Source organism: Mercenaria mercenaria, unplaced genomic scaffold, assembly GCF_021730395.1.
Source record: "Mercenaria mercenaria strain notata unplaced genomic scaffold, MADL_Memer_1 contig_2096, whole genome shotgun sequence".
NCBI lineage: Eukaryota > Metazoa > Mollusca > Bivalvia > Venerida > Veneridae > Mercenaria > Mercenaria mercenaria.
This window is the reverse complement of record NW_026460132.1, coordinates 1-51,575: the sequence shown is the minus strand read 5'-3', so window position 1 is coordinate 51,575 and position 51,575 is coordinate 1. Positions and strand designations below refer to the sequence as shown.

Sequence of the window (51,575 nt, the reverse complement as noted above, 5' to 3'; positions counted from 1 at the left end):
GATCTTAATTACTTATTTCTTTCTAAGAGAAAATAAGTGATACATACAATGGGCATAAAATTCAGACTTTTGACCAGAAATAACAAAAAACAGAATACAAAAATCTTAAATAATGAAAAAGCGGCAGTAATTTAAATACATAGAGTAAAACAATTTTTTTTTGGTAAAAAGGTTTCTGTTAGTGCGGCGGAATAGGTTACGTGACCTCGTGGACGTAAATAGAAATTTGATTTTAAAATAAAACAAAATGATGTTGCGGTTTTTAAAAAGTTTTAAATGACTCTTTGTACATGTACTTTTTGATAAAATATTCTTCTCAAACGATAATGTAAGTTCCTTGAGGGCAAATAGGTCACAGAGGTAGGATTTCCACTATTATCGTTTGAGACATTTACTTGTCAGTTTATACGCGCTATTGCACATTCGCTTTTAATAACAAATTAAGGAAGAAACTTTTTTATTGATTTCTGCCTCTCACCAATTTAAAGAATCGAGGCGGTTCGATCAGACAGTGATGTGTCACATGGCGCGAAAACTTAACTGTGACGTAATGCCATGACAATCTCGTGCAACAATACCGCTTTGATCTCCACTTCAGATGTCATGATACCGACACAATTCTTTTAGCTCTTTGAGAGGATGTAAACTGATGATGAAAACAAGGACAATTACTTAATTTATCAACAGAATAATTACCGATGATTGTCAACTTTTTTTTTTTCGCTTTCAAGATGAGTAGGTGGATGATGACGTCCAGATTTTTTTAGGACACTTTTCAAAATAATTATTTTTCGGGAAATAAGTCTTGAGAAAATGAAAATAACTGATATTTAATACTTTCCTGACACTGAGAAACTACGGTAGGGGTTAGACTTTGATTATTATTACTATCAATGCAGTTATTATTAAGAGCAACTTGATGGTGGAGATGACAAAATTAGTGAAAGAAAAAGGAAATTTAAGAGTAACAAAAATGAAATCAAAAAGGAAACGTAGTGTACGAGCTATGTGTTATATTTGAAATTGGCTTGTTGTACATAATACTCCTTCCATAAAACGTGACAGTATTAAAAATGTCAATTGTTAGGGCGAGTGACTGTTCACTAAGGGCGAGCAGATTTTACTAGCTACTAGTCCTGCAGGGCGAGTGGTGTGAAAAAGAATTTTACACCCCTGGTTCTAGGATTACGGAAGTTCCGTGTTCCTAGACAACCCTATGAGGATAGGCTAGGATTACGGGAGTATTTTAAGAAGCATAAAGTAGATGTTAGGACACGCATAAATCACTTAATTTTTCAAGCCTGTCTTATTATTTCGTGTTTTCTATCCGACGTTTTAGGTTAGTATAATCTTAATGGCGGCGCGCGGAGATATATTAGAAATATGAGTGTCAAAGTTAGATTTAAAAAAAAATCTATACTTTGAATTATATTATTTATAACCATATTGTATGTTATTGAAGACCATTTGTGGTGACTTGATGAAAAAAATGCAGGCATATACGAAACATAGATAATTCTATATTTCCGCCCAGCGCCATTAAGGTTATACTTACCCAAAACGGCCGATCTATAGCACGAAATATTTAGCGAAAGTAAGTAAAATGAGTAAGTTTACAATGTCATTTATGCATGTCCTAACATAAATTTGATGCCTCTTAAATACTTCCGTAATCCTAGCCTATTCTCATAGGGTTGTCTAGGAATACGGAACTTCCGTAATCCTAGAACCGGAGGCTAGGATTACGGTACCGTAATCGTAGCCACTGCCAATAATAAAATGCTCACCTTAAATTAGTGAAAAAAAGATAGTTTTACATCAATATAAAGAAAAAATAATATAAATAAAATAAGGTGACAATTCCTCCCCCCCCCAGTTTGAGGGGGGAATCGTCAGGGGGGGGGGGGTTGTCAGAGGGGGAATAGCTTTAGGGGGGAACTGCATGTCTGGAATTCCTTTTGTGGCTGAAACTCACAAATGATGTTAATTTGTGCATATTGTATATAAATAAACCAATTAATTTCAAGCTGCAGTTTTGGGAATAAATGTAATTTCATAAATTTTCATACACACAGTCTGTAAATTTACAGATCGACAAATGTAAATTTATAGATTATCTGTAAATTTACAGATAATCTGTAATTATACCACTTTCCTAGACCTGTTAGGCTGTTAAACCTTTGACTTTGTTTGAAATAGAAACAGTGGAAACTGAAAGGTTTTGAAATTACATTTGCCAGTAACAGCATCATCATCAATGTCGATACCAAACTCGGCAAACTCGTCACATAGTTCTTCGCCTGAAACTTGGTAAGACATTTTGTAGAAAAATGTGAACAACAATAAAATGTAAACAAGGAAGTTAATTTTCCCGCGAAAATTTATTTCAACTTCCGGTCAAATTCTGTTAGCTCTGATTCGATAAAAATGATTATCAGGTGTTTTAATAGGGTTAAAATATACTTTAATGTCTTATATCAAAGTTTTGTCAACCAAATAATTACTAACTAACTGTGATTTTATTAGATAATTATTTTCAATTTCTGGTTTTATCTAGACCCGCACTGAAGAGTCCTAAGTTTCAAGATGGACGATTGCAACCTTGAGAAGCTTGGCATAAAACCTGGAAAAATTGCACCCCCATTTCACCAAGACACGTTAGAATATAGTTCTACAGTGCCTAGCAATACTGCTGATGTAATTTTAGATCTTCTCACAAGAGACAGTGGAGCTTCTTACACAACATCGGTGAGAACCTATATGATTTGCTCGACTTTTCTGCATTAATGACTCTTGTTGTTTGTTTACTTTTTAGCTCGACTATTCGAAGAATAAGTAGAGCTACAGGGCCCACACTGGGCTGAAAAAAGTTGGAGCCACCAACGGTAGGGAGGGTGCTGGAGAGGTTTCCCTTCCCGCGGCGCGTTGAAAATTTTTGTTACTTCCCATAAGCAAATGGTGATATTCTAGCTATATAGGGGGACTTTTGAATGAAAGTGGGTATACCTCTAAAGCAAGTTTTGTATTTTAAAATGTTGTTGGATGTTTGAAGGAACCTGTCTGAAATATTTTTCCATTACAGCTTCTTTTTGTTGTGGGCCTACTATGTAAATGCATGGCCCGGGGGCTGTGTTGTTGGTGCTCTGTGCTTCCGAGAAATCCGAGTACCCTGATACAGGATTACATTTCAAATCCATTCCTAACTTTTAAAGACATTCAAAAAACTTGGCAAACACCTTTACTAATTACTTGCTAAGATCACAGACACGGGTCCAGTGTATTTTTTTTTTTTTTGATTAATATAAAAAAACAACCTTTTTTCACACAAATATGCTTTCTATATGTTAGTCAAATGAAAAAAAAAATGATGACAAAAATCCGGTCACAGTGTCGTGTATGATATTGTGACCGGATTTTTTGTCATCATTTTTTTTTCCATTTGACTAACATATAAAAAGTATATTTGTGTGAAAAAAAAAGGATTTTTATATTAAACAAAAAATACACTGGACCCGTGCCTGTGACTAAGATACTGTCTGACGGTGGCGACAACGTTAAAAAGTTCATCAAACCATTCATTATTTTGCCGATTTATTTATTAATTATTTGATCTATGGAAATTAAAGGCATCAATCATTTAATCTGCCGTAATGACAACAAAACAAAAAGATTATTTTAACCCGATAATCGGTTGCTAATTGATTGCAAATTGCATCTTCTCGCGTTTCAAGATGTTTATTACACATTGTTATATGTAAAGTAAACGCAGACTGGGTAGTACTATCCCGAAATAAGTTAATTTTATAAGGTAAAATTATCGGAACCAGTCAACTGTTTTTTTTAACATAATTTCTCGGAGGTTACGATTTAGAACGTCTGAAACAAAATGGCGGTCCAAATTACGAACATTTTTTTCATTTTCGCCACTCGCGATTTTTCTTCGCCACTTTCATCGCAGATTCGCCAAATGGCTCGAGTGGCGAACGACAGCGTGGGCCCTGAGCTATCCTACTCACCACGGCGTCGGTGTCGGCGTCGGCGTCACACCCTGGTTAAGTTTTTCGTACCAGTCCACATTTTGACAAAGTCTTTTGAGATAAAGCTTTGAAACTTTCAACACTTGTTTACCATCACCATGTCCAGTTATAGGCAAGAGTACATAATTCTGTCAAGCATTTTGACTGAATTATGGCCCCTTTTGACTTAGAAATCTTGGTTAAGTTTTTCGTACCAGTTCATATTTTGACAAAGTCTTTTGAGATAAAGCTTTGAAACTTTCAACACTTGTTTACCATCACCATGTTCAGTTGTAGGCAAGAGTACATAACTCCATCAAGCATTTTGGTTGAATTATGGCCCCTTTTTGACTTAGAAATCTTGGTTAAGTTTTTCGTACCAGTCCACATTTTGACAAAGTCTTTTGAGATAAAGCTTTGAAACTTTCAACACTTGTTTACCATCACAATGTCCAGTTGTAGGCAAGAGTACATAACTCCATCAAGCATTTTGACTGAATTATGGCCCCTTTTGACTTAGAAATCTTGGTTAAGTTTTTCGTACCAGTTTATATTTTGTGTAAAGTGTTTGACATATGGCTTTGAAACTTTTATATCTTGTTCAGTATAATAGTCTCTAATAATAGGCAAGAGTACGTAACTTTCTCATCTTTTTTGGCTGAATTATGGCCCTTTTTGAACTTGGAAATTGGTTTGGTTTTGTAAATGTCCATGTTTTGTCAAGACTATTTGACATATGGCTTTTAAACTTTAAACACTTGTTTATCATTATGATTTCCATCTGTAGGCAAGAGTACATAACTCTGACAATTATTTTGACTGAATTATGGCCCTTTTTGGACTTTGAAATTTGTTCAGTTTTTCTTACAAGTCAGCGTTTTGTCAAAACTGTTCGAACTGTGGCTTTGAAACTTTTAACACTAGTTTATCAACATGATTTCCATCTGTAGGCAAGAGTACATAACTCTGTCAACTATTTTGACTGAATTATGGCCCTTTTTGGACTTAGAAATTAGTTAAATTTTTCATATAAGTCCATGTTTTGCCTAACATATAACTTAACATATTTGCCATCATGGTCACACATTGCCATTTAGTGCAAGACTAATCGAAATCCACAAATACAGGAACATTTTTTGTTTAATCCATTTTTTTGTTTAGTCTGAAAATCTATGGAAATATTTTGACCCCATTCTTCAATCAATTCTTCGAATAGTCGAGCGCGCTGTCATCCGACAGCTCTTGTTAAGCCTTCATCCTTCATTTAATGATTTAAAAATTCGCAGGCCCTAGTCAAACTAATCCGACGTATACAGTTTGTTTTATATTGTGACGGTCAAACTGTAAAGCGTTGGCTGCAAAAGTCAGAAATTAAAAAGCAGCCACTCATGCAGCGACAGTAAGCTTGTCTACGCAGGCCCCACTCCCCAGCATTACATGTTCCAAATTAGTTTAATAATATGAAAACTAGCCAATGCCTATTTGATGGGTAAACCTGACCATATCAAAAATCAAAACTCCAAAGGTCTGTATACAGGAATGATCATGTTGGATCTCCAGAAAGCTTTTGACACAGGGGACCATATAATTCTTTGTGACAAATTAAAAAATGAGTGTGGAGTCCGTCAGGGCTTCCATTAAGCGGCGTCCCGGCGTAAAATACGCCAAAAATTATGATCTCAATACACAATCTCAGAGGCGTACAAAGGACTTCCGATATTTTCAAAGGACGACAAAATCAATACACCGTGATGTAACTTCACTCCAATGACGTGATTAGCTCTGCCCCGTAACTAATCAAAGTGGTTTAACTCTTGATTGACAGCCTCGTAAAAACTGCCGTGAAGTGTGAGACTAGTGTGAAAGCATCGTGTTTGATAGAGACCATCTGTAAATGTAAACCGTTATAAATCCAGATCAGTTGACATGTTTAGAAGGCGCTATTAATTGCCGACAATAAAACATTACATGCGTTTGGCTCGGATTAAGTTGATGAAACAAGCTCCGAAGTCGGAAGATAAAGTAACTAATTGTGGAAAATTTTTCGATAATTTCAGCACAAAAAACCTCAGCAAGTAACTATATTCTTCTAGCAAATGACAGTTCACATCCAGTTTAAATTAAAACATTTTTTCCGATTGGTAATAAATTTGCTACTTACTTTGGATTTTCGTAAATGATAAATCCTACTTTCACACTATTTTTTTTTTCTAGAAAAAAAAACAAAAAAAACAAAAAAAACCCATTCAGTTTGTCTTCTATTAAGAACTGATATCTCTGACACATTTTGATGAATAGCTTGAAACAAACACAAGCACATGGCAGCTAACCGTCGGCAAATTTTTCCTTTTTGGGCTACCAATAAATTTGCAGATTTCTGAAACCCTGTATAATGAAACAATAAAATATTATTTTTTTTTGTAAAATAAAATATTTTCTAATCATTCTAGTGGTCCTTTTCTCTACCCAGTGGGCATTCGACGTCGGATACGGACGTCGATTCAACGTTGCATTTTGGTTGAAAATGTAAGTTTTTTAGACGTCGAAGTCTGACGTCGATTCAGCATTGGTTTTCCGACGTCGATTCAACGTCGGTTTTCTGATGTTGTTTAGACGTCATATTTCTGATATTTACAATATCGGTTTTCTTTCCAAGAAACAACATTAATCATTTCATCGTTATAAATCATTTTATTTATAATGTAACATTAAAATTCTTTTCAATCGACATCTATCGTCATGATAGATAGGGTCAACATAAATTTGTTGTAGTCAGTGGAGAACTTTCTGCTTTGATTGTTGAATCTCTCAAAATCATCACAATTATCAGTGCAAACTTCATCTGAAATACATAAAATGTGACTGTTCAGTTACTTCAAAGGCATTCTGAAAATTTAAATTTTAAACATTATATTCAGTGTTAACCAGGGTTTTTTTTCGGCCGTTTTTATAGCCGTTATTCGGCTATATTCCCAATGCCAAAAAGTATGTCTTTTTCCCAAAATGAGTGCAAAAATTCCCAATCTACATTCTGAAAAAAATTTCATCAAAATTGCACAAAAATTGATCAAATTATGGACAATTTTGTAATGGAAGTCTGTTAAAGAGGTTGTACAATGTGAAATAAGTGTATGAGAAAGTGCTTAAATACATCCTTACTATATCCTATGGGACTAAATATTTCCCAATTTGGAACATTTACGCGTCAAAATTCCCAATTTTGGGGGTATAGGCTATGTTCCCAAATTAGCTAGAAAAAACCCTGGTTAACTCTTCTATCAAGTATGTTTATAAGTTTTATTTTATAGTTAAAAGTTTCTTGTTCTTACGAATTGTATGAATTTTCTAAGGCGGATAATAACTGATATGATAAGTCAAATAATTAAGAAATAAATATTGAAATACTTACTTTCTACAAATCTTGTTGAATATTAATCCATACAGTTGCTCTAAATGTCTGCAAAACTCTCGCAAATGTATCAATTAAATTACCATGAGAAAAATTTCTATGTTGAAAAAGGGGCATAATTTTGTAAAAAAGCAAAATAAAGTTATGGGACCTGCTTTGTGCATGTCAGATCATGACAGTGAACAAGTGTGTGAAGTTTCAATCCATTCCAATTAGTGAGTACTGAGATACCAGCTGTCATGAGCTGATAAGCACTAAGCAGGTTCCATAACCCTATTTTGCTTTTTTTAAATTATGCCCCTTTTTCGACTTTAGTATTCATTCAATCGACAAGGCTGTTGAAAAGTTGAGTGTTGCTGTCCTCCAACAGCTCTTGTTTCTTTTTATAATGGGATTTTACATCGGCGGACAGCTTTTATTACACTGAAAAGCAAACATCTGTTTATTTGTAAGAACAATTATCTTGTAAATAAACAAAACAGTTCCTTTCAGAGACACCTTTTACAACTCTAAAATTCAGTGCCAGGAATTGCTGAATAGGTTGATGAAAGTTGTAACCAAGTCTTGGGTCCACATGCATTTTTCCCCTAATGATTTTACTTCAAAGCTGCTTTGTCAAAGTTGAAGTTCAGTTATGTTTTAATCTTTCTGGACTTGATACACTTCAATTAGATCAAAACAATTTTAAAGTCAAACTTATTTATAACCCTACCCTCGACCATTTCGTTTGGAAATTCGGGCGTTCAGCGTTTTTTATGAAGGGACTTCAACGGGGGTTTCTCCACCATCTTGTTATTCTCATCTCTTAGTGACCGAGGCCACCCGATATGAGAACCGCTACACACCTTCCCTCTTATTGCGAGACATTGGCACTCCTGGCCAATGTCTGCCGCAGGCTGTTAACTGAATTCAGATGCACACCCCAGCCAAACTGCTTCTGCAGCCTCGACCAGGACTCGAACCTCGGACCTTTGGCTTACCGTGCCAACGCTCTACCAATTGAGCTACCGAGGCCACCTGATACGAGAACCGCTACGCGACGTTGAATTTAGGTTGACGACGTCGCGACCTAAATTCAACCAATATCTAACATCGATTCGACGTCGTATGCCTGCTGGGTAAATTCTATTACTTTACACATTGTTCTGAACCAATTAGATATGATGATGATATTGAAGGTCATTGTACGAACTTCGAAGTGATACTACCTAGGACTCCAAGAAAATTTAAGAGGGACTCCAAAATCTGAATGTTAGGCAGTCCTGACTCCATGAAATTGAATCTTAATGGAAGCCCTGCTCAGTCAGTTGAGTGGTTCCATTCTTATTTGTCCGGTCGTAAACAAACAGGCAATGTGAATAATTCTATGTCAGATTTTATGAATATTTCATGCGGTGTTCCACAAGGAAGCATATTGGGTCCTTTCCTTTTTCTATGCTATGTCAATAATATGAGTATTAGTATTAGTAATAAGTGCAAATTAATTTTATATGCAGATGATAGTGCTATCCTATTTTCTCATAAAGAGCCAAGGGTTATTGAAAATGTTCTACAGGGCTCCAGATAATTTTCTTGGCCTATGAGTATTTACTCATCATAATTTTTGTGAATGAGTAAGATGGTAAAATCAGAAATTGACTAGGAGTAATTTTACTCCTGAGAATTTGTAAATGTGAAAAACCAGTTTTATAACATATTTATTGGGTGTAGCCCCCGTGAATTTGTTCCCTTGCTGCGTTCACGACGGTTTCAATATTCAGAATTCAAGTTTTTGCTTCTTTTTTTCTCCCTTGGCATGCATTGGCTTCACCCTCGCTACTGAATCCAATAGAATATTTAATATATCTTTAACTATGTTTTGGGGATCAGTTTAGTTGGTTTAAAGAATGCGTAGTGTTTGTTCACTTTTTACATTCATAGAAAGAGACATTTTTGTTGTTTACTCTGCACTAGAAGTTGCTATTTTAAATCGACACTGCTTTAAAATACACTATTGTACCATCCATATTAATTCCCATCTATATGATTTATGCATGCATTGAGTGTATAATAACATTTTTAACCTAGGTGTATAGAGTACCATTCAATGCGTGTGTACGTTCAAAGTGGAGGAATTAATGCAGAGCGTTCTCTGTAACGTAAAGCATCCAGACAATTCAGATTTTGTTTACGCTAGTAATTTTAAGCCGTTGCGTGCGTTTCTGCAATTCCATATATGTTTTATACGCATAAAAATTATCCGACATGCATATATGCATTATTTCAAAGCGTAATTTACGCTAATACGCATCTTATCTGGAGCGCTGGTTCTAGGAAGAGAGCTTGAAAACTGTAGTAAATGGTTAGTTGACAACAAATTATCTCTGCATCTTGGCAAAACTGAATGTATCTTGTTTGGTTCTAAAAGAAAACTAGCAAAGGGTGACAAATTCAATGTATTTTGTAATGGTCATACCATAGAATCACAAAAATCTGTTAAATATCTTGGAAGTGTATTCCCAGGCAAAAACAGGGCCTTTGCAGAATATACTTTTTATCTTTGCCAAATATTTGCCATAACCTTTGCAGAACAGTTGCAGCACATGATTACTGAATATATTCCGCAGACGAGTAGAAATGGAACGAAACGTGCAACTATTCTGCAAAGCTTTTGCAAATATACACAACGCACACAGAATGCAAATACTTCGCAAACAATTTACAGTTCGCAGCTGAATCTTCGGCAAATAAATCGCAAACTGATAGCAAAGTAATCGCAAAGTGATAGCAAAGTATTTGCAACTTGCATGCAAATAATATGCAAAGTATTTGCAAATACATAACAAACAGCATAAAATGAATTTCTGAGGTTCAAAGAAAAGGATTTTGTTTAATATCTGAAAAACAGAATGTAAATTCACAAAACCATTAAAATTTTGCAGTTTAGATAAATATTAAAAGTCAGTCATTTCAGTGATCATTCAGTAACAATTTTTAACTAAAATCATGTAATAATGTAAGTTTCAGCAATTGCTTGAGTAAAAAGTGTTTTATATAACTATCATTGATTAACATTACCTTTCTACGTGCTGCAATATTCTCTGGTTCTTGGAAGTCTTATTGCTTAACAACATAGTATTGCATTATCCTTATTCAACAAAGTTTATATCCGGAAAAAATAATTAGAATATTATATAAATAATCTGTTTAACACAAGTTTGCATCACCAAAATATTTCTACTAACTGATGTGTAAACATTTCCTCACAATATTTTCAAAAATCCTGCCATTTGAATATAGACCAATCAGAAAACAGAATGGTTAATTACTTCCTGTACCTAGAGTCTACCAGGAAAGCAAATTCATCTGTGATAACTATTTGCAAATGCTTTGCTCTTTCATTTCTGTACAAAGTGTTTATTTGCAATACCTTTGCTAAGTAAATGAACTAAGTGTTTGTTTGCAGATGCTTTGCTGTCTGCTAATTTAATAAAGTATTTATTTGCAAAACCTTTGCAGTCTGTAATTTATCTAAGTGTTTATTTGCAAACCCTTTGCTTCAGTCAAGTCAAGTCAAAATATTTATTGGCATAAACATATATACATGTTTTTCGCCAAAAACTATCATTTGGCGGTTTGCTTAACAGAAGTAGATTGAAAAGCATGACAAATTTTTTTACAAACGTGGCAATACTAGTCATAGCATGAAAATAAGAAATATACAAATGTATGTACCGTATTAAACACATTAACTTAAATTCATTGTGATACGTTTTGCAGACTGTTTGCGAAAGTCTGATGCAAATACTTTGCAATCACTTGGAATATAGTTTCTGAGAAAACAAATATTTAAAATATATTCTGCAAATACATGACAAAGGGTTAAATGTGTATGGGTTAGACAATGATCTTTCCGCTACATCTACAGTTAACAACATTGTTAAAAAAAGTAAATTCTAAACTGAAATTTTTGTATAGGCAAAGTAACTGTTTAAACATGAATATGAGAAAGAATTTATGTAATGCTTTAATACAATGTCATTTTGACTATGCCTCTTCATCTTGGTGTAGTGGTATTTCAAAACATTTGAAAAATAGATTACAAGTGACTCAAAACAAAGTTATCAGGTTTATCTGTGGTTATGATTATAAGAGATAGATCTTTGAAAGTGTCAGATTTTTGTAATATTGGATGGCTTAATATTGAAAACAGAGTCTAACAACTAAGGCTCAATCTTGTTCATAAAATTTTTAATAATAGTTGTCCAGCATATTTGCACAATAACTTCTCTCTTGTCTCTAAGAAACATTCTTAGAATTGTAGACATAGTGTTAACAGCTTTCATGTACCTCAGGTTGACAGTTCTACATCAACTACTTTTTATTTTCAAGCTATAAATGGCTGGAATAGCCTTCCAAATAACATAAAAAAATTAAAAAATAAGTATACCTTTAAAAAGCAGTCAAAATGGAACTCATTGAATGTATGAAATGTGCTGAAAAATCAGATTTTATATTTATTAGTTGTATGATATTATTTTATCAATGTGTGTGCAATATTTCCGGATTTATTCTGTGATATAATTGAATATAACTGTGATACTTGTAATAATTAGGGATTTCTTTGATAGACAAATACATGTAACTCTTGATTTAGATTTTCTTTTATGCTAGTAAAAGTTGTCTTTCTTAGAACAATGTTGTATTTAAAACAGCGAATATTTTGTGCCTTGATAATTTTTCACAAGGACCCCATTGGAAATAAGTAGAAATACTTTATGGGTTATCCTGTGAAATATATGTCACAAAATTTATTTCATTTATTATATAAAAGAGCTAGTCCATTTTTCCTTAATATCATTCTGAGATATAAATAGTTTTTCTGTGATATAATTGAATGTATGTTTTGTAATTAAGTTGGTTTTTATAATGTGATATTTGTATATTTATATTCATGACAAATATATTCACAAATCTATCTATCTATCCCTTAACAGGTCCCAGAAAAGTCACAAATTAGCTATATAGCTAGAAGTAGCTATAAAACCAGTACCAATAAGGCAAAATATGTCAAAATAAGATGCAAAATGGTCATAATCACGTCCAAAAGGTTTGTAAGATGAAAGACAATGACACAAAACCAAGATCTTTGTAGTCATATTTTCAATAACTGAGGCAGTATTTTGCGATAAATCATCACTGAATTTTTCACTTGTGATAATCATCGTGTATATGACAAATTTATAAATGACTAATTGCAGAAATTCGCAATTAACATGTATTGAAACTGAAACTGCATAGATCTCCATTCTTTGTGATTGTCTTTTGTCTCATAAACCATTTGAATGGGATAATAACTATTTTATATTTTATATTCACATATTTTGAACAATTGTTATTGGTTTTATAGCTATTTCTAGCTAGATTTAGCTATATAGCTAATCTGTGACTTTTCTGGGACCTGCTTAAGGTTTAGGAGTATATCACCAAAACACAGAAATATTTTATAAACGAATAACATCGTTACCAATATTTTACTTAACCATTACATGTTCTGCCGTACTGTCCCGTACTGAAAATATTCTGAAAAAGTTGTCCCCCTTTGAAAATGAATGCCATTTGTAAAGAAATAAAAATAAACAATTGCTGAAAACTGTGTTCCACTTAATTATGTGAAATTTCAACACTCGCATGCGATTGCAAATGAATCAAAACTAACATGTGTAACAGTTCTTTGAAAATGGTGAGTTTTTGAAGGCGTTTGACTGCCCGGAAGAGGGTCCCATTTAGACAGTCCTTTTTTCAGAATTCAATGTTTATATTAGTATACTGACACTTGTTTTGTTGTTTTTGTAATGATAGCGTGTATATTACTTATATTACTCTACAAAACAAGTGTCAGTATACTGATATAAGCATTGAATTCCGAAAAAAGAACTGTTTAAACAGGCCCCACTTCCAGACAGTCAAGCGCTTTTAAAAACTCACCATTTTCAAGGAACTGTTACACATGTTTGTTTTGATGCAATTGTAATAGCGTGCGAGTGTTGAAATTTCACATAACTAGGTGGAACACAGTTTTCAACGATTGTTTATTTTTATTTCTTTACAAATGGCATTCATTTTCAAAGGGGGACAACTTTTTCAAAATATTTTCAGTACGGGACAGCACGGCAGAACATGTAATGGTCAGGTAAAATATTGGTAACGATGTTGTTCGTTTATAAAATATTTCTGTGTTTTGGTGATATACTCCTAAACCTTAAAACAGGCCCGGGTCCAGAAATTTTTGATTTGTGGGGGCACCAGTCTGGAATGAAAACGTCACCGCCGAGGGGCATAGCGAGCGCTGAGAGCGGGTAGGTATTGAAGAGCGTGCCTTTGCCCATGTTAAGGGGGTCAGGGAGGTCTCCCCCTGGATTTTTTTTGAAATACAGGTATGAAATGGTGGCCTCTGGTGCATTTATTGGTGGCTGTACTTCCCTAATTTTAGGGGGGTCAGGGGGCTCTCCCCTTGGAGTTTTTTTTAAATACAGGCACGAAATGGTGGCCTCTAGTGCATTCTTAGGTCTAAATTTTGAGAAAATGGAGGGGTTACTCCCCTCTTGATGGGGGGGGGGGGAGCAGTCAGGGGCTCTCCTCCTGGGAAATTTTGAAAAACAAGTATGAAATGGTGTGGCCTCTGGTGCGTTTCTGGGTCTAAATTTTGAGAAAAAAATATTCCTTTGCCAAAATAGTAGGGTGCATCTTTGATGAGTATAGGTCACTTCTCGGCCAACGGGGGGAGGGGGGCACGAGCCCTGGATCCAGGCCTGTAATAGGCCTTATGGATATGGCAGTGGCTACGATTACGGTACCATAATCCTAGCCTCCGATTCTAGTATTATGAAGTTCCGTATTCCTAGACAACCCTTTGAGTATAGGCTAGGATTGCGGAAGTTTTTAAGAGGCATCAAGTATATGTTAGGACATGCATAAATGATGTTGTAAATTTACTTATTTCACTTAAAATAGCGATTTTTCATGCCTGTCATATGATTTCGTGTTATCGATCCGCCATTTTGGATTAGTATTTATCTTAAACGATATATTAATGGCGGCACGCGGAAATATTTATAGAATTATCTACGTTTCGTATATATACCTGCAATTTTTTCAAAACTACAAAATTCTTACTAACGTACCATTCCCAGTTGTGTTCGTAGTAGCAATGGCAGTTGGTATTCATGCAGACTCTGCAATTCTGTGTATGTACGACGCATCAAGTCAACACAAATAGTCTTTAATAACATACGATATGGTTATAGGCGACATGTAAAACGGAAAAAAAAATCTGGTTGCCTGTGGTATGTTTTATGTGAATATGATCTATGTTAATTTGCAGTTAAATATGCATTTATAAAGACTTCAAGTGTATTTTAGTAGATCTTTTCTTCTATATAGCTTAATATTAAGGACGCATTAATTAACAGATGCAAAATGGCAGATTGATAACACGAAATAATACGGCAGACATGAGAAATTGCTATTTTAAGTGAAATAAGTAAGTTTACAACATCATTTATGCATGTCCTTACATATATTTGATGCCTCTTAAAATACTTCCATAATAACTGTGTATGAGGACTTCATTGACTTCGCTATTAATGAACTGAAAAGTCCGGTACTAGCCAACCTTTCCAAAGGCAAAAATGCCACGTGCAAAAGTTGTGCCACAGCAGAGGAACTGCTAACAGCTATGTCTGATGACATTCAAGAGACTGTGAAACAGAATATCAAACAAAGTCACGCGTACTCCGTCCTCACTGATGAGGCGACTGATGTATCTAACAAGAAACATCTTGCGTTTTGTGTACAGTATGCAAACTCAGACAGTGGAGAAATTAATGTAGATTTTGTAAAAGACATTCAGGTTGATGACGGTAAAGCCTAAACAATATTTAAAGCAACTGAAACATTAGTACAGAACGAACTTGGAATGGACAATTTTGTTGCGTTTGGGAGTGATGGCTGTAATACAATGATCAGTAAGAAAACTGGAGTAGCCACACGTCTTAAGGAAATAAAACCAAAGGTTGTTACAGTCCACTGCCACAATCACAGACTTGCTTTAGCTGCAAAGGACAGCTTTGAATCTATCAAACAGTTAAGGGATACGGACGATGTGTTATCAGGTATTCACAAATACTACAAATCCTCCAGCAACAGAACCAGATCCCTGTACTTGAAGACTGTGATCAGAAACGTATCAAGCAAATTGCTCAAAGCCCGGCTGTCAAAATTCCATAAGTTTCTATGGAATGTCTTTGAATTTCCATGGAAGTCCGGACTCTGGAGTATTCGGACAAACTTTCCGGAGCTTGATATGGAATACTGCGGAAAAATGTCCAGGGATTTCCGAAGAACTTTCCATGGACAATTTTCCAGAGTGATTCCACTGCCATCTGTGAACAATTTTCCGGAGTTATTCCGCAGTCCTCCAGGAAGTTCTGCTGACAGTATTATACCATAGCAATAAATGTGATTTATAGACTTTTTTGCAGTACATGTATAGTGAGCAATAACACTTCAGTACAAGCAATATGATTTTATTGCATGTGATCACTTGCAGTTTCAAACACTATATGATATAATATGAACAAGGAAAATGAATCTTTGCCAGTTAAAAGTGACTGATTAGAATATTTTTTAAGCATATACATAGTTTCGAACAAAGATTAGTTACACTTAAATGATGATGAAAGCACCTAAAGATATCTGCACATGTTTTCATATATGCATATTATTTATAAAATCTTTGTGAAGCCTTTGTTTATACATTAGCATTCATTGTTTTATGCTATATATAATGACTGATGTACAAATATACATGCATGTGTTGATTAGCATAATTACAAATGTATGTATTGTTTCATTGGTCAATTATGTAAACAAACTTACTTGAGCAATTTCTAGAATCCTCAATATCAACTTTGAACTGAATTACCTCATATAATAAAGTTTCACTAATTTTTACACAACTTAACATCAGACTTCCAGTTACACATTTTGAAAATTCCTCTGTAAGATCAGTTGATCTAACTGGCTGAGCTTGATCACATGGTATTCCCAGTCTGATGCTAATTGTTTTCTGATGTGTTTAAAATCCCTTAGAAAATGGCAGAGTTATTTTCCAGAGTTAAATGACCAGAATTTTTTCAAAGTGCTACATTTCCGCAGTGTCGGTGAATATTCCATGAACATTGTGATAGATGTCCAGAGTAATTTCCAGAGATGTCCGTGGAAAACATTTGCAATCACTCTGGACATGTTATATAACAGATGACTTTTCTGGACTATTCCATGGAAAGTACCTACTTTCCATGGAAGTTTTGCATTTGTCTGCAATTTTTCCACAGTTACTCTGGAATATGTACAGCCGGGACACGTTGGTTGTCACACCATGACGCAGTGACATCTCTCAGAGATACTTATAGGGCAGTGATCATGGACCTTGAGGACGCCGTTAAATCGGGAAAAGATAAAGTGCGAAGGATCAGGCCCCTCTGATTTAGCCAGTGGACTTGGAAAGAAATCGAAAACCTACCAGAGTATACATATCATTCATTTCTTGTGTGACGCTCTTAGACCCCTGACTCAGTTGGCCCAGACATTTGAGTCTAACAATGTTGACTTGTCAGTTATCAAACCAAAAATGGATGCCACCATTTCTGCCCTAAACAAACTAAAGAGTGTGGATGGAGTAAGCATGAAAAAGAGCAGCAAACTTCTACAAGAATTCGAAATCACACCAACAGAAGATGAGATTAACCGTGTGAAACATGCTGAGTGCCAATTTGTTGACAACCTTGTTGCAAATATTGAATCCCAGTTAGTGAACAGTGATATTATTGACTGTATGTCTGTGTTTGCTATGAAAGACACTGGTGCTCTGGCTGGCAATGATGAAATTGAAATGCTAGCAGATCACTTCAGTTTTGACATTGATCAGTCGCTGTATGAATGGGACCAAGTGAAAGAAACTGTGAAGGACCTTGACTCACAATTTATCAATACCCCTTCGTCCCTGACTAAGACACTAACAAAAATTGCTCCAACCACCGGCAGTGTATGTCCAATTATCACAAAGTTGTGTACAACTGCTGCTGTACTTCCAGTCAGTACAGCTGAGGACTAGAACGTGTGTTCTCAAGTGTTAAGAGAATTGTAACTGACTTACGTAACCGCCTAAAAGTTGAAAACACAAACAATATTTTGCATGTGCACAAAAATGACAAATACTTGAACTTTGCAAGTGCTGTTAAAAGATGGACCAAAACCAAAAATCGTAGAATCAATATACATTGTTAATGTAATTGAGCTGTGATATAGCTTCAAACAGATATTGATAAGTTGAGTGTGAGTCCTTAAGTCCTTGCGATGTTTGACCTGTCGTCAACACATATTTAAATATTTGAAATCGGATGCCTGTACACTGTTTTGTATACTAAGTGTGAGTCCTTGGACCTTAAGTCCTTGCGATGTTTGACCTGTCGTCAACACATATTTTTATGCAAGCTCCGTAGCATTAGCTCCATATAACCAAGGTATATATCTTACACTCACTTTATGAGCTCTGTTTGATGATGTAGTAAATCAAATCAAAAACCAACACGTATCTTTGATTGAAATATGTCATTTAATATCTAAATGACGAATTTGAAAACACAATTAACAATAAATGGTTCTGTTACAGCATCATACATAATATGTGATAGGTGACTAATTTTATCAAGAAAAGACAAATATTAACAGTTGATATGCATCATCAAAGGTGGGGATCTAACCTTTATGCCACATATTGCAAAAACATAATAAATGGATTTCATTTATTAAGTTATTAGCAATAACCCCATCCGAAGAAAGTGAGTGTATCATTTATTTATCAACAGCTTACTCATGTGTTGTGTTACACCCTCTAACATGCAGAATTGTAGAAAATGGTATATTTAACATGACAAAATAGAGGTGAGCAACCTTTGGCACCATCACTCAAGCAAAATATCAGTAACTCATAAAAACATGCAAAACTGACTACTATTAAACTTTATGTACATGTAACATGATAAAATAAGTGCGAGAGACCCATGACCCCATCGCACCATTAGCAATAAGAATTATAAACATAAGAAAACTAAATATTTACTTGATAAAAATCATCCACACCAAACAAAGGTGTATGATTTCTAAAATCCAATACTGATATTTGTCTTAAGAGGATAACAGATAAGTGCGAGAGACCCATGACCCCATCGCACCATTAGCAATAAGAATTATAAACATAAGAAAACTAAATATTTACTTGATAAAAATCATCCACACCAAACAAAGGTGTATGATTTCTAAAATCCAATACTGATGTTTGTTTTAAGAGGATAACAGATAAGTGCGAGAGACCCATGACCCCATCGCACCATTAGCAATAAGAATTATAAACATAAGAAAACTAAATATTTACTTGATAAAAAGCATCCACACCAAACAAAGGTGTATGATTTCTAAAATCCAATACTGATATTTGTCTTAAGAGGATAACAGAAGAATACTTGTTAAAGTGATGCACCCTCTAACATGCAGAAATTGTAGAAAATGGTACATGTATATTTGACATGACAAAATAGAGGTAAGCATCCCTTGGCACTACCACACAAGCAAAATATCAGAAACTCAAAAATACATGCAAAATTGCCTACAAATAAACTTTATGTACATGTAACACGATAACTTAAGTGCGAGAGACCCATGACCCCATCGCACCATTAGCAATAAGAATTACAAACATAAGAACACTAGATATTAACTTGATAAAATCATCCACCCCAAACAAAGGTGTATGATTTCTAAAATCTAATACTGATATATTTTGTCTTAAGAGGATAATAGAAGAATACTTGTTAACATGATAATCACAAGGTGAGAGACCTTTGACCCCATCACATTTGTGATCATGATGTACCTATATTGTTGGAGCTTTGACCCCATCTGATTGTTCTCCCATAGGAATGCGAATATACTTTTTATAAGCGTTTGAAAACCACCTGCCCAAAGGTCGATTTTTTTTTTTTGAAACTCCCCATAAACCTCTTTGCAATGCCGCTGCAATGCCGCACCAATGCGGAAACTATGACCTTTGTAAAAGTCAGTACTATAACCTAACCGAGTGAGTGACATTTGCAGCTTGGTACAAAAGAAAGATCTTGTCACTGGATTATTTTTAAAAACGAAAATAGTGGGCCAGGTGGAGCGTTACTTAATGTATAATACGAGTACAATGCATGCAATGGGCGCATACTTAATTCATGGTGACAACATGATATATACAGTTTATGGGTCTTGCCTCGACTATATTTATAGCTTTTCAAAACCAAGTCAAAGCTATTTAGTTCGATTGAATGTTATACATACATGTTCTACTACTATAATATACGAGTCAGGAGAGGAAGAAATAAATTCTCCAACTCGAAGGAAACATGAAAGGTCAATAAATACATGGCTGTTAGCAGTATACGTAGGAATTGCGAATTGCAAACTACGTCCATTGACCGTATTAAGTTATGCAACTGGCAACCGTGTGTCTGTTTTAGGAACTAAATTATGATAACCTTGCAATGCTTTTAAAATGCGTGTCTTAAAACAAAAAGTTATATTTCAAACATTGTAGAACTAATCTTCTGACCATGCATATAATACTTAGGTCATGAGATGTTTATTTACCAAGCCTACAACTGCATTGGAATGATTTTAAATGCACTTTGGACATAAATTTTGACAGAAGCGCACCAGGTCCAATAGTTTTCACAAATTCTACTGCATCATCAATATTTTGATATTGAACAGAACGCATTTCTGATGGGATTCCAGCCTTAACAGATTGACCTTCTGGAAAAGATAAATGATGTATTCCACGAAATTCACTGGGTTCCTGTTTTGGTACTAAACCCAGAGTTGAGGTCAGGTGGTTCATTGAAAGGAACCGGAACACGATCCGCATCAATTTCAACAGTGATTTATGCCCTCTAAATTTTCAGTCGCAGATTTGAAATTCCCAGGAAATTTATTAGAATGAGTACCTGTAAAAGGTATTTTAAAGCCCTTTGTGAAACCGTTCATCAAATATTCAGTTAACTTCAAGTCGTACCTTGGAGTCAGTATCATAGGTTCTCAGAACTCTCTGAAATTTGATTGCACCTTTTTAAAACATACAATTCGTCCAGGACCGGGACACTTTTGACATCTGTGCTGAAAGGTGCACTATTTTCTTACACAAGACCCGTTGTTGAAATCAAAGCACGGTTTGTTTTGGTGGGATCTTGCGCCAAGAAAGGACTGTTTTTGTTTTGGGTTAATTAACCCCATGGCCAGTGCCTGCGTTTATAAATGGGTATCGACTTCCCCATATGAAATCAAAGCAAATCTTGCTTCTTTTAAGAGACGAAATTGTCTATCGTAAAAATGGCAGCTGAATCCCCCGATTGCTTTGCAAGTTTATGAACTGTGTCGCAATGTTTCATTAAAGTAGCAGCAGATGTTGGGTGTCTGTCTGTATAAACATTTGTAGAAATATGAAATGTATTAAACCCTTGATCCGTTTTTATACTGGTCGGGGATTTAAAACTTTTTTGAACGAGGGTTCCCCACTGCCATTTTCGACTAAACGATATTTATAATCACCTTAGTTTATTTTATATGGAATCTAACTCCACAAACTGATCTGATACAATCTTAGCTTTGATTTTTTCATCAATACCAAGAAAATGTGGATGCGAAAATGTGGCAGAATTTAGATTCATAACTGAAACTGCATAATGGTGTTGGAGCAGATGTTGAAGTGTTTAGTGTGGATTCCAAAGGTATCTGTTGTTTTCCGAAGTTTTGGTTCTGAATAATGTCAGGCGGTAGTATCTTCAAGTCTTTTAAAACCTACAACATACCTTGTGTGACAGCAGGAACAACATGTGATATAATTGTGTTCAAGTCTTTTTCTGATAAATACGATGTGTTAGCTCCTGAAACCTGCTCAATTTAGTTTGTTCTTCGTTTGCTTTTTGCAGCTTCCTCAGCTGCAGCAGCCTTCGCTGTCTTGGTGGCATATGAAATAGAAAACCATATACGAGAGCATGTAAACATCAACTTCCACGAGAAATACTGTATTTACAACAATCTCTTCTTGTAACATTTTACAAGTGTATGGCAGTAATCCTGTGTTTAACCATACATCAAAAATAATCCATCGACTAAATGAAATAGTCCATATGACTACATATAGTCCATTTGACTATACGAAGAAGTCCATCTGACTTTACAAAGTAGTCCATCTGACTACACTGTAGTCCATTTGACTACATTAATACGGACATAATATCTGAGTAACATAGACTTAGTAGCACGTTTGACTCCATGCAGTCCATTTGACTACATAAATGTAGACAGCTGTCAAGTACAATCATTTTTTGTTGTTGTTGTCCATTTGACAACTTGCGGTGTATTTGACTGTAGATTATTTGTCTATAACCATTATTTATAGAGTGGAACAGAATATAAGAAAAAAAAGACAATGTGTCTAGATTTTATAATTCTAATAGACCATTTAACTACATTTAAACTAATTGGCCACAAACGTATAAACAAATACAGACAATCTGTTTAGACTTTATAATTCTATTAATCCATTTACTTACATTAAGTCTTTTACCACAAACGGGCAGAAAATTTGTGATAGACAAGATCTGCCATGTTCATAAGCCTGCAGAAAGACTTGTTTATCTAACTGAAATGGACCCCATATGGGTTTGGTTCTATCATATATGACAGGCCAATACACTTACTATGTCTATACTTACTAAAAGAGCATGTAAACATCAACTTCCACGAGATAATACTGTATTTACAACAATCTCTTCTTGTAACATTTTACAAGTGTATGGCAGTCATCCTGTGTTTAGCCATACAGTAAAAATAATCCATCGACTAAATAAAGTAGTCCATATGACTACATATAGTCCATTTGACTATACGAAGAAGTCCATCTGACTATACAAAGTAGTCCATCTGACTACACTGTAGTCCATTTGACTACAACAATACGGACAAAATATCTGAGTAACACAGACTTAGTAACCCAATTGACTCCATGCAGTTCATTTGATTACATAAATGTAGACAGCGGTCAAAAGCGATCATTTTTTGTTGTCCATTTGACAACTTGCGGTGTATTTGACTGCAGATTACTTGTCTGTAACCATTATTTATATAGTGGAACAGAATATAAACAAATACAGACAATGTGTCTTAGACTAGCTCCCAGACTATGATATATATATATATATATTTTTCTTTTCCTACATTTTTATGATTTCATGTAAGGAGCTGAGCCAGTCTATATCCTATGTCCAATATCATGATAATTTTAACATCAGTCCTCTTAGAAAATCTCTAGAATAGACTGGCTTTTGTCTCTATGAACATAAAAAAGAAGAAAAAAAAATCATAGAAATATCTTAATTATCAGTCTAGTGGCTAGTCTAAATGTGTCTAGATTTTATAATTCTAGTAGTCCATTTAACTACATTTAAACTATATAAACAAATACAGACAATTTGTTTAGACTTTATAATTCTATTAGTCCATTTAACTACATCTAGTCTTTTACCACAAACGGACAAAAAATTTGTGATATACAAGATCTGCCACGTTCATAAGCCTGCAGAAAGTCTCGTTTCTCTAACTGACCATGCCCCCGGACCCCCCTAGCACAGGCCCTCATTCTTCAGCACCCAGCCCTTTTTCAAGTCTAGATACAACACTAATAATCCTAGCCTATCCTCATAGGGTTGTCTAGGGATATGGAACTTCCGTAATCCTAGAATCAGAGGCTAGGATTATGGTACCGTATTTAAATTGTAGCCACTGCCTATGGATATAGTTTGCCGCGAACACTTGTTGCGATCATGCTGCAAATATCAGATTGTGGGATGTTCGTTTGGTGTTCACTTTTAACATGCAAATTAGATTTTCCGCGAACAAGTAGCTGTGAGCTTCCCGCGGACAAGTTGCTGCGATCATCCCGCAAACTAGTTCCTGGGAACATGCCGCAAAACTAGATCTGAAAATCATGACTACCAAGTAAAACCTGGCCAGAAATTGCCCACGGAAAAAGTGCAAAAAACAAATAAATTAATAGGAATCAGGGATATAAATTTAATAAATAAACTTCTGAATCAGCACTTCTTTTTCTTTGTCTTTATCCTCGCATGGAAGAACCGTGATAAGATAAGATAAGTTTTATTCTAAGTCGGCAAGACATATAACAATACAACATAAGCTCTGACTGAGCTTTTTAACCGACTACTGAAAACAAGTACAAACAACTAGCAACAAATATATAAGAGCTGTAAATAAAGTAATTTCATTAGTACATAGTTTAAAACAAATTACCACATAATAACCTGCATAAATTCATAAATACTGAGATTATTTAATACAAGGACTTTAAACAATTAAAATGTAATTATGTTAAGATTACATACTATCCTTAACTACACCAATTGCACAAACAAAAGGCTAAGAGACAAGGCAAAATAAAAAGATGGTTTTTAAAAAAGCAAGTATCACATGAGAGCTTATTAAATGTGAACTTATTATCAACTCTACTTCTGGGTATAGTTAGCAGTACCGCCACAAGAACTAAACCATTTTTAACAAAATGCACAATACATAAATTTTTAAGTGCAAAGAGGTCACAGTATAAATTACTTTTTTAAGTACATATATATGTCTTAAAACAAAAACAAAATTAGTGATCAAAAATAGTGAATACACGTAATTATAAACTATCCACAAAAAGATACTCTAATATCGATTATCATCACCAGAACCATGAATAAGCACATCCGCCAAATTTGTACATGTATAATCACTTGTTTCTATTCTCAGATAAAAAATTTATGGCGGTTTCTCACCGGAAGCTTGGATGTCAGAGTATATTCTTTTAGATTTATTAATAGCTGCAATACACGCAAGGGATCCGGCATCCGACCTGCCAGCAAGAAAATTTCAGCTTTTCAATATGGCTCCCTGATGCGGCGCGAGACAAACTCAGCTAAAAGTTGGATTTTTTCTACTTTGTATTCAAATAAAAATACATATGCTGATAAAAATAATGTTAGACACTTAAAATCCACTAAAAACAGTATAAAACACTAGTCTACCATAAAACACATCTTTATAAAATTTTCCACATCCCAATTTTTTTCCTCCACCTGAGCCTTCACCAGCGCCCTCTACTTGTAGATGATTTCAAACCATTGATCAAAAAAGATAATTGCAACCAATATGATCTATCTGTATAGGGAAGTGGTGGGTCAAAGAAGGTGCCAGTGAAAGAAGGAGCTGTAACTGACATCAAAATAGAAGTCTGTGCTGAAGATGGGAAAACAACCAAAGTATACATCATTCATGTGAAGCGACTGTCAGCTAAAGATGCCACACTCTCCAGTCTCAAGTTAGATGTTGGAACGCTTGTGCCAGAGTTCAATGTAGATACCTATGAATATACATGTAAATATAAAATTGTTATTCTTGTTTACCAAAAAAAAATGGTTGTCTGATATAGTGCATTTGATACTTAGATAGATATTTCTGTACAATTTTGATTATGCACGTACTCATTTCTTCATCATGTTACATTGTTATGACTAGCGAGGGGTAGGATGTAAGGACTATCATTCTATTGGTGGTTCAAACAAGGAAAATATGTTTCTCTGTGCAAAACTATGAAACTTTGTTGATAAGTTTCCAAGAAAAATTAAATTTCACAATTTTGTACTGAAAAACACGTTTTTCTGGCTTTAAAGCAACTCCTCCACTCTTTTCAAGCAAGAAAATCTCTTTAATATCTGTAAAATGTGTTAGCTGTAAAAGTGACCAGTGGTACATTAATTTATTAACATGAATTCTGTAAGATTTCTTAACAAATTACCAAAAATGTGCAGAAAGGAGTAAACCTGATAATTGTAAAACTTTCGATATAATGGAGAAAACCAACATTCCTTTTGCTTTTTTTTTTTACCAATATTTAACACTTATTTTCACACACTTTATCACTTTTTGGTGTTATATATATATACATTTTATGCCAAACTTGGTAGAAATAAAAGTTATGTTGAAAAATTTAACCCCAGATATGAGAAGATACCATTCACATCCTACCTCCTGATTAAAAAAACAATTTGTCTCATTCAAGTATAAAGTTAAACAGCTATAACTACTTTCACTGACCCATTGATTCAAATCCTGTCGATGTAAATGGCAAAGTTATGTAAGGTTACTGAAATCAGGATTTTCCTTGCAACTAAAGAAAATAGATGTATTAGTTAACCTATATTATGTTCTGTGGTTTGCAGTATACAGTTAGTTTAGTTTCTTCTTCTTCTTTTTCCAGTGTAAGGGTAGAGATCCTGGCGGAACATCTAGTACCCTGTGTTAAAACTGTACTCCCGATAAAACAGCTGGCTATTTACAAATAAAATTATGTACACAGTTTACAGTTAAGTTCTATCATAGAAATTTTGTATTAAAATTAAGTCATTTTGTTTCCAGTATTTTTATCTACATAATTTATACACCTTAAATTAATAATGAAAGAAATTTTATAACTGTTTATGTTTCCTTTCTTTTTAGTCACAGCCAGCTATCTTCGACTCTGTTGTGTAAAAGTAAAACAAAGTTATCTATTAAAAAGTGACATGCACTTTGTATTTACAGGTTTATTGGCATGCAATGTTAATGCCGTTAAAGTTACGCCAACCCCACCAGATCCTAAAAATGCTGTGACTGTCAATGACGAGAAACCAGGAACACCTACAACACTTAATGTAGGAAGTACAAACATCATAGTAGAGGTCACTTCTGAAGATGGGTCTAGCAAACAAGTAGGTTTACCCAAAAGAGCTCTAATAGATTTTTTTTAGAACTTTGTAGTTAGTCCTGGCTGAAATTTCTTGCAAGCAGTCATCAGCTTTTATACTGTAGAATTAACACTCAGTCTGGTTTTCCAACAGCTTTTCCTGTATCAGCTATGGTATGGTGTGTAGGTAGCTAACAGAGTTCCTTGGTGTAATACCAGTATTGCAAACTGAACTGCTACAGTTAAAAAAGGATATGGTGATCAAAGTAGTGCCTGAATTGGTCAACATCACCTTAATTAAGATGTGCTCTGCTAGGGAGTCAAAGTTGATTGACTGTTTGCAGCTGTTTCCCTTCACCTTGCCATGTTTGCTTATCCACGGCAGTATATTACACTGTTCTGTTGACAATAATTTATTATTATTGTTGCTGTTTAGGACTTAAATAAAATGTCTAGTCTAGTGCTTAATGTATTGACTTCTGATAGATATTATATGAAATATGCTGAACTAAACAGAGAATTTATATTATGAACCAATATAAATGTCATTATTACACATTTTCATTGTAGAAATACTGCATCTGTGTTACACGCAAGCAACTACCTCGTCATGTTAAAATTGTAGATCCTGCTGTTGCTTTGCAATACGAAGATCCTATTTCTCTGAGCACTTTATATCGACCAATCACCATCAGGAACAGTGATCCGAGACACACATTCTCTGCACCAATCATTGATGAGTTTACAAAGACATCCAAGTTTGATCCAATCAATGATACTGCTCTTGAATCTGATTGGAGGATTGAAGATTTTGAACTAGACAAAAAGATGAGTGCAACAACTGCATGTGTACCTCTAACTTATGGTGGTAAGTGTTTTATAACGGCTTTTTAAGTGTTTCAACATTTTGTTACATCAGCTGCTAGGGAGCTAGTATACCTGTTTCACAGATAATCAAGGATGAAATGTAAACATACATAAGAAATTTAGAATTATCAGCTGGTGTATGTGGTATACAAGAATAGTATTGTCTTTATTTGTGTATCTTTGTCTTAGAGGATGTTTCAGCATGTTATGCACCATGCTTTGTTAAAAGTAATTATTTGTAGTTATGAAGGATAAGGCGGTAAGTTATTACTTTTATACCAGTCCTGGTGTCCATTGACTGCCAACGGTACATGATGAATTGTATACCGGTGTATCTAATTATTCTTTTAAAATGTATCAGTTTTGAAAAAAATAATTTTAATAATAAAAGGTGTTTAAGCAAGGAACATACTGCACATAATATATTTTTAGCTCACCTGTCACAAAGTGACAAGGTGAGCTTTTGTGATCGTGCGGTGTCCGTCGTGCGTCCGTCCGTCCGTAAACTTTTGCTTGTGACCACTCTAGAGGTCACATTTTTCATGGGATCTTTATGAAAGTTGGTCAGAATGTTCATCTTGATGATATCTAGGTCAAGTTCGAAACTGGGTCACGTGCCTTCAAAAACTAGGTCAGTAGGTCTAAAAATAGAAAAACCTTGTGACCTCTCTAGAGGCCATATATTTCACAAGATCTTCATGAAAATTGGTCAGAATGTTCACCTTGATGATATCTAGGTCAAGTTCGAAACTGGGTCACGTGCCATCAAAAACTAGGTCAGTAGGTCTAAAAATAGAAAAACCTTGTGACCTCGCTAGAGGCCATATATTTCACAAGATCTTCATGAAAATTGGTCAGAACGTTCACCTTGATGATATCTAGGTCAGATTCATAACTGGGTCACATGCCATCAAAAACTAGGTCAGTAGGTCAAATAATAGAAAAACCTTGTGACCTCTCTAAAGGCCACATTTTTCGTGGGATCTTTATGAAAGTTGGTCAGAATGTTCACCTTAATGATATCTAGGTCAAGTTCGAAACTGGGTCACGTGCCATCAAAAACTAGGTCAGTAGGTCTAAAAATAGAAAAACCTTGTGACCTCTCTAGAGGCCATATATTTCACAAGATCTTCATGAAAATTGGTCAGAACGTTCACCTTGATGATATCTAGGTCAAGTTCGAAACTGGGTCACGTGCCTTCAAAAACTAGGTCAGTAGGTCAAATAATAGAAAAACCTTGTGACCTCTCTAGAGGCCATATTTTTCATGGGATCTGTATGAAAGTTGGTCTGAATGTTCATCTTGATGATATCTAGGTCATGTTCGAAACTGGGTCACGTGCGGTCAAAAACTAGGTCAGTAGGTCTAAAAATAGAAAAACCTTGTGACCTCTCTAGAGGCCATATATTACATGAGATCTTCATGAAAATTGGTCAGAATGTTCACCTTGATGATATCTAGGTCAATTTCGAAAGTGGGTCACGTGCCCGCAAAAACTAGGTCAGTAGGTCAAATAATAGAAAAACCTTGTGACCTCTCTAGAGGCCATATTTTTCATGGGATCTGTATGAAAGTTGGTCTGAATGTTCATCTTGATGATATGAAGGTCAAGTTCGAAAGTGGGTCACGTGCCGTCAAAAACAAGGTCAGTAGGTCAAATAATAGAAAAACCTTGTGACCTCTCTAAAGGCCATATTTTTCATGGGATCTGTATGAAAGTTGGTCTGAATGTTCATCTTCATGATATCTAGGTCAAGTTCGAAACAGGGTCATGTGCGGTCAAAAACTAGGTCAGTAGGTCTAAAAATAGAAAAACCTTGTGACCTCTCTAGAGGCCATACTTGTGAATGGATCTCCATAAACATTGGTCAGAATGTTCATCTTGATGATATCTAGGTCAAGTTCGAAAGTGGGTCACATGCCATCAAAAAGTAGATCAGTAGGTCAAATAATGAAAAAACGTTGTGACCTCTCTAGAGGCCATATTTTTCATGGGATCTGTATGAAAGTTGGTCTGAATGTTTATCTTGATGATATATAGGTCAAGTTTGAAACTGGGTCAACTGCGATCAAAAACTAGGTCATTAGGTCTTGAAATAGAAAAACCTTGTGACCTCTCTAGAGGCCATACCCTTGAATGGATCTTCATGAAAATTGGTCAGAATGTTTACCTTGATGATATCTAGGTCAAGTTTGAAACTGGGTCACTGCCTTAAAAAACTAGGTCAGTAGGTCAAATAATAAAAAAACCTTGTGACCTCTCTAGAGGCCATACTTTTCATGGGATCTGTATGAAAGTTGTTCTGAATGTTCATCTTGATGATATCTAGGTCAGGTTTGAAACTGGGTCAACAGCGGTCAAAAACTAGGTCAGTAGGTCTAAAATTAGAAAAATCTTTGGACCTCTCTAGAGGCCATATTTTTCAATGGATCTTCATGAAAATTGATCTGAATGTTCACCTTGATGATATCTAGGTCAGTTTCGAAATTGGGTCACGTGCGGTCTTAGTGAGAATGTTCACCTTGATATCTAGGTAAAGTTGAAAACAGGGTCACGTACCTTTGGAAACTAGGTCAATAGGACAAATAATAGAAAAACCTTGTGACCTCTCTAGAGACCATATTTTTCAATGGATCTTCATGAAAATTGGTCAGAATTTTTATCTTGATAATATCTAGGTCAAGTTCAAAACTGGGTCACATGAGCTCAAAAACTAGGTCACTATGTCAAATAATAGAAAAAACGACGTCATACTCAAAACTGGGTCATGTGGGAAGAGGTGAGCGATTCAGGACCATCATGGTCCTCTTGTTTCACTTTGTGTAGTATAAATTAAACTGTAAGTTGACATATAACTTTTGATGCATACTTGAAAATATTTCAAAAAATCTTTTACTTGATTTTTAGGCAACCTCTTATATACTGGATTGATATATATGTATATATTTTTTTTTTGAAATGCAGGTACATCAGAGAGTTGCAAGTTTTCTGATCTTGGAGCACAGATTGCCAAATGTAATGTTACACCAAAAGTTGAAGTAAGTTCTTTATTGTTTTTATGTTAATTCTGTGTTGTTTATTACGATACACTGCAAGGTTGATACTTTTTAGCTCGACTATTCGAAGAATAGGGGAGCTATCCTACTCGCCCCGGCGTGAACGTTAGCGTGAGCGTCACACAAATGTTAAAGTTTGCGTACCACCCCAAATATTTTCAAAGTCCATTGAGATATTGCTTTGATATTTTGCATACTTGTTTACCATCATGACCCCAGTCTGTAAAAAGGAGGAGGCAACTCTATCAAGCATTTTGACTGAATTATGGCCCCTTTTCGACTTAGAATATGCTTATTGTAATGTTAAAGTTTTACTCATAGCTTATATTATACTATCAAGCACTGAGAACAGTCGAGCGCGCTGTCAGCTAACAGCTCTTGTTTTATCATGTTTATGTCGCGATTTTTAGCTCACCTGTCACAAAGTGACAAGGTGAGCTTTTGTGATCACGCGGCGTCCGTCGTCCGTCCGTGCATGCGTGCGTCCGTAAACTTTTGCTTGTGACCACTCTAGAGGTCACATTTTTCATGGGATCTTTATGAAAGTTGGTCAGAATGTTCATCTTGATGATATCTAGGTCAAGTTCGAAACTGGGTCACGTGCCATCAAAAACTAGGTCAGTAGGTCTAAATATAGAAAAACCTTGTGACCTCTCTAGAGGCCATATATTTCACAAGATCTTCATGAAAATTGGTCAGAATGTTCACCTTGATGATATCTAGGTCAAGTTCGAAACTGGGTCATGTGCCATCAAAAACTAGGTCAGTAGGTCTAAAAATAGAAAAACCTTGTGACCTCTCTAGAGGCCATATATTTCACAAGATCTTCATGAAAATTGGTCAGAACGTTCATCTTGATGATGTCTAGGTCAAGTTCGAAACTGGGTCACGTGCCGTCAAAAACTAGGTCATTAGGTCAAATAATAGAAAAACCTTGTGACCTCTCTAAAGGCCATATTTTTCATGGGATCTGTATGAAAGTTGGTCTGAATGTTCATCTTGATGATATCTAGGTCAAGTTCGAAACTGGGTCACTTGCGGTCAAAAACTAGGTCAGTAGGTCTAAAAATAGAAAAACCTTGTGACCTCTCTAGAGGCCATATATTTCATGTGATCTTCATGAAAATTAGTCAGAATGTTCACCTTGATGATATCTTGGTCAAGTTCGAAAGTGGGTCACGTGCCTTCAAAAACTAGGTCAGTAGGTCAAATAATAGAAAAACCTTGTGACCTCTCTAGAGGCAATATTTTTCATGGGATCTGTATGAAAGTTGGTCTGAATGTTCATCTTGATGATATCTAGGTCAAGTTCGAAAGTGGGTCACATGCCATCAAAAACTAGGTCAGTAGGTCTTGAAATAGAAAAACCTTGTGACCTCTCTAAAGGCCATGTTTTTCAAGGGATCTGTATGAAAGTTGGTCTGAATGTTCATCTTAATGATATCTAGGTCAAGTTCGAAACAGGGTCATGTGCGGTCAAAAACTAGGTCAGTAGGTCTAAAAATAGAAAAACCTTGTGGCCTCTCTAGAGGCCATACTTGTGAATGGGTCTCCATAAAAATTGGTCAGAATGTTCATCTTGATGATATCTAGACCAAGTTCGAAAGTGGGTCACGTGCCGTCTAAAAGTAGGTCAGAAGGTCAAATAATGAAAAAACGTTGTGACCTCTCTAGAGGCCATATTTTTCATGGGATCTGTATGAAAGTTGGTCTGAATGTTTATCTTGATGATATATAGGTCAAGTTTGGAACTGGGTCAACTGCGTTCAAAAACTAGGTCAGTAGGTCTTGAAATAGAAAAACCTTGTGACCTCTCTAGAGGCCATACCCTTGAATGGATCTTCATGAAAATTGGTCAGAATGTTCAACTTGATGATATCTAGGTCAAGTTTGAAACTGGGTCACGTGCCTTAAAAAACTAGGTCAGTAGGTCAAATAATAAAAAAACCTTGTGACCTCTCTAGAGGCCATACTTTTCATGGGATCTGTATGAAAGTTGGTCTGAATATTCATCTTGATGATATCTAGGTCAGTTTCGAAACTGGGTCATGTGCGGTCAAAAACTAGGCCAGTAGATATAAAAGTAGAAAAACCTTGTGACCTCTCTAGAGGCCATATTTTTCATGAGATCTTCATGAAAATTAGTGAGAATGTTCACCTTGATGATATCTAGATAAAATTCAAATAAGGGTCACGTACCTTCGAAAACTAGGTCAATAGGTCAAATAATAGAAAAACCTTGTGACCTCTCTAGAGACCATATTTTTCAATGGATCTTAATGAAAATTGGTCAGAATTTTTATCCCGATAATATCTAGGTCAAGTTCAGAACTGGGTCACATGAGCTCAAAAACTAGGTCACTATGTCAAATAATAGAAAAAACGACGTCATACTCAAAACTGGGTCATGTGGGAAGAGGTGAGCGATTCAGGACCATCATGGTCCTCTTGTATAGAATTAGACATAATTATTGCCATGACAAGAAATAGCGATTCGGAGTAAGAAATACTTATGAATATAATGCAGCTAATCATCCACAAGTGTTTTAAACACGTTTGTCACTTTGAATATTAACATAATCAAAAATATCACAAATGTTATCTGTTCTACAGTAAATACAGTGTCAGCATGTCAATATGCTTAAAGTTCAAGTTTTCTTTGAAAAATGATGTAACTTTTGCTTGTCACAGTTAGTGGTTCTAGACTTCAATCTCTGCCAAAATGTGTCACAAGTCTTTAATCTTGATAAAAGCCTGTTAACAAAGACATTTATTGTTGGATAATTTATGGACATATTACTATGAAATTGAAGACTATTGCAATTTAAGAACACAAAACTGTTATTAGTCAATTTTAGCTGAGCTTAGAATCAACCAATCAGATGATGGAATTGTGAGACAGGTCTCCAAACTAACTTTTATTGCACACAGTTTATGGAGTGTTTCTTTGCTGTCTAATATTTTTGTACATTTAAAACATTTTTCAGGATCCCAAAGACAGGTTTAAGGATATCAATGCACCAGTAAATCATAAAGTTGAGGTGAGATTTTAAAAAAAAATTCAAGATTTTTTCTTGAGGTGAGATTTTAATTTTTCTTCTTAATTATAGTTTTATTACATTCTTCTGTATCATTTCAGTGTAGTTACTAGATACAATGTAATGCTAGTTGTATCTTGCCTGGGAAGAACCAGCGAAAATGCAATGTCGCCAAGAAAATGTTAATCCTAAATTCCGACAAAGTGATTCTATTAAGAGTATGATGGTAATCAATACATTTTATTTTTCAGTATTTTTAACCATTTCTTTATAACAGCCACATTCAATGATAATTTAAGAAGAGAAAAAGACAAGTCCTGATCAGGAAAAACATAATTAGGAAAGACTTTGTTCTTCAATTTACCTGTATTTTACTGTCTTTACTGTGTGTGTTTTAGCAACGTAAATGGGAGAAGAGTTTACAGCAGGTGTTTGGAGAGACCAGTGCAGACAAGCTGGTCACCACTGCCAAAGATGAACTGAAGAGCTATTTTTCTGCACTGCCTAAACCTAGTAAGATATTTCATCCTTAATCAGCCAAGGCTCAATACATGATGTAGAAACAAAAAACTGAATTTCAGAATCACTTTTAAAATGCAGGCAAATGGGAGTTTTGAGCCAACTATTGTTGTTAGCAGTCAACATAAAAAGCTATAATTATGTTAAAAATTCTCAGAATATTTTTTTAGCTATATAAACATCTGTAAACATGCCTGAAAAGTTAGGTAGTAGGAGGTTTGAACTACAAGTCCGTGGAGTTCTCTGTGAGTCTGCAAGGGCAGTATTTCCTGATTGCTCAAAAATTTCATCTGTTATGGATAACCCTTCTGTAGAAACTTAAATTTTGACTACTTGAAAGCTTGTACCTGTAATATTACTAAAATAAGTAATATTATAGGTTTTAAACATTATAAATAACATGTTTTTGATTTTAGGTAGTTCGAGGCAGTGGCCAGATGGAGAGTCTCCAATGGACTACCTACAGCAAGCTATTTATTGTTATGCCACTGCCGTAAAAGTTAAACCCAAAGATGCCAACCTTCATTTACAGTTAGGAATTCTGTTAGAGGAGAAATATTATATAGAAGACATATTTGGATTGAAAAAGGAGGTGGGTATAACAAAAGAGTGAGTGCCTGAGATGGTACTTTTCTATTTTGTATATTAAAATAAGTAGGTAGTAAAATGATGATTGGATGTCTTTCACAGTCTTACTAAATTCAAGCATTTTAAGTGTTTTAGTTGCAAGGGACACTGGAAAATACCAAAATTTTGAGTTGACTTTAGGCAAACATTGCCAATTTAGCCATATCATTTGACTGTAAACCCTTAGATCTTGAGCTTAGTCCTTGATCAGTTCACCTTGTGCTATCTTTCATGAAGTGATTAATGACTGAATCTATAGTCATTCAACACAATTTGGAGTCATGATTGAAATTGTCAAAAGCAATGGTAAGAAACTGAGCAAAAATGTTAGATCACATTTATACTTACTGGTATATACCATTCTGCTTAATTTGGCATTATATGCACCCCAAAGGGAATTGCATTTTTTCTGAATACAGAGAAAGGGGTGACATTTATTTTGCAGAGTCATGATGACCTTCCGTCCCTAAACCTGCAAGCAGCCGAGAGCTCCAAGGATGATGAATGTAATGCCATCTGTAAAATACATGGGGTAGAGCCCACAGCACCGCTACCCCTACAACTGAAAGCTATAGACATGGAGTATCACAGCTTGATAAGTTCTGGCCAGTCATCAAAGGCAGATCATGTTATGGAACTGTATCAGTGGAAATCAAAACAGGCATCACAGGTAAAAAGTCACTTTTGTGTCTTTGAAAGACAAGATGACTGTAATGTTATTTAATACCTTCTTCAGATTTTTTATGCCCCCGGCATCTACTGATGCGGGAGGCATATAGTGATTGTCCTGTCCGTCCTTCCGTTCGTCCGTCCATACGAGGTAAACCAAATGGGACCATTTCATCTAGCATCAATACCCCTTACTAGAATGACTTGATACTAATGCAGATGTAACCTGTGACCATTCCTCATCTTCAGACATCACCTGACCTCAGTTTGACCTTGACCTCATTTTGGACTTAGGTTGCTTTGTATCGACAAGGATGCCACCGGGGGCATCAAGCGTTTATTGAACGCAGCTTCTTGTTGTTCTCACTAATTCCTTTCTATTCAGTACACATTAATGAACTTATTATTGTTTTTATCTTGTCTTGCTGAAACCTGAAAGTAAAAACAGTTTTTCAGTGATTGATTTAGAGGTAAGATTTAGACAAAATAGTTCATGAGAAGCTGATATCTACTGATAAAATACAGTGTTTTGCTGTAGGCTTTAAGTACGCAAATACAATTCAATCAAGTTACAAGATATTAAATACTTAAATTGAAAATAGTGATTTAACGTCCCAGAAGACTACAGACATCAGTTCAATGCCACAGGTTATGAAAACAACAACAGCTTTTTTTACCACTTAGTTTAATTACGGCTGACATAGTTACTACCTGTACACAATCATAGCAGTGCTTTTATTATATAGCTGATATTAATTTTTTCTTCACTGACCAAGTAGATATTGCATTTTGACTTTAAAAAAATGTTATACAGTAGTTTAGTGTGTGCATAGTCTGATCATCTCTAAGAACTACTTAGTGCTACAGTAAAAACACTTATTGAAGGGCTTGCTGGTCAGTTGTTAGAACTATTGCTGGAGGTCAACCAAGTTTAGACCTAAACCCAGCAAATATTATAACTGAATTATACACTGATTTATTGCACAGACTATGAATCATGATTTATTGAAGGGGTCATGTAGTAATTATTAGACTCCTTTTGACTTGATTGGTTAATTTCATTTCTGATGTAGGAAGGTGCAGCAGCACAGAAAGCTACTGATGAGGAGTCGCCCCTGGGTCAGGCATATCTTAAGTACATGGATGCTTTAGCATGTGATGAGGCAAAAGCTTTGTTCAACTTCCATGTAGGACGTATGTTGGTAGTGCAGGGTAACTATGACGATGCTGTCAAACGGTTGGAAACAAGTCTCAACTGGAATGCCAATCATCAACTCTCTAGGTTTATTTTATTAACATTTTTAGCTCACCATGGTGAGCTTTTGTGACCGCTCAATGTCCGTCGTGTGTCGTCCGTCCGTCAACATTTTCTAAAAAAATCTTCTTGAAAACCACTGGGCAGAATTACACCAAACTTCACGGAAATGATCCTTGGGTGGCCCCCTTTCAAAATTTTTCAAAGAATTGAATTCCATGCAGAACTCTGGTTGCCATGGCAACAGAAAGGAAAAACTTTAAAAATCTTCTTGTGCAAAACCGCACGGCGTAGAGCCTTGATATTTGCCATGTGACATCATCTAATGGTCCTCTATGAAGATTGTTCAAATTGTGCCCCTGGGGTTAAAAGAGGCCCCGCCCCAAGGGTCCCAAGTTTGACATAGACTTATATAGGAAAAAACTTTAAAAATCTTCTTGTCTGAAAACACAAGACCTAGGCCTTTTGGTATGTAGCATTGCCTTTTGGTTCTCTAACAAGATTATTCAAATTATGCCCCTGGGGTGAAAAGAGCCCTGGGGGTCACTTGTTATATGAGTTATATATGAAAAAATACTTCAAAAATTATCAGATCATATTTCCTGTTTAATTATAATTACCTGATGACCCCAAGTAATTAGGGGTCACCTGACTGTGACCTTGACCTACTGATCTACTTTCTTGTACAGTTTTGCACACCGATCTTAAAAACGACTTTCAGTGACCATGAATGTGACCTACTGACCTACTTTCTTAATATTTTAGCATCAGTTTGACATTTGAAACATGTAGCTCACATTACTTAGGTGAGCGATCCAGGGTCATCATGACCCTCTTGTTTAATCTTGATTACTGTGAAATCATTTAATTTTGTGGACCAAAAATGTCATGGTTTAGGCAAAAACAAGCATATAAATTTGTGCATTAAATTCCGAGGATTCAGTACCCGAAGTGTTCTATGAAAATTAGTCCACAACAAAAATAAATGATTTCACAGAATTTATTTGAACATCATTTGGGCTGTACTTGCTGTACGTGATTAGAGATTTAAGAACAGCTTGGTAGGTTTGAATTTTTATCTTTCTTTATGTGAACACCCATGGCGGGCGGGCGGGCGGCGTCCAAAAGCATGTCCGCTCTCTAAGTCAAACAGTTTTCATCCGATCTTCATCAAATAAACTTGCAATGTTTGTGTGCATAATATCTCAGCCAAGTTCGATAACCACTCAAATCGCCCCAGGCACTCTTGGATATAATGGCCTTTGAATTACTCGGGGAAAACTGCGAATTTAGCCTTGTCCGCCCTGAAACAGTTTTCATCCGATCTTCACCAAACTTGGTGACAAGGTTTTGGCATAATATCTCGGCCAAGTTTGATAACTACCCAAATCCCCCTAGGCACTCTCACATTATGGCCCTTGAATTACTCGAAATATGCAAAATTAGCCTTGTCCATTCAAACAGTTTTGATCTGATTGTCAATTTCATCCCACATGGAACCTCATGATCTGATTGTCAATTTCATCCCACATGGAACCTCACAAATACCTTGATTCCTTCTTACTCTTGGTTTGGGTTAACAAGGCATACAACATCAACATTATTACCTTTATGATACTTAACTGAATATTTAGACGGGCGTATTTTGGGACAGTCTGGCATTCTTGTTTAATTTATGAGTGTTTCAGAGGACTTGTTTATTATATGCCCGAAGGGACATATTATGTTATACCCCCGGTGTCCATCTATCCGTCCGTCCGTTAGCAATTTCGTGTCCACTCTGTAACTCTTGAACCCCTTGAAGAATTTCAAAGAAACTTGACAGAAATGTTCACCACACAGAGACGACGTGCAGAGCGCATGTTTTGGATGTCTCACTTCAAGGTCAAGGTCACACTTGGGGGTCAAAGGTCATATCAGTTTGTTTCGTGTCCGCTCTGTAACTCTTGAACTGCTTGAAGGATTTCAAAGAATCTTGGCACAAATGTTCACCACACTGAAACGACGTGCAGAGCGCATGTTTCGGATGACTCGCTTCAAGGTCAGGGTCACACTTAGGGGTCAAAGGTCATATATGACTTTGCTTTGTATATATTGTTCTGCATTGCAGTGCTCTTGTTTTTATTCGGCAGATCCCTTTTTTGTTCACTTACAATAGAATTTTTTGAATTACTTCTCTTTTATGTCACTATAAATAGCTTATTTTCAAACTTTTTTATTATTGGCCATAGGGAAAAACCGAGACCACTTTTCTGTGGTACAACATGGATGTTACCTAAAAATTTTAGGTGTATTTTGACATACCTGTACCTGGTAAGGATTTTTTTGAGGACTTAGAATTTTTTTGGAATTTCTTCCCTTTCTTGTTCCTGTCCTTTGGGCTTCAACAGTCAAGTTTTTTAAATTTTGCACCTATCCTCTGATGTAACCCTTTGGGTGTATATTGCCCCGCTTGGCGGCGCTCTTGTTAATTTTGTCTTTGCTGCCCTTTTCTGCATCAGGCACAGGGGTTTAATTATAAAGGTTTGGGGGACAGGGATTTCCCCAAGCTTTTGTGTTCTAAAGCCATAGCTTCTTTCCCTGCAGCAAATTAAGTTATTAATGGGAGGACCCCAAGACCCTGCTCTCCTTCGCAATTTCCACCTTCTACTTCAATAATGAAACTCCTGCAGGCAGTTAAAATTTTTGTACTGGTAGAACTATGGATATTGCTATAGTAGGGAGTGGATAATGGGGCTGGGAGTTTGATCCCTAGATGAGGCATATGTTCTCTGTGATGTTTTCCTCCACCTCTGATTCGTGTGGAGATGTCCGCTGTTAATTGTGGAGAACATGTAAGTACTTCTACAGAATTCAGAAACATTGGTTATGTTAACTGCCAGCTATTATGTAACTGAAATACTGTTGAAAAATGGAGTTAAATTCAAAAACAATTGAACAGATGATATTTTGAACTATATTTCAGGTTTTATTTAGGTCTTGCTCTTGCCTTGAAGAAAGATGGACCAGGTGCTAGAGTGAAAGAGAGTGTCCTTTACCTCCTTGAGGCATTTGAAACATTAATGACAGAGAGAACAAAACAGTCAATGAGCCATGAGCCCGAAAGGTACTTTTACTTCTTTTTATTTAAGAACTTCAGTCTCCTAATATGTCAGAAGAGGAAATACATTGCCACAATTTCAGATGTTATTTTTCCAAATTGACCAATGTGTTGATAATAAAATCTGTAAAAAGATCCTTTGGAAGCATAGAATGCAACCAAGAAGAAAAATACAGACTCGGTTTGATTGAGTCTGTTCATGAGAGGTAATGAAATGTGCAACACCTCTCATGCCACCTAGCACTGGCTTAAGCGGAACTCTATTACACATATAAATTCGCCTCATCATAGCAACAACATCTGTACAACAAAAGTTTCCATCTTCCAGTGTGATTATACAGAGGTAGCCCTTTATATTTCATGGCCAAATTAATGTCAGCAAGATGAATTTTGTGAAACTTTTTATCAGAAACATGTCAATCATCATTTGAAATAATGACCGTTACTAATAACTGTCTAAGGTGGGTCACTGAACAAAGAATGTTGATCACTATGTCATATCTAAGAAAGAAGTGTATTGTTCTGTTGACCAGAATTCATAATGTATTATTATATTAACATTTCCCTCATCATATTTTAATTATTGATTTCTTTTTTTACTGCGCTACATCATTAATTACACATTTAATTACTAAAAAAAGAAACACATTTGTTCTACAGGCATTAAGTCATAATGGAAAAATAGTCTTCCATTTGTAATAAGTATTTTCATCAAAGGTGGTTTTAGTAACAGAATTTTTTTTGTTGTTAACACAAGTTTAAGGTAGTTCTGCACGTTCGGATAGAAATTTTTTCTACAATGTAGAATTTGTTTAAAACCTTGATTTTTCAAAACTTCAGAATATATTTAGAAAATTTGGTAAATAAAAAAGAAAGGTCATGTGCTTGATTTTTTGCTATTTGATTTGAAAAATTTGGACCTCGCACAATTTTTCATAATGGGAGTTTATGGGTAAATCACAATTTTCATAAAATTTTCAGGAATAGAAATTTTTCTACAATGTAGATTTTAATGAAACTTCTCACAGTCGTAAATAAACATATGATCTATAATGTGGTAAAATAAAATGTATAGGTCCCTGTGCCTTTTTTTTTTTTTTAGATATTTCACTTGATTAAAGTGAACAGCACATTTAAAGCTAATTTCAAGTGTCAGATGTTTTGATATCATATTTTATCTTTAGGAATATAGTGCCAGTATATATTACTCATGAGTTGCATTGGATTCATAATATGATTTTTATTTCCGTACGCCAAATCCAGGCTTTATTCTACGTTTTCCGGATAAATAACATTTCGCCATCATTTCCGGTTTATCAGACGTGCAGAACTACCTTAAATTTTATGTGCATTAATTATGAAATATATTAGCATTACATTACAGTTATGTTGTGCCAATTTTGCGAGCAGAAAATTTGATGCAGCCCACAAATGTGCATCTGATGCGAGGTTTTATTCAACTAGGACGATTACTGAAACAGAATGCAGATATTAAAGAGGCTATGTCACCGGAGGATATATTTCACAAGTATGTTCTTATCAATAGGTGCAATATGCTTGATTTTTCCTAAAGCAAATAGTCCAGTGCTTTTTTAACAGAGTTTCAATTTCATAAACTTTAAGGTAGCCAGTTAATCTAAGCCGCAGCCATGGAATCTATACCACTACTGATTTGTTTTCCATAAGTAACTCACAACGTTTTTTTTCCAGAATCAGTGATTGTAAATGACTGACATATTGCCTGTTAAATTGGCTCAGATCAGGGAATCAAACTCTCAATTTCTCATTTCATAGGCTCCATTGAGCTAAATTGGTGGTCTCTCAATCCTATGCACCAGTGAAAAAGATGACTCATTTGATTAGTTATGTATTAATTTCTGGTCATGCTAAGTATTCAATTGTGTGTGTCTTGGCTGGTATAACTACAGATTGTTGGCTCCAAGCATTGCATCTGTTAGGGATCTTTACCCTGCAACCTCACAAGGTAACTTTAAAATTATTTCAAAGTTGAACTGAATCAAGTATAAACCAAATTTAAAATTGTTTTTCAGTGCAGCATTACTGGCAACACAGATGTTGCCGTTTATTTCTCGAGGGGACATGTACAGACAACTTGAATGGGTCATTCTTGATGCACATGCAAATCTCCTAGAGATCTTGTCAGCCAACCAAGCAGCCAATGCTAAGCTGATTGTTCAGAGATGTGAGAGATTGTCAGCACTCATTACACATTCTATCATACCACAGAACGATCAGTTACTGTCATTGCAAGAAAAGGTAGGATACAACAGACATCTGAACAAGTAATTTTGGGATCTCAGTGACCAACTGGTTGAATTGTTCTAGTTATTTGAAGAAATTCTTTGGTTGTAAATGAACTTATCTTGGTATGCTCATCTACCCTTGAAAAGACTTCCTTACACATAATTTGTGTACACTATATCCAATATGGAAATCTGACTTTTCTCCAGTTAGCAACAGAAGTGAAGATCCTATTGCAGTTTGCTGCCATTACTAAATGTATGGGTATATACCTTTCTAAGGCAGCATGGATTTAATTAACTAAGTCTTGTTATTGATATGAAAAATTTAGCAAAGATTACTAAAGTACTATTTTTTTTGCCATTTTTCTGATTTTGTTTTTTTTTTTTTTTTTTGCTAGAACCTATCTGGTGTCATTCAGTGTGTTTATAACAATAATTAGAGTGCTGATGCTGAAAACTGAAATTAAAATGTCTAAATTTGATTTTTTTTTAACAGACCTGCCAACAGTTGATACAGATCACACCATGTTCTAGTCATGCTGTTTACCTTCTTGGTGCCTCGCAGTTTGCTCACTATGAGAATACACCCCCAGGTGATGAGGCGACCAAACTTTTGGCAGATGTGAAATCATCATTTCAAACTTCTATCAGCCTAGAGGGCAAAACAGCAGCTGGAGATGTTCCAGAAACAATTAAAAGTAAGACTTGATCTGGTCAATACTCTGATAATAGACTGATTGTCTTTCCAAGGCACTTTTCATCACATAGATAAAGGACACAGCCAGATATATGTTAGTTCTCTAATCATCAGAACCATTAATTTCTTATTCCTACATATTGTCTACAGGATGCTTCCATATAAATACAAATTCTACATATTATCTAAAAACACTTATGTGTAATCATTAATTCTATGGTCTCAAGACACTTGTATTTCTTAATCCTAGATATTGTTTAAACGGCACTTGCATATAAATATCAATTTTATGATCTTGAGAAACTTTGATTTCTTTTTGCAACATAATGTCTAAATAAAGAATGTGTAAATATAAAATAAGTACATTGATTGCAGCACTGTGTATGGTAAAACTGGTTAAGTCTGACATTGCAAACAAAACAGCTGTTTCAGAAGTGTGCTATATGTCATTTAACCCGTATCATGCTGGACACAATTGAGTCTGCCTTTGCGACCAGTGTAGATCATGATCTGCACTGTTTGCCGTTCAGTTAGTATCTTTTTGGTAAGCACCCCTTTTATCAGTTAATGGTACTGTTCAAATTGAAAGATGGATAAGTTCATTATAGAAGGGTTAATGTTTCTTAATGTTGTCCTCTTCATAGATCAGCAATGGTGGCAAGAGAAGGTTCGTCTGGAGGAAGAGAAAAAGAAAGCTGAGGAAGCCAAGAAAGCTCCTGCTAAGGCACCAGCTGGTAAGGCTGGAGCTCCTGCTGCAAGAGGAGGGGCTGCTGCAGCCAGGGGTGCTCCGGCTGCCCGGGGTAGGGGAGCAACCACACCTGCCCCTGCAGCTAGAGGTTAGTGTTTGCTCTGGACCATATGAAAAATGTAACAGTTAATTAAAGCCACAAAATAAAGCAGATGTTACTATGCACCATTAATTTATTACAATGTAATGTTTATTCTATGTGTGATTGGAAACCCTTGTTGCTAACTTTGAATATTAGTTATTGATAATCTGCTTCTCAAATATGTTTTAATAGAAATATTGATAGTCTTTATCTTTAATATAAATTCTGTTGTTGTGACTGACAAAAAGAAGCATTATAGTTCGAATATTTTGTACAAACTTCAGGAGGAGCTGCAGCAGCACGAGGTGCGAAGGCAGCACCAGCAGCAAGAGGTGCACCTGCTAAGGTAGCAATTTTGTTACATTCTATAACAGACAATTTTAAAATATACAGTGTAACACCTCTTGCTCGAACATTTCTTTATTCCTTTATGTTTGGATCACTCAAAACCTTGGATAGCTTGAGAATTTTGCTCATCCCTTTTGACCTCGAGCGAGGAATTGCCTTTTACAGTAATTTATATTCCAAGCTGTTGCGAAGATTTTGTTCTAGAAATGGATAAAGATTTTTTTTTCAGATTTGTTTAAGCTGGAATGTAATTAAAACTTTAGTGATCATGTCACAATGGAACCCATTTCCTTAGCAGACAAGACCTTTTGTCATCGTTTGTAATGGAGTCTGGTACTGTCAGTTTATACACAGAACCACAACAAATATTCAGTGAATTCACTCACAATAAATTGACATAAAAAAGAAAGCATATTGTATTTCTGTTATACAGAATTGTTCTTTTATAACTTATTGCAGGCTCCAGCAGCAAGAGGGGCACCAGCAGCCAGAGGAGCAGCAGCTGCAAAGCCGGGAGCCAAAGCACCTGCACCAGCTGAAGGTATGACAAGAATTTTATATACCTGATATTTGGCTTTACTATGATAGATATTTTCTTTTATACTTTTGCTCCAATTATGCCTTACTTAGGTATTTTACAGACAGCAACCTAGGGGACTCCGTGGCTTAGTGGTTAAGGAGGTAGTTTACCTTTATATTTGTATGTGCGCATGTCCAACCGGAAGCTAACGTGACGATTTACGACAACGTTTACGACAAACTAAATGTGTTTGTATATTCATTCTTCTGAAAACAAATCATAGACCTGTCTTCGATCTGACACTTTATGGTTTAATAATGCAGAAATAATGAATAAATTGCCGCAGAAATGCTTCAAAACAATGTTGCCTTAAAATGACGTCATGACGTTACGTGTCAGTTACCGCGCAAAATTAATAGCTTTTATCTTGAAAGAAGGTAATTCTGTGCATTTTCTTTATTCAAACTATTTTCAAGTAACCATTATTTGCTGAAAAAATTTTTATGAATCTTTTGCTCTGAATAATAATCAATATTTTGCTTCTTTTATGTAGTTATATTGAAATGTTATGCGGATTGTAAGAAAATGGATGATGGTAACCAATGTTATTGGAATATAGTTGGGTGAGAGGTTACTTGTTACGGCCATTTTCAAATAAAAAATCTAGCAGTTTGATTTGTAATACCTATTTTACAGGTTCCGTTGATAATTTGTTACTTATATACTAAAACTAAGATCTAAAATTGTTCAAATTTCAGTAGAAAATTGTGGTTTCTTGAATTGAATTGATGTTACCATGGAAACGAAGCCCGTGACCTATGTATCTAAATGTAAAATTCAAAAGCGTTGACACTAGTCTATTTAAGAAACACAGCTTCGGCTTTTTATTTTCATTTCAACAATATCCATGAGAATAAAAGTAGCATGCTGAACGATTTTTCCATGAAAAATGCCAGACGAGGGGTACTGCTGTAAGTATTCTAAGCTTAGAAATTTGTTTGAATAAATGCAGATAACACGAAAATATAACTTACGTTAGAAATAATATGTTTTAAAGCTACATCAGCTAGAAAGATAATCTTATTCAATATTATTTTATAAGAAATTACGACAAAAAGCAAGATATAAGCCATTTTAAACATCTCTGTTGCCATGGTTACTTTAAACTTTAAGAAAAATAGGGTACCATGTATAGTGCTTGGTATTTTGCTAATAATATTACCGAAATATTCCATGTTGGTCATTAACAGAATGGCACTGAAGCCGTCGAAAACCCCTATTTTTAGCTCACATGTCACAAAGTGACAGTGTGAGCTTTTGTGATCGCGCAGCGTCCGTCCGTGCGTAAACTTTTGCTTGTGACCTCTCTGGAGGTCACATTTTTCATGGGATCTTTATGAAAGTTGGTCAGAATGTTCATCTTGATGATATCTAGGTCAAGTTCGAAACTGGGTCACATGCAGTCAAAAACTAGGTCAGTAGGTCTAAAAATAGAAAAACCTTGTGACCTCTCTAGAGGCCATATTTTTCAAAAGATCTTCATGAAAGTTGGTCAGAATGTTCATCTTGATGATATCTAGATCAAGTTCGAAACTGGGTCACGTGCCTTCAAAAACTAGGTCAGTAGGTCAAATAATAGAAAAACCTTGTGACCTCTCTAGAGGCTATATTTTTCATGGGATCTGTATGAAAGTTGGTCTGAATGTTCATCTTGATGATATCTAGGTCAAGTTCGAAAGTGGGTCAGCTGCGGTCAAAAACTAGGTCATTAGGTCTAAAAATAGAAAAACCTTGTGACCTCTCTAGAGGTCATACTTTTGAATGGATCTTCATGAAAATTGGTCAGAATGTTCACCTTGGTGATATCTAGGTCAAGTTTGAAACTGGGTCACGTGCCTTCAATAACTAGGTCAGTAGGTCAAATAATAAAAAAACCTTGTGACCTCTCTAGAAGCCATATTTTTCATGGGAACTATATGAAGGTTGGTCTGAATGTTCATCTTGATGATATCTAGGCCAAGTTCGAAACTGGGTCAACTGTGGTTAAAAACTAGGTCAGTAGGTCTAAAAATAGAAAAACCTTGTGACCTCTCTAGAGGCCATATTTTTCACAAGGTCTTCATGAAAATTGGTCAGAATGTTCACGTTGATGATATCTAGTTTAAATTTGAAACTGGGTCATGTGCCATCAATAACTAGGTCAGTAGGTCAAATAATAGAAAAACCTTGTGACCTCTCTAGAGGCCATATTTTTCATGGGATCTGCATGAAAGTTGGTCTGAATGTTCATCTTGATGATATCTAGAATAATTTCGAAACTGGGTCAGCTGCGATCAAAAACTAGGTCATTAGGTCTAAAAATAGAAAAAGCTTGTGACCTCTCTAGAGGCCATACTTTTGAATGGATCTTCATGAAAATTGGTCAGAATGTTCACGTTGATGATATCTAGTTTAAGTTTGAAACTGGGTCATGTGCCGTCAATAACTAGGTCAGTAGGTCAAATAATGAAAAAGCCTTGAGACCTCTCTAGAGGCCATATTTTTCATGGGATCTGTATGAAAGTTGGTCTGAATGTTCATCTTGATGATATCTAGGTCAGGTTCAAAACTGGGTCACATGAGCTCAAAAACTAGGTCACTATGTCAAATAATAGAAAAAAAATGACGTCATACTCAGTTCAAAACTGGGTCATGTTGGGACAGGTGAGCGATTCAGGACCATCATGGTCCTCTTGTTATACATAGTTGTTTAAAAATGAGAGAAAATGTGTTACCATGGAAACACGAGCCCCGCGACATATACATTTTAAGCTTATATTAGAAAGCTAACTTGCATACTAGTAAAATTATAGATTATGCTGACTTCTACGGATATCAATGAAACTAAAATACACTGAAAAGTGTTAAATATTCGTATTTTCCTTCTTCTTTCAATATGAAATACCTTTGGAGGGTCATGTTCTTCAAACCTGGATAAAAAATGAACTTGAAGGGACAGAGACAAACGAAACTGAGATTTTAGCAGTTAAAACTTCATATTACACGAAATACAAAAAGATGCTGCGGTTCAACTAATTTGAATTTACCCTTGTAACAAGGTAACCTACCTCCTTAAAGTGGCTAACATTGAATCACTTGCCCCTCACTGCTGTGGCTTTGAAAGTTCGCTTGGGGTTTAGAATTCAGAGGGGCCGCTGGGTTCTTCCTCCACTTCAAGAGCTGGAAGGTCACTTTATGACCTATAATTGTGTCAGTGTGATGTTAAACTGTGAAAACAAAAGTGATTAGACTTTCAGTTTTCTTTGTTTTGTAACAATGAGAATATCTTGAACTTGACCAATACATTGTAGGTCAGTCATACAAGTATTGAAACTACAGTCAGAGGCACTAGTTTTGAGTTCAGATCTGGTTGCATGTGTTTTTCCACCATTTTACATTAACATCAAGATAATATGGTATATATTGTGTTTGTTACTAATGATTATTATGACAATGGTAATAATTTTTACAGTGTTAAATAAACAGATTGTAGACATGACCTGTATGATTTTGTTGATAAACTATTGCAGCCCCTAAACAAGAAACCCTACCTCCAGCACCTGTAGAGGAAACCACGAAACCAGCAGCACCAACTGGCCCAGCCCCCATCAACAGGAAGTCGTACCATCCACGGCTGGGACTGGCTAGAGCGCATAAAGCTGCCAGTGAAATTCCAGATGCCCAGAAATACTACAATGAGGTCATCACTATGTCCCCTGAGGTAATATTAGAAACAGATTCATCCTTTGATTTTGTTTTAGTTATTTACAAACACATAATGGTAATTTAGTTTGTAAATAGAGCCTTAATGGAAAACCCATGTGGCTGTGTTTATGTGACCCAAGTTAAAGTGTTATGATAATTTTATGAAGACATTCTTATTTTGCAATGGAAATGCAATCAACACTTAGTGTGTTTCCAGACTCTTATTGCATCGAGGCTAGAAGTTTGCACTATGTCCACAAGTCCATCTTTCAGTCCATCCCATTTTAGACTAGGTAAGATTTGTCATGCAGTGAAAATTTCAAGCTAAAACTTTTCTGCAGTTTCACTCTAATTTTGGAATGCTTCAGACATAACGAAAATTATTCTTCTTCATCTTGACTCGCATTATATATGGCACGGTCCTTAATTCTTACACAGCATTTCATGAATTATGCCCCATTTTAAGGTGAAAGTTTTAATGCATGGGTTTGTCTCAAAGCTAAAGTTGTAGATGCAGCAAAATTTATTTTCTTTACAATTTTTAGCTCATCTAATTTTTTGAGTTATTGTCATCACTTGATCGGCGTCTGTGTTGGCATTGCCTTGTTAAGTTTTATGTTTAGGTCAGCTTTTCTCTGTCAAAGCTATTGCTTAAAAACTTGCAACACTTGTTCAGCATCAATATCTGACTCTGTACAGCAAGAAACATAACTCCATCCTGCTTTTTGCAAGAATTATGGCCCCTTTTGGACTTAGAAAATCAGATTTCTTGGTTAAGTATTGCGTTTAGGTCAGCTTTTCTCCTAAACTATAAAAGCTATTGCTTTAAAACTTGCAACACTTGTAACATCAAAAACTGACTCTGTACAGCAAGAAACATAACTCCATCATGCTTTTTGCAAGAATTATGGACCCTTTTGGAAAATATCCGATTTCTAGGTTAAGTTTTGCGTTTAGGTCAACTTTTCTCCTTAACAGTCAAAGCTATTGTTTAAAAACTTGGAGCAGATATTTGCCATTAAAAGCTGACTTTGTACAGAAAGTACAATAACTCTACATTGCTTTTGCAAGAATTATGGCCCCTTTTGGACTTAGAAAATCATGGGAAGGACAATATTTCTAATATACAGAGACAAAAAAATCAGATGAGCATCTGCACCCGCAAGGCGGTGCTCTTGTTTTTAGGTGCAACCAAACCCTTCATTTTCTCCTAACACAATATAGCATCAAAACAGTCGACATTGCCCCACCATAGAGCTCTTATTTATGTTTAAGCTCAATCCAATTTGTTACGTTCTCTCTTTTTAATGGTATAACACTTCTAAATAGGTAATCAGGCAGTCGACTATTGGCAGAAAGAAAAAATCCTCAGTTATTTGCCAGTTAATCAGAGATTCTCATGTTTTATGTAAGCCAATTCCTGTTCTTATTTCATTGTGGACCTGTACTTGATATTTTGGTAGCATTTCCAAGGAATTGTTTTGCATTAATAGAAATGTAAACAAACTTGATTACACATGTGTCCATACCCACATTTTAGCTGTCAGTTTGGGAGATGTTCCATAGTGTTCAACGGATAGACACAAAACTTCCTAATTTTGTATAGATTATATAGTAAATTTGTGTACTACTGTCCTACATATAAATACTCTTAAACTGTACAAAAATTTAGATGTCGCGTCTCTGTAAATAGTCTAACTTCTAGTTCATTGATATATCTGAAATTGACATAATTAGGAAAATGATAATTGGCGTTTGTCATGATATAATTGATATTTATAAAAATGACTTTATTTGACAGGTTCATGATGCTTACATTGAACTAGCTGACATGTTGGTAAAAACAGATCCATTAGCTGCAGTAGATGTGTACTGTAAATTCCCCGTCTCAGACAAACCATCATTTGATGACGCCTATATATTTGGTGACATTGTGAGACTACTGATAAAGGCAGAGAAGTTTGATGATCCAAGGCTAGGGCCTAATATGATTACATATGGAAAAATACTTGGTTTAGGTAAAATTGTATTTTATCTTTCGTTCTTGGCAATGTTAATTGTATGGTAAGATGTAAGATGTTTACACTGTATGCTATATCTGTTCATGATTGCTGTAATGTTGAATACACTACAGATAAATCATTCACAGAGTTGCAATGAATATGTTAAGACTCAAAATTTCAAGCAGATTGCAAAAATATACATATGTTAACACCTGTGACATTTAAGTAAAGAATTTCAACTAGAGAAAAGTTATAAATGGTAGAATGATTTATGTGTTCTGTAAAATTTTGCTTTTTAGCTCGACTATTTCAAAAATAGGTAGAGCTATTGGACTCTCCCATGCGTCGGCATCTGCGTCCCGATTTGGTTAAGTTTTTGTATGTAAGCTGATATCTCAGTAACCACTTGTGGGAATTGATTGAAACTTCACACACTTATTTACTGTGATAAACCGACTTACATTGCACAGGTTCCTTAACTCCATTTTGCTTTTTACAAAATTATGCCCCTTTTTCGACATAGAAATTTTTGGTTAAGGTTTTATATGTAAGCTTGTATCTCAGTACCCATTACTAGGAATGGATTGAAACTTCACACATTAGTTCACTGTGATGATCTGACATGCAATGCACAGGTTCCATAACTCTACTTTGCATTTTTACAAAATTATGCCCCGTTTTTATGCCCCCACTTTTTGGGGTGGGGGGGGGGGGTGGGGGGCATATAGATTTGCCCTTGTCCGTCCTTCCGTCCGTCCGTCCTTCCGAGAATGTTGTGTCGCGCCTAGCTCCAAAAGTATTTGACATAAAGTCACAAAACTTTACAGGAATGTTGGTCAGCATGTGTAGTTGTGCACCTGGGGTTTCGCGTCCGGATTCATTTAGTAGTGTAGGAGTTATGGCCCCTGACTTAGTAAAAAATTGGTCATTTAATGTTGTGTTGCGCGTAGCTCCAAAAGTATTTGACTTAGAGTCACCAAAGTTTACAGGAATGTTGGTCAGCATGTGCAGTTGTGCACCTGGGATTTCACGTCTGGATTCATTCGGTCATGTAGGAGTTATGGCCCCTGACTTAGTTAAAAAATTTTAATGTTGTGGGTCGCGCGTAGCTCCAAAAGTATTTGACCTAGAGTCACCAAAGTTTAAAGGAATGTTGTGCACCTGGGGTTTCGCGTCTGGATTCATTCAGTATTGTAGGAGTTATGGCCCCTGACCTAGGAAAAAATTTGTGTCCTTTGTCATGTAGTGGGGGCATCTGTGTCCCATGGACACATTTCTAGTTTACTTAGCAGTTTTTAGTCCCCTACTGGTTGAAAACCAGTTTCGGGGACTATAGGAATGCGCTTTTCCGTCATTCCGTCCGTCCGTCCGCAATTTCATGTCCGGTCCATAACTCTGTCATCCATGAAGGGTTTTAATATTACTTGGCACAAATGTTCCCCGTGATGAGACAACATGTCATGCGCAAAACCCGGACCTCTAGCTCAAAGGTCAAGGTCACAATTGGAGGTCAAAGGTCAACAGGGCTTTTTTCCTGTCCGGTCCATAACTCTGTCATCCATGAAGGGATTTTAATATTACTTGGCATAAATGTTCCCCATGATGAGACAACGTGTCATGCGCAAAACCCGGACCCCCTAGCTCAAAGGTCAAGGTCACAATTGGAGGTCAAAGGTTAACAGGGCTTTT

The 51,575-nt window shown here is 35.6% G+C and overlaps 1 protein-coding gene across 1 annotated transcript; it reads left to right on the top strand.

Annotated features, from left to right (window-relative positions):
• Positions 1 to 21,248: 21,248 nt before the first annotated feature.
• On the top strand, positions 21,249 to 49,901 carry LOC128552163 (uncharacterized; the record flags this gene model as incomplete). Its single annotated transcript, XM_053533184.1, has 19 exons — positions 21,249 to 21,293; positions 24,792 to 24,999; positions 26,206 to 26,372; positions 26,918 to 27,215; positions 30,181 to 30,254; positions 33,260 to 33,313; positions 33,709 to 33,823; positions 34,246 to 34,421; positions 34,902 to 35,126; positions 36,199 to 36,407; positions 39,346 to 39,486; positions 40,865 to 41,008; positions 41,532 to 41,757; positions 42,241 to 42,442; positions 43,086 to 43,277; positions 43,556 to 43,617; positions 44,079 to 44,160; positions 47,709 to 47,899; positions 49,685 to 49,901. Coding segments are annotated over exons 1-19 (3,028 nt in total), but the record flags the coding sequence as incomplete, so codon positions are not given.
• Positions 49,902 to 51,575: the final 1,674 nt, after the last annotated feature.